The sequence below is a fragment of the Cupressus sempervirens genome, chromosome 8, assembly GCF_028749045.1.
Source record: "Cupressus sempervirens isolate cs-2001-9-10 chromosome 8, ASM2874904v1, whole genome shotgun sequence".
NCBI classification, from domain to species: domain Eukaryota; kingdom Viridiplantae; phylum Streptophyta; class Pinopsida; order Cupressales; family Cupressaceae; genus Cupressus; species Cupressus sempervirens.
Genome location: NC_143125.1, coordinates 696552648 through 696624736, shown reverse-complemented (window position 1 = coordinate 696624736; position 72089 = coordinate 696552648). Strand labels below are relative to the sequence as shown.

The window sequence follows — 72089 nt, the reverse complement described above, 5'->3', positions numbered from 1 at the left end:
TAAGATCAGAGAATGAAAGATTGCAGAATGATCTTAACATTGAAAAGAGAACCTATGAAAGAATGATGAAATCTTAGGAAAGCATTAAACAATTCAATGAACAAAGTCAATATAAAAACAAAACAAAAGATGGAATATGATATACAGAAGAAGTTGAATCATCTCAGGAAGGAGCTCAAAATAATCAAAGACCTACTTGCAATCATTATGGTAAGATAGGTCATACATCAAAAAAATGTTGGAGTAATGGAAAAGAAAAATTCAATGGAAAATGTTATAGTTGTAATAAGCATGGTCATAGAGAAAGTGAATGTAAAGAGAAACCTAAGTTGAAGGTAAATGTCACAATTGCAAGAAACAAGGACACAAGTCTTTTGAAAGTAATATTTGGATGGCATTACAATACATGGTGCAAATGTCACTACTATGGTTAATTTGGGCACATTGGAGCAAACTATGTGAAACATCATATGAGAAAAAGAGATAATACTAAGAGTTATTTTATCTATACAGAACTTGGACATCTTGCCAAGAGTTGTATGAACACAGGTAGAATTAAGATGAAAAGAAAGTCAAAGCTGACAATAAAAAAAAAAAAATGAGGTAGCAATGGGTACCAAAATACCTAGAGAATGCAAACCAAGATCATGAAGTGAATGACACCAAAGTCAATGTTTTAGTTGGTACAATCATTTCAACTTAGTTCCTATGTAGATCAATGCAACTATGATTCAAAAGAAGAAATCTAACATTAGTTCTAGCCAATAGAAAGAATGATACAATCATTATTTGAGATGTCTAGGGATCACCAAGCATAATGAAAAGCATAAGACCTTACTAAGCAAGGTTAGGTTATGTATTGTTGAAGACTTAAGTTGGTTGTTCCTACTAGGTGATGGTTACTCTACCAAGCTCTAGATGTCTTCAGAGCATTAAAGACCAAACCAAGTGAAGGATAGCATGTGATTGAGTGAGTATGAAGTAAAAAGTATTAATGGTGATTGAAGGACAAAAATTCTTTAAAAGGAAGAAATTGAACGAATTATTTCACCACAAATTTATAGAGCTATTTGTGAAGAGCGGATATGAAGCCTCCAAATAATTTAAGTGTTTGTTGTTGAAGATTTTCAATTTTTTCAGAAATCCTACCAAGAAATGGCATCTTCCAACAAAAAAAATAAGAAAGCTTCTAAAATGCTAGTTTGTGGTGATTGGAAGGCACAAAACTTCAAGTTGAGTCCAACAATTGCAAAGGCACTTGAGCTATCTAGAGCACAATCTCAAATTCTCTCTAAGGTATTACTCATGCATGGCATCCATTATTTTTATCAATTAATCAATCCAAGAACTAGGAACCATACAAATGAATGAATCATTTAGGGAATTATGTGTGGATGGTATATTGAAACCCAAACATCGACATTTGGAAACCGAGGGCTTGACTCATATCTCTCATATGCCAAGAGACTTCTAGGTCAAACGGATGAGATATGTTCTAACCCATGTACACAATGGGAAATTATGATTGGAGAAACCTATTTAGATAGACAAGAAAATAATTCATAGAATCACTAGAAACCTAATGCTTAATAAAATGAAGATAACTAAAACCTTAGGTTAGGTAGAATTGGAAAAGAGAACTCTCACCAAGTGGGATGGAATAGGAATGAAGATTAGTAGTGCAACTAACATAGAACTAAAATTTGGCATTCATATCAGTGTACAAAAGATTTACAATTTGAGCTGATTAAATAGGGTATCATGTGAAGCTGTCAATCTTGCTTACAAGGGTGTGAATAATAACCTATCCTTCAACCTTGTTGAGTTGTTGTTGAATCAGTTCAACAACAATATGGAGAGCATTAAAGGATCAAAAAATAATCCTTGTAAGTTTGAATCTCTTCTAACATGTTTATTCTTCTTCATTCAAAAAAAATTCCCTTCCAAATGTATAGTAGTATAGAGGAAAGATGTTCATGTGAACTATATCATATTAATGAGTATATAGCAGAGATGGGTGAAAATTTTGAAAGTATCATACATAGCTACTTTGAAATATTTAAGGAGAAGATGACTAATAGATATAGGATCCCCAAGAATCTTGGTGAAGGTTACAAAGATGATATCCATTTTATAGTAGACTATGAAAAAGTATATATTCAAGTAGTTAGACCTAGATGGGCATGGGTTAAGTGTTTAGAGTATGAGGTTAACATCGATAACACCACATATATCATAGAGGCTTTGCTAAATGAGCTTGTGGATCCCAAAGCTATATACTTCAAAACATATGATGAAGCTAAGGAAAAAATAGAGCTTGAGATTAAGTTACCTCAAGTAGTCAATGAAAGAAGAAAAAGTGTAGAAAAGCTACTAAAAGGAACTAAGGAAGTAGGATCCCCTCTAATTCTTATTGATGAAAAAGGTGACGATATTGAACAAGATGGTGGAGAGGATGAAGAAGAAGAAAAATATGATGAAGAAGAGCCTCTAAGGAAGAAAGGAAAGGTTATCATAACAAGACCTGCCAAGTCATGCCCTTTTGTATTCACTAGAAGGGAAGCCAAGTCAAGGAAGAAATTGAAGTTAGGTAAAGATGAAGCTAAGAAAATAATCTTCAAGAGATCTCCACCTACACTTTAGGAAAGATTAAATTAAATGGAAGAAGGAGCTGGCATGGAAATTTTCAAATCTCTTAAGTTAGAGATCAGGAATATAGATAAGAATAAGAATATTGAGGACATGCTTATGTCAAAATAGGGAAAATGGAAGTACTCACTAGATCAGCTTGTACAACAAATTCCTAATGAACTTATGGAGGTAGTAAAGCCAAGATGGAAAAATGCACAAAAAACTATCAAGGATATTTATGAATGGACCTTGAAGAAACTGATGCCAAATCTTAGTAACTAGGAGATGAAGGAAGCATTGAATAAAAAAAGAAGTTTCACTCCTAAATTTAATACATGTGTGATATTGATGAAAAATATTGAATATGTAGTGAAGGTAGCCATAACTACATGAAAAACATTTATAAGTCGAATCAACCTAGTGACTTTATTATACATGTTGATGATAAGGATGATGATGATGATGAGGAAAGGGGCATAAAAATAGAAGATGATGAACTTGATGATGTCAATATGGATGATGATGAGGAAGAATAAGAAGCTAATCGAGAAAATCTTCTAGATATACAAGGTATTGAGGAGATTGAAGAAGAGAAAATTGTAGCAGTAGTCATGGCCTCATATCACTCTCCAAGCATAGCCTTAGTGCAATTTGGATCAAAGATAGTTTCTACAGAGTTGGTTGTGGATAACACTACTACACCAAGCATCCAACCAATCTATGAATCTATTTAGCTAAATGTTACAATGAAAAAAGTTCCTAGCATTTCATCTACTAAGAAACAAGGTCGCCCATCATCAATCTTGATCGAGCAACAACAAGGTATTCATATTGTTAGTGTCATTTCAAATTTTATTATTTGTTCATCATTTTCAACTATTACTTCTATTCCAAATGTATCTATAGCAAGTATAATGATAGTTGAGAAAGAGTCTCAACCAAGTACTGACATCTGAGACAAGGGGAAACAAATTGTTTCCACCATTTTGAAAGGAATAAGAAACCAAATTTGGATATCTCTACCCACACTCTTGATCAAATGAACACCATGGGTGAATTACTAAAGAAGAGAGCTAAGAAGAAAAATCTTAAAGAAGAGAAGAAGAAAGAAAACCAAGTTTTTGAAAAGATAAAGAACATATTTGTTGATGCTTTAAGTGTTGAGGTTTATGGCGCTCAATCGATTTTGGATCAATTAGTAGATATTGTCCACAAATTAAATGAAGACTTGAATGGACAAGAGGAGTTACTTCAAAGAGTAGAAAGGAAATTTGAAAATGGAGTGTTAGAACAAGTTGCACAAATATATGTAATAGATCAACTAGAGTTAGAGACTATTCATGGTTCATTAGAAACCTCTATCAATAATGTTGTATCACTATTTGACAAATTATAAGACACATTTATCTTTACCAAGGATATCAAGGAGAAATTTTCAAAGATAGATGAAGCCATAAAGGCAAGTGCACACCGGTTGTCACTTGACCCAAGCCATAGCTCTGCACATCATTCAAAGATCATATATCTAACCAAACTGCAGGTAGAACTATTGAAGGACAAAGCCAAGATCAAAGCTACACTTGCAAAAAGCTAAGGCATTATCTAGCCAAACATGGATGCATTGTAGAAACATATTGCACATGAAAAGACACTCATCCATGATATTTGTTGGAATTTACAAGTGGCAAGATTTACTTTTGAGAGGGGGGTGAATCAGAAGTAACTAACTTTAACCCTTTCAAAACCTTTTAACTAATATCATTCACATGTAGCTAATTCATATAATAAACATGAAAGTAAATAAATGCATGAAAATAAATAACACAAAAATTTGGTAACCTATAAACCCTCGAAAATGAGAAGGTAAAACTGGGGTGGGGATGACACCCACAAAGTATCACTACAACAATATGTAACTATTCAAGGTTACAAAGTTTGACCACTTCCAATGGTCTGCCCTATGAAAGGCTTGTCCTGTTAAAGACTTTACACCCTATTAAAAGAAACCTGGTTAAAGGATTTACAAACATTCACTTGGAATTTTACCTTGTTAAAGGATTTAATAACTTGTTTAAAGGCTTACAATATGGCTATTAAACCAACCTATCATCATAGGATTTTCATTCCTAATATAATTACTAGAGAGTATTAGAAAGTCTCGACGTAATGACTTACAGACCTAAATTATTGATTCTAGATCCTTTTTTTGCTCTAAGTATTCTGATCCTTGCTTCATCTAATATGTCTATTCTTGAAACTCTGATACTCTATTCTCACCTAACTAAATTCTACAATGTTGTTTTGTTCTTTCTAAGTCTTTACACCCCTCTGCATTTCACTACAATTCACCCATACACTCTTCCTCATGTGCACATATAATGGGGTTTTTTCCTCCTTTTAAAGGCTTAAAAGACTTAGGGTTAGGTATGAATTTACAATCAATAATCACTCTTCATTTCCCACTCAATTCTTGCACTTTACCTATTGGTTGCATGACTTCTCCATTTTTCTTATTGTTTGCATGCTGATTACATGGGTAATGCAAAAGATTTGATCTAATCTTCAAGATCCTTCAAGATTCATCCTGAGTCAACTCAAAAAAATGTTTTACATCTACATTTGTGAAGATACAAAGTCATATACTGATTCTATGTTACTAGGAACTTACTAGTTGTTGATGCTTGACACATATAGGAATTTTGTCTCACTTAGCTCCTATAGAAATTTTATTTTTCTCGGCACCTATAGTGACTTGGCATCACTTATCACTTAGCACTTAAACTTTACTTGGCACCTGAATTTCACTCAACACCTATTGAATTCTTTGGCTTGGCACACATTGTAGCTCAGCTTCTATATTATACTCATAATCATCTTGAGAATTAGTTAAGTGTGTTGACACTCTGTTGTCAAAACCAATCTGAGACCAACAATCTCCCCCTTTGACATGAGTGGCAAAAACACTTAACTAAGCATTATGAATATGTTCTCTATGATTACACTACACATTCTATTTGGCATATGTACAATACTTCAAAAACTTGTAACTCCCCCTGAGCTGATGTGCCAATTCTGTAACCAAAATTCCATTTTTGCAACCAAAGACTCTTGTGTTGAATTTGTCTCATGTTGATGTATGTAATGCTCTTTGCCTTGTCTATACTTTGTGTCTAATTTTTTGTACTCTCCCTTTGTTTCTACTCACCTTTTCACAACTTCTTGCAATTTTTGCATCCTTTTGCTTCATTCCCTTATTACTTCTTCAAAATTTGAATATCTCTCCTTTTGGATATTCTTTATTACTTCCATCAAAGAATGTATTATCTCCCCATTCTTATTATATGCAATATTAAATATCTCCCCCTTTTATTTATCTTCCCCTTTTTGAAACTTATGTCAAAGGGTCCTAAGAATGAATAGAGTATTTAGAGAATTTTTTTTTATTTACCTCCATTATCATCTTTAGAGAAGCATCCCAATTATCTAAAGAAATTTGTAGTGATTTTTGTTGGATGGTTGTCTCTACTACAAGATGTACTAGGCCTTCTAAGGTAGAAATATTGGGGTCTTTCTTTAGAACATTTTCTGCATAGGCCATTCCCTTATGTAGTACTTCTAATAGTAGATAAAATCTGTATCAATTTGGCCTTGACATTGGCCTATTCTACTATCAATACAACTAACACCTTCTGAGTGTGAAGCGTAGTTGCAAAATGCTTCTCACTTTGAGCTAGATCTTTGGGTAGCTATGTTCAAGAAGTCTTAAGATTACGTTCCAAGCTCATAATCCTTTTTGTGAAAAATGATGAGTTACACAATTTGGAGTACAAAGAGAATATATTCTCAAGTATTATTTTCACTTTTCAACTTTCTTAGCCAATTCTACTCGTGAAAGTGCTATCTCACTAGATATTTTCTCATTAGCTTTCATTTGAAACTTCTTTTTTGACCACTCTAATAATTTAAAATTTGTATCAAGGTCTTTATTTTGTACCTGGTCCGCTATGTTGGACAATTACTCCATGATGGGTTGGGTTTCATTAGGTACAGGAAAGCTAAATGCATCAAGGAATATGTCTTTGATTTCTACAAGTACTTGCTTTTGTCTATACCCATTTCTGAGTATCTCCTGCTTCTTCCTTCTCTCTAGTGTCTCTTGCACTTCATTTATCTATGCTAGGTTGATTGTCTTGGAGTCATAACTTGGTATGACTATTTCCTCATCAAGTGCAGGGTCTTCATAGTGAAGTACCCTTGCTACCTTGGTGGATCTTGAGCCTAGTGCTAAAATTTGTAGTGGTACCACATCAGTGCTTAGTTTCTTGGTAGCAGTCCCTAGGGTAGGCAAGTTCACTAGGGTCTATATTGCCTCCTACTCTTTTTCTTTAGGATTTTTCTCCTCTTCCTTCTCTTCTTCTCTACTACCTTGATCAATAAAAATGATTTGAGGAGGTGCACCTTGTCTTTGTGCTATAGGAACATCTTGTCCTATATGCTCATTTGTTGGCTCCTTGGCAATTGTTATCACTTTTATTGTATAATCAACCTTAGCAATTGTATCCTATGTTGCTTTCACTTTTGGTTGATCTTCTATAGTTGTGGGAGGTTGTGAAGGTGATTCTTGTGTGTTCACCATCTCCCTCATAATTTCAACTATAGCCTTTTTTAATTCTTCCACACTCAACAAAATAGGATTCGTGCATAGTTGTGATTGCAATGTGGTTTGGTGAAGGATCTTTTTGAGATCCTTTGTAGTTAATGGATTGATGTTCTGACTTGAGGTGTCAAGAACATCCTTTACAATTACTATTTCTAGAGGTGTTGTATGTTGAGGACTTGGTGGTAGCAATTGGGTGTCTTGGACACTCTATTCTAGCTATTGCTCCTTAGTTGTCACCTCTTCACCTTATTGTGTCTTCTATGTTGTTTCCTCTTCTTTTTCTTTCTCTCCTTCCTCATCCTTTTCATTCTCCTCTTCTTCCTCATCATTTCTTCCCTCAAAGGGATCTTCCTGTCCTTTCTTGATAGTTGTCAATCCATAAATTAATTTCCACATTTGTGTGGATTTTTGCACAACATCTTCAATTTGGGTTTGCAAAATTCTAAAGGCTTTGTATTTAGGTGCAAATTTTCTCCCATGTTTCTTGTTAGCCTTGCTTATTTGACCTTTAGTTAGGTTAGGCATTACATGATCCAATGTTGACTCCCTTATTTCCTTCTTGATTTTAAGGTAGTAATGTCATTTATTCTCTACAATGGATCTTAGCTCATTAGGCATAGAGTTGTCAAGTTCGAGTGGGATGGTCTTGAACTCGGCCATCATAGTGTAGATGGACTCTTTCACTATGTTTTTTTATTACCTTGACAACTTATTGAAATCAGTGGTCTTTAAACTAGTTAAATCTACATTATCTCTAATGTTATTACAAACATTTTCCAATTTAGATTTGGTAGAACATCTTACCAATCTGAATTGCTCATTATTAGACTTTGTCCTTTCTTTGTTTGACTCTGGGGGTGCAACATATTTTCTTCTCTTCTTTGGTTCTATAGGCCCTCCTTGCTCTGTTGCTTTTTTTTTCCCCTATTCTTTTGCCACCTGGGTTGTTTCCCTGGTATTTACCCTTGTAGTTGGCTTGGCTGGGCTTGGCTTTGTTGCCTTCTTCTTTCCCTTTGGTTGTGCAACTAGCTATTTTTGTGCTTTTCTATTTTTGGGGTTAGCCTTGGATGCTTCTTGCTTGGCACCTACTTCTTCTTCTACATCCTCCCACATTCCTTGGATCAATGCAAGTATTTCCTAACCTTGTTCCTCTTCATCATCTTCTGCTTCTTCACCTCCTTCCTCTTCTTCTGTAGCGCCCTTACAAAATTTGGCCTTTAGCTTCTTTACAAGTTTATCTTTCTTTTTTAGTGTGGAGGTAGTCTTTAACATCATATCCACCTTTGATCTTACCACATCATAGGCTCCAAAATGTGGTGCATTCGTGTCAACTTCCTCAACTAGTAGGACAATTATAGTTGTTGATGCCTCATCTATATTTATTTCATAGCCAAGAGGTCTTAACCATCTAACTCTGGGTATGGCATCTTGAATGTATGTATAGTCAATATCTACAAGAAAGCATACATCATTTACATGTTTTTCTACTAATTAAACTATAATTCTTAGCCTTTTCTTCATAGTCTTCTTGAAGTCTTCAAAATAGCTAGTCATAAGGGTCTCAAAATTAGCTCCCATTTGTTCTACATATTCATTAATTTGAGTTATGATAGACCTATTTTCTTTCCATAACACTTTACCAAAAGTAGGAAACTCATTCTATACATAGAAGAATATACAGATCAAGATAGCACCAAACTTGCATTGGGCTCCCTTAGTTCTCCTTATTGCTACTAAATTCTCATTAATTTGCTACAATTGTAGTTTTGTAGGATCATAAGTATGATCCTTTTAAACCAATTTATAACCCACATCCACTACAATGTAAGGCACATTGTTAAGTCTGTTGGATTGGTAAAATTTTGTGTGCAATAAACCTAAAAAAAAAGTCAACAAGAGGGTCTTGAATGGTGTCTATTGTTACCCATCTCTTATTTGACCTTGCACCAATGTTCTTCTCAATTACTTCCTTAGAATCACTCCTAAGCATTTTTGGCCGATCTAGGGTTGGGTACCCTATCACTCTATGTACAACCCTTTTTGTAATTTTCACTAGACTATCCCCAAACCATAAGTTTCCATCATATATTTTGCTAAGCACTAGCATGATCCATTTAGTCTTGAAAACTATATGGAATTCTAGGGCTCATGTCAAACCCTTCTTCTCAACAATCTGATACTCTTCTTTCAAAACTTCATTATCACACAGTCTCTCATAGGTTTCCCTCATCTCCATGTCTCTTATGGCTCCAATCTTACAATTGTAATATCTCCTAACATCCTAAACCATAACTACCTTTGGGGGTATGCTAGATAGGGCTCTAGCTAGGTCATTTTTATATGCTACCTCTCATATTGGCCAGAAATTAGGTTGCTTTACTTCATTGCACACTAGCTATACCTCAAACGGTTCCTTCACTTTTGTTTTCTTAGAGCTAGAAGCCATTTGTGCAATCTAGGGTTTGAACACAAAGATAATGTGAAACTATGTAACTGAAGACAAATGTAAATACCTTGAATTTGATGAAATTGTGTTGAATTGCTATTGAAATCTACTTAAACATTGGATTCTCTACTTTGGAGTCATTTTGTGCTCTTCTTTGTCTTTGCCCTTCATTTGTGATGAAGAAAAATGATTGAAAATGCGATAATATACCCTATTTTTGTAGCACTTAATGCTTAGTGCATTTACATCTATCCACTTGGCTTCTTAAGAATTTCAATATTTCTTGGCTTCCATTGCCTTTTCATCACTTAGATTCCATAAGAGTATCCTTTACTTGGCTTCAACTGAGATTTCTCTTTACTCAACTTCTAGTACCAACTCAACTTCTACTAATTTTGATAGTTAACTTGGCTTTTACTCAAATTTTACTCGACATTTGAGGGAAACTTTTCTAAATTGGCAATACTAATAAAAACTTGAAATTTTAACTTTTACATCTATATTCATACTAATATCTTCTTTTCAGTACTTGCTTGTTTAGGAATTGATGTATGCTAAAGCTTTGTAAATTAGTCCCTCATTCCTTCCATTTACTTAGTTTCATGAAGTGTCACCACTTGACCTTTTAGGTGAAGTGATCCCTTCATTTGATGTACTACTTCCATCTTTATTCTTCCATGTCATATTCATTTCTCCTTTGATGTGTTCAACATCTACCTTCTCTTTACCTTTGTTGTTCTTTGAATTGGGTGCCTTTGACCTTGTTGGGAAATTCCTTCTGATACGACCAATCTTCAAACAACTAAAACATGTAGTTTGACTCAACGATCTACTATAGTGTCCTCTAGGATGTGTCCTTATGCAATTTTCAACAATGTGTCCATATTCCTAACAGTAATGATAGCTATACCTAGTGGCGTAGTCCCAATTGTAGTGATGTCCATCATTATTTCCCCTTGTTGGCTGATTGGGTGTCCACATAGGCTTTGATCTACACTCAAAAGCTCTATGTCCATGCATCTTGCATTTGTAGTAGTGACCTTCAAATCTTGGTGTTCTGACAATCCTAGTCCTATAGTTATGTGCTTGATGTCCTTGCTTGTTGCACTTATGACAATGACTCACATTCTTAGGTTTGTCATGCTGCTGGGCATTCTTGCTCCTACATACATTAGAGGTATGTCCTTTTTTACCACACAAATGACAAGTAGATTTAGTGTTCTTACCTTTGTTACTTCTTTCTTCTACAGTCTTGGAGGACTCTCCTTGTTCAGTGCTAGTGTATCCTAGTCCTTAAGTATCATTGCTAGTCCTTGATGATTTTAGTGGCTGCACAAAGTACTTGATGGACTTATTAGGTTTGTTGAAGCTTTTTTTAATCTCCTTCTCTCTTTTGAGTTCATTTTGTAGTTGTTCGTTTTGCATCTTCAGTGTAGAGATCTTAATGTCCTTGACATTTAGTTCAAGATGTGCATTCATCATTTGGTTTAGGGTGTCTAGTTGCATATTTGAAATTCTTGCAAGCTCAATTGACTTTTCTTCTAGTGTATTGGCAAGGTTTCCCTTGTCTTCTTCTAGCATAGCCTTATCTTCAATGGCTCTTTTCTTCTGTTCAGTCACTTCACAAAGCATCATGGCTTCTAACTCTTGTTCAATCTTGAGTGTTCTAATTTATTTTATTTGAGCTCTATTATTCTCCATTAGGTCTACTATTGTTGCATCAAACTCTTTGGAATCTCCATTTGTAAATAGTTTTGAGTTGTCAATATCCTTGTATTGTGTACCATTCTCAACTATGACAATCTCTCTTCTTCTCTTTAAGGATTTTCCTAGTTCTTATCTAGCTTCTTCCAAAGTATGTAACACAAGTTGTATATAAATAGCCTAATTCTCTATGATCTTCCCAAGTTTGTATACTTCCATTTCCAGATCTTTTCTCCAAGCTATAATGCTACTCCTTGTGAGAACCTGGCTTTGATACCAATTGTTGGAATTTACAAGTGGGAAGATTTACTTCTAAGAAGGGGGTGAATAAAAAGTAACTAACTTTAACCTTTTCAAAACCTTTTAACTAATATCATTCACATGCATCTAATTCTTGGTAACCCAAAAACCCTCCAAAATGAGAAGGTAAAATTGGGGTGAGGATGACACCCACAAAGTATCACTATAGCAATATGTGACTACTCAAGGTTACAAAGTTTGACCACTTCTAATGGTCTTCCCTGTGAAAGGCCTATCTTGTTAAAGACTTTACACCCTATTAAAAGTGACCTGGTCAAAGGATTTACAAACATTCACTTGGAATGTTACCCTGTTAACTAATTTAACACCTTGTTTAAAGGCTTACAATATGGCTATTAAACCAACCTATCATCATAGGATTTTCATTCCTAATACAATTGTTAGAGAGTATTAGAAAGTCTTGATGTCATGACTTGCAATCCTACATTGTTGATTCCAAATCCACGTTTTGCTCTTATTGTTCTAATCCTTGCTTGATCTAATATGTCTCTTCTCAAAACTCTAATACTTTGTTCTCAACCAACTGAATTCTACAATGTTGTTCTATTCTTTCTAAGTCTATACACCCCTCTACACTTCACTATAATTCACCCATACACTCTTCCTCATGTGCACATACAATGGGGTTTTTCCCTCCTTTTAAAATCTTTGAAGACTTAGGTTTAGGTATGAATCTACGATCAATAATCACTCTTCATTTCCTACTCAATTCTTGCACTTTTCCTATTGGTTGCAAGCCTTCTCCATTTTTCTTATTGGTTACATGTTGATTACATAGGTAATGAAAAAGATCTGATATTATCTTCAAGATCCTTTGAGATTCATCCTGAGTCAGCTCAAAAAAATTAGTTTACATCTGAGTTTGTGAAGATACAAACTCATATGTTGATTCTATGTTACCCAACACTTAGTAGTTGATGATGCTCGACACATATAGGAATTTTATCTCACTTGGCTCCTATAGAAATTCTTTTTGTCTCAACATCTATACTTTTCTCAACACCTATAGTGACTCGGCATCACTTATCACTCAACACTTGAACTTCATTCTACACCTAAAGTTCACTCGACACCTATTGAATTCTCTTGCTCAACACACACTATAGCTCGGCTTCTGTATTATACTCGACATCATCTTGAGAATTGGTTAAGTGTGTTGACACTCAATTATCAAAACCAATCTAAGACCAATAGATATTAACTTCTCCATAATTGATCACATGATAGAATTATCAGTAGAATTTTAGATTGCATTACATACAAGAAAGGTACTATAGGAAAATTGAGACAAGATAATTGTACTTATGCTATCACATTTTGGTATTAACATATAATTATTATACACCGTAGGCATTTATGTCAAAAAGGGGGATTAGTGTGTATAGTACATAAAGGAGGAGAAGTATACTATATTGTGTATGTATATAAGGAGATATATGTATGGGGGAGAAGTATAATGTACCAAGAATAAACAAGGAATACCTTTACAAAAGTAATTTTGAAAAATTAGAAAAATAAAGTATTTTACCAAGCCATAGTAGATGGAATTCTAAACTGAGCTGAAGACACAAAATGATGGAAAAGGAAGTTTTGACTTAAAGTTTTGAATGATCATATTTTTATTTTGATAAATGTTTTTGTCACTAATGTCAAAGGGGGGATTCTTGACATAAAGGTCAATTTTTCTATCAGTGACTCAACACTTAGGCAATTGGTTACGTTGCTATTGATCTCTATAGTTGCTACCGAGCTTATCATTTGGATTGTAGTGTTAACCAAGTGATTTAGTTGTTCTTGAGATAAGTAGTCAGAATACAGTGTCTATCAATTACCTGAGTTAGTTTGTAGTGTTTCCCAAGCTACATAGTGTTTATTGAGCTTTAGAGACAAAGTTCGATGAAAATTGAGCATAGTAGAGGCTACCAAGCTAGTTAGTGGAAGTGAAGAATATCATAGCATTAACCTAGCTATTTAGTGTTATTTGAGTCCAAAAGTTTCTACTAAGCTCATAGGGTTAACAAAGTTGATCTAGTGTCAACTAAGTGATCCTATTCCTACCAAGTTTCTTAGAGTTCACTAAGTCACATAGTGCTGACTAAGCTCAAGATACTTAGAAGTGATTAGTATGGACTAAGCTTCAAGTTCAACCAAGTGCCAAAAATTGTTGAGCATTAACAATGTTTGATGTGTATCAAAACATCATTAAGGTTGTCTTCAAAACCTGAGTTATAGCAGTTGGGCCAACTTTTTGAATTATGATGAACTTGGTATTGTAGCCAACTCTAGTAATTTGTAATTTGGATTGGTATATATGTAATACATTGTATCATATCCAAATAAGATGTGTAAAGAGAATATAATGAGAAAAAGTATTATTTAAAGAAGGCTATAAGAAGTATAAGGGACAATAAAGTATTATCTATCATAGTCAGTTGATCATTGTAATTTAAGGAATCTCAACTAGAAAATTATAATTGTAGATTAGAGGTCAGCCTCTGTTTCATGCTAATAGGTGTATTTGTCAAATTCTTTAACATGGTAGACTTAATAGTCTTTTCTAAATCTCTTAACCAAGTGCATACTTCATTGTATATCTATAAATCTTTTGACAAGGTGGACCTCATGATCCTCATTGCTCCTAACAGGGTAGATCACCATAAGTGGTCAATTGTAAGCCTCAACATGTTAACTTTATACTACAATATTAAAGGTTTTGGTTATCAACCCCACCACAATTTTACTTTCTAATTGGAAATTTTTTAAGTCACCATATCTTATGTCAAAGTGTTATGAATGTTTATTTTCCTTCATTCTTTCATGTATGCAATTACATCAAAATATTATATGTTGAAGTAAGATAAAGCTTTATTGGTTCTTGATGCACCTCTCCTCACTTAGTAACCTTACCTACCTTATATTTAGACAACATATAGATATATAGAAGAACCCTATGATGCATACAAAGACAAATCATATAGCTATCAAGTATCATTATTTGAGAGAACTAGTTCAACACAAGCAAGTAAGGATGGTGTATGTGAATACAAAAAAATAGATAGCTTCCATATTCACAAAGGCATTACCTAAGGATTATCATGAGTATCTAAGAGGTAAACTAGGGGTGTTATGCCTTTTCCAAACTATCTATGAAGTAAAAGATGTGACCTACATCAATTCAGTTGAATATCATATCTTACAACTTGATGCAGTGGATCTTACTTTAGGAGCTACCTAAAGTAAAACCAAAGCTAGAATAGAAGATCTATTATAAGTAACATGAAAAAAGGGGAACATGAATTGTTACACATATAAAACTTGAGATGATAAGTCTTTGGCATTATTTTCAGAGAGAAAGATATTGATGCACACCTAACAACAAAGAGGGAGATCTAGAGAAATATATACTTAGAGGGAGATAGAGACAAACTACCCTAAAAAAAAGAAAAAGAGGGAGAAGTACATCAAGAGGGAGTAGCCCTACAAGATGAATGAAGAAGTTAGGGAGATGAAACTAATGATACATATGAGATATTATTATGACTTAATAAATAATGAGGGAGATGTGTAGGTATATATTGCTATCCAAGACTAGAAATTGAAGATTAAAAAAGTGTTGACATGAATAGAGTTTTTTGTAGCCTTAACAAAAGATGGATTGATACTGATAGAGGGAGATATTTCAATACAATTTATTATTTTTCTTTTTGGTATTGGTTGTTGGTATTGGTTTTCCATCAATTCCAAAGAGGGAGCTTATTGAGAAAGATTTTTTCAAGTAGAGAATGTGATACAATCATTATTTTGTCACTAATGTCAAACTTGTTACTTTTCGGTAAGAGAATTTTTTAGTTGATTTTATTACTATCATTTTTTTGTTTGATGAAGAGGATTTGATCAAATGAGATAACAAGAGCACCTAGAGGAAAGGTTGAGTTATATGGTATATAAAAGGAGTACTAAGATTAGATAAGACAGTGATGCTATAGTGTATTGTTTATCTACTTGAGGCTAGAAAGGATGGATACACTGATTAATTCTTGAAGAAAAAAGAATGCCAATTATGTTGTCTAAGCATGACCAAGTGATCAGTTGGAGCCAAGAAAAGTTAGTTCAAGCCAAGTATAAAATAAGCTAGTACCAAGTGAAGATTTAGTGTATGCAAAATGAATTGAGTGAGTACCAAGTAAATTCAAATGAGTGTTGAGTGATAGTAAAAGATTATATGTTCCAATTGAATTATAGTAGATGTTGAGTAACATAGTGTGTGCCGAGCATTAGAAGTTAGTTTTTGTCAAGTAACTACTTTATGAGTTTCATCAAAGATTTTCTAAATTTGAACACATAAAGGTTGATTTCTTGGATTGTGTGAAGTGTGTGGAAGGTAAGCTTGATGGGATAATGACATAGAATTCAAGATAAACTAGTTTGAGTCAAATCTAATGAGGATTAAGAAGGAAGTTTCTAGAAGAGGAATAAAATAGAAACATGGTTAGATTCAATGAATCCTACCTAACCCTAGGATGGATGATTTTTATTAAGTAGAAAAATATTATAATTTCCTTTTTAAGGGAATGCTAGGCTAGAAGAAATAGTTGGCATGTGCGAGAACCCAAGGAGGAAAAGAAGTCTAGAGTGTTCATATTGTGGCTGAATAGAAGAATATAAAATTCAAATGGAAAGTAAGAAGGCTTAAGAGGATAAATGCTTGAAAGGTGAACAAGTTATTAGAGTTGAAGTGAATGAAGCCAAGTTGAATGGATGACTAAAAAAAATATCTATAATCTACAAGTGAGTTGTGATTTTTTATCTGATCAAAGTCTTACTATTACTTTCTAATCATTATATTAGTCTAGGTTAAAATCCTTAGATTAAGGATTACTTAATAGTCATTTTTGAATCCTTTAACAAGGTGACAATCTAATGGAATGTTCTAAAGTCCTCTAATAGGCTCAATCCTAACAACATGATTGAAATCCTCTAACTAGCTCACATTTAATAGTGTGTATTGTAACCTTTAAGAGGGTTGACCTTTCATAGGGTATTACTTTAGAAAAGTGAGAATTAGAAGCTCATGTTACTGATGCTTTTTCCCAAATTGGGTTTCTACATAAAATTCTTGTGTCAAGGGTATGAATGATTCTGTTATGTTTTATGTTTACATTTTTGCAATGATATTTTGACCTAGGATAATAACCTACAATTTTAATTATTAGATGATCTAATGGATACATGTAAGATACATGATAAGTATATAAATGTATGAGTCTTGTTAAGTACAAAAAAAAATTATTTGGATTTGAGGACCTTGGATAACTTATTTACATGTCCCTCTCTTAGTTATTCTAAAGTATATCAACAACATCAACATAGATCTTAGGGTTTAGTAAGGTTTATCAAATCCTCCCATCATTTTCTTCTTCTTGTCCCCCTCTAGACACTTCTTAAAACTTCTCTTTGAATCCATGCCTAGGAGTGCAAAAAAATGGTTTCTCTTGCACTAAATGCTCTAAGTCATCCATCATTATTTTAAACATACTTTCCATATTCCAAGAATTCAATTGTGTTAGATGGAAATCAAGATTTTTTCAAAAACTGTCAAATGCTGGTCATCGATCATCACCATCTTCTAACACTCAGTTATCACTAAATTACTCAATCAATACTAACTATTCTATTTGAAAAAAAATTTGATACTTAATTGATTTATCCCTCAGTTGACACTATATTCTACTTGGCTTCCACTGTCACTCAGTCAACACTAGCATCACTCATCATATACTTCTAGTTCCTTAATCTTCTACTCCTTTTCTCAGTCAATCCTAAGAATTTGGTCTCTCATTGATCATTCCTTCTAGGATTCAATACAACTATTTTCTCCACTTAGTGTTATGACCAAACAACCAGATTAACTTGTCAAGGTCTTACTAATCAAGCATCCTTTGTACTTTCACATAATTCAACCTTTCCTCTAGGTACTTTTATTATGTCTTCTTTAGGGATAACTTTAAGGAACCCACCTTTAGGAAAATGTATTAAATGTTGGCAAATGGAACATTAGTTTAGGGAAAAAAATTAATTTCTATTTGCAAATATTTTTTATGTGGGAGATTTTTTAATTTTATTAGTGACTATTTTTCAATCATATGAAAATTCTATAAAATCTTGGCAAATCTTTCATTATTAATTAAAATCATGGGAAAAGTACACATACCTAAAAATAATGATTTTATCATTATTATTAAATGGAGCTTAATTAATTATCAAACTTAAAGGTTAAATTTTTCCCACTTATATAATTAGAGTTTGCCTCCAAATTATTAAATGGTGGTTTAGGGGAAGCATCGCTACTATTTTTAACCATCAAATGATCCTACAAACTTTTAAAAGGATACCAAGTTTTAAAGAACGTTCCCAAAGTAAAGACACGTGTCCCAAATCAAATCTATTTCATGGGAAAGTGAGAAAGGATAAAAAGTCTTTACAATAGAGACGTGTAAAATCTACATAGGTAATTTGTAGCACAACTTACATTTTTACCAAATATTGACAAATATGACCATCAATGAAGAAAATCCTTAAAAATTGTAGGCAAAAATATTTAATTTACTAGATAGAAAAATTAGATTTCATTGACAAAGTCATCAGTAAAAAGTAAAAACTTCTGTATTGTTTTTGGCAATTAACCTAAACATGGGACCCAATTTTGGTAAAGTGCAGGTGACATGGAAACAACAAAAGTGAAAAAAGAAGAAGAAGCCAAATATAGGGTCCTCGATGAATGAGATTAGCCAATTAGTGAATATTAGCCACTAAAGTTAACCTTCCTCTTCTTCTCAAATATTCTTAATCAACCATCTTGATATGGCCCTCTACTCGGGTAGCAACTATCTCAACAATTAAGTTTGACATCAATGACAACATAAAAATTATTCCAATTATAGTTCCAATAATCTTCTTCTTTGGTATTAATGGAAATAACTTTGGTTACCGTGTAATCCAAAACATGTAATTGCTTTGAGAAGATCCCTCTGTGTCCACTATCAAATCTTCATTAATATTCTTAGTTTCATTTTAATGTTCATCTTAGTGTCCAATAATCTCCCTTTTTAGTTTCATTCTATTTATCATCCATATAGCTTTGATGTGCAATACATAGAATCCCTCTATCATATCAGATCATGAAATCAATCAAATCCCTCTTTGATATAAAACTCTTAAACTTATGAGTTTCTTGATTGTTAGAAGCACCTTGCATTGATTTGTATCTTTATGTACTCTCCCTCTAGGTGGTAATTTTATGACATCTCCCTCTTTAAAAACAATTCCAAAGACACTTCATCTTTTCCATACATCTTCATCATGTAGATATTTTCATGTTAGTGTTCTAAATTTGATTCTCCACCTATCATCTTTTCTTATGGTTGATACAACATTTAATACTTTTCTCTTCACTACATATGGAAGCTCCTAAAGTATGAATTTCTACATCAACCTGTAAGATATTCTGATTGAAAAAAATTATAGAAATCTCCATCTTATCTTAAGTGGCTTCAATTAGGGGAATTTTCCCTAATTCACCTCTTAGATACTCAAGTGTTTCCTTACGTAAATCCCTAGTGAAAATATCAGCTAGTTTCTCCTTAGCTTTCACGTACTCAAATTTCACTTCTTTGTCTTGAACTAATTCCTTCAAGTAATGATACTTGATCATAGAAATATTCTTGGTATTTGTGTGTATCACATTGTTCTTTGATATATTTATAACACTTTTGTTATCACAATAGATTTAAAAAATGGATTAGTGATCTCTTCATTCCTTTCAACAATTTCTTGATCCACACAATGTTAAAGTAATTCACTACTATTACTACATATTCAACTTGTACTAGTGATTGTGAAATGTAGTTCTACATCTTTCTTACCCATGAAACTAATCTCTTTCCTAGAAATAATGCTACACCACTTGTGGGTAAAAGTACAAAGTTGTGTCACCTTTCAAGATGACTTATTAGAGCTACTAAATTTGAGTATTTCTATCTAAAAATCAACTTTTTTCAAACATATGATATAGATAAATTTATTCTAGCTAATTTATATATGATCTCACACTTTTCCAATTGCCAATGTTTATTAAATGCATATTTTATACTAGTTTCTATCCATTTACTAAAGAAATTTAATTATTTCAAAAAATAGATGTTTCAATAACTCTTACTATTTTTTTATGATATTTTTTAAATAAATAATAAACACCATTATATAGATCTAAAATTCAAGAATATTCTCATATAGATTTTATGGAGTTTTCATTAGATATAGTATATTAGAATTAAAAATTTCTATAAGCACGTATTTTAACAGTCGAAAAGATGTCAATTTTGAGAAAGAAAAAATATTGAACCATACCAAAAAATATTGAAACTTATATGAAGTTCTAGAGGAGAGAGTCCTCTTCTAGAATGTATAATTTTTATTCTGCTCGAAATAGATTTTTTTTGAAAATTGTGGTGGGAGTTGAAAACTATTAGTTTCAGGCAAGTTGAAATTTGAATCATTATATAAGAGAAAATATAGGTCTGAAGCTAGATTTATTTATTTTTTGAACGTTCTAGATATATATATGTTATCTATAACATAGTTTGAGATCAAGGTGAAATAAGTTTCTTTCAATTTATAGCTTTGTAGTAGGAACTAGACCCCTAATTTTTAGCATTTTTCAACATGTAAAATATTATCTATAAAAACTATAAAATATATCAATTCTTATTCCAAATAACTATTAAAAATTATAATCATAAACTTGACTAATTTCTACATATTTCATTAGTTTACTTCATTTTCAAATTCTAAATAATGATACCATTTTTATATCATTGAAAGTGAATATTTATACTTTTTTTATCCTTTTCCTTTACAAAAGGATGAAACAAGTTTATGCTTTTACTCTTGTACTCTTTCTATCATCAACATTTCTGGCACAAATGGCATCTATATAAACTTTCATCTCAAACTTGTCAATCTTTTTGTAAGATAGTCCATAATGTTTTGTTCCCTTTAGGTATATTAATATTATTTTCACTACCATTATGTGATTCTCCTTATGATTTGTAGAAAATATTGCAATAATCTCAACATGCTAATGCAATATCTAGTGTGCTATGAACAACATATTGTAGCTTCATAACCATTGATCTATCCAATATCTAGTTCACATCAGTAGAATCATCATTCTTAGAGAGTATAATAAAATAAAGAAAATATTTACAAGAGAAGCAATATAAGTAAAGAGAATACAATTCATTGTTGAAAGTGGTGAGGGATTGTTGAAAGATTCATGCTTTGGGAACATCCTCCATCCTTAAAATACACCTTATGTCCATTAGGCATAGGTGTGTTGACTAGTCTTGAATATTTCATCCAAAAAAAATTTAGTATCTCCTTGATATATTTGGATTGGGTAATGTAGATACCTTTCTTCATATGATACACTTGAAAACCAACAAAGAATGGGTGATCCCACAATAACGGGTTCCACTTTTTGACCAATTTTGACACTGAAATTAATATTTTTGAAACAAATCTCATGTTTGAGTGACTATATCTCTAAAACTATAAATAATTTCAAGATGACATAAACTAGTGATTTTTAGTACTCTATTCCTACTTTGTAACCATAACTTTTAATCTAAAAAGAAATTATTTATGTCAAGTTTTTATTCTCCTTTGAGAAGTGATACATAATAAAATTCAATATTTTTAAAGAGTAATTGTCCACTTGACACATAACCTTTTTTCTAGAAAAGATAATGAGGTAGTTCTTTCGGCGTTGGATTTTTAACACCAATATCCAAAGGATGCATTTGGTTTGATTGAATTTGGTTGAATATTGTATACTTTATGAAGTTTTAAAGTGACACCAATCATAATTCAGACATACATTTGTTTTGACATAGATAACTTGAAGTCAATTTATCATAAATCTATTTTTTTCTTTGAATAGAAAGCTATTTCCTAGATATTTTTCAAAAAAAATTGACCTAATTTACTAATTTTCTCAAAGTGTCAAAGTCAGTCGATGTTCAATCAGTAATGAACCTATGATGAGTTAAACTCATATTTCAAAGCCTTAATAATTAAAATATGTATTAAAATTATAGTCATTGGAAAGCTTGCTCCAAGTAGAAAATTTTGACATTTTTTATTTTATAGTAGGAGATCACTCATTTGCAATTATGGGCATTGAACAAGCCAAATTAGTTTTACATGTTTGCACAAACACAATGTTCGCTTTGAACATATAAAGCATGTTTGCTACAAACACATGTTCATAGCGAACATGCAGTCCAAAAAATTTTGGCTACTGGAAATTGAACAAGACATGTTCGTGCAAACATGTCTAATATTTGGCATTCACATGAACACGAAAAAAAATGATGACATCAGCTTTAGATAGGTCTGCTTAAAAATAGTGGAGTCATACTACAAATTCGTACAACAACATTATTATATAGTTATTGCGCAAAATTTATCTTGAGGCAAGGAGTTAATTTTTTTTTTTTTTCTTATGATTTTATAATGGGAAACAAGAAAGGAAGGAAAAACAAATATGCAAGGAAGAGATCTAATGAAGCAGAACAAAGAAATCTTCAGAAGACTATAGCTCATTATCATTGAATTAAATAAGAAATGTAATTATATATATTAGTTTTTTTTTTAATGGTTTTTAATTTAATTATTTTTCAATATTATTTTTTATCTAATTTGATTTATTCATAAATTTGTTGTAGCCAATCAACAAGGTGAAAGAAATGTTGAAGAAGGCTCGATAGAAGTAGAAGAAGTGCATATGGGAGAATGGTCAGGAACACTCCCTATAGAATCTCAAACAATGAATTTTGAAGAAGGTTCAAGGTCACTCCCTATAGAGGTTTGAATAACAAAATTTAGAGAAGGGTTAGAATCTTTCCCTACAGACTCTCAAACAATGAATGTTGGAGAAGGCTCAAGATCAGTCCCTATAGAATTTCTATTAACAAAAGTCAGAGAAGCAAAATTAGGTGCAGGAACTAGTGTGGATAAACTCCTAAATATTTCCCAATCTATAAAGAATGCTATTTCTCCAAAAAAATTAGATCATTTACTTAAAATGGATGTGGATAAATTGAGAAGACTTGAAACTACTATTCAACCATTAAGTTTGTCAAAGGAAATGTCAATGAATAAGAAGATAAGAGAAATTATGACTCAATTTGATAACACTAAAACACTTGGACAAGCTCAATTACTTTTACTTTTGCTAACATAAAAGACATTGCAAGAGGTCTTGAAATTGTTAGGTGTAGACAAAGCATCAAAGAAGAGAAGATTTTCTAGCATGCAAATTGATTTGATTGAAAATGTTAAACATGGTTAGAGAAACATAGAAAAGTACTCTTGAACTAAAGATAAGTCCATGGCAAGAAAAGTGATGCTGATGTCTATTGTAAATAAAAATATTACCCAAAATAGACAAATATCTTCAATTTCATCTTAAATGGGTTTTAGTAGGAAAACAATGAGAAAATATGTTAAGAGAAGATTTATTGTGGATGATAGTACTATGGAGGGAAATTGTACAATCATGTGTAGAGCACCGTGTTTTGATAGGATTGAAGACTCATTAAAAAAATTAGTCATATCATTTTGGATTGATAACACTCATCCTTCATCAAATAGTAGAGATGTTATCAGGCATAGGATTGCATCTGGTCAATATGAACATCATACAAAACATTGGTTGGACACAACACATCACGAGTTATATGTGTCATTTTGTAGTGAACATCCTAATGTAAAAGTTGGGAAAATGTTTTTTGAAAAATTGAAGCTATACTTTGTGAGGTCAAACAAAGTGTTTGAAACATGTTGTTTTCATCATCATATTGAGTTTGATCTCCGCTATCAGATATTTTGAAAGTTTGTAGAAGACACATATGGTTTTCATGTTGCTCCTCCTAGTAGAAGAAGTGAGTTTAAATCATCCATTCTATGTGATAAAATAGATGATCCAACTGGTCAAATAAATTGCATCAAATGATTATGTGAAACATGTAGTGAATTGGTTCTATTTCCTTTGAAAATTAAAAATATTGATACAACAAAAAAATTGAATTGCAAAAATTACAAGTATGTCAAGAATGAAATAAAGTTGGGGAAAGAGACAAAAAGGTTGGATTATGTTGAAGAGGAGTTACCTATTCTAACATTTATGGTTGAATTTAAGAATTTGATTCAACCTTATATTTGTCACGCATTTTTTGCAAAGTGGCAAGCACAATAGTTTCAAACTTTGAAAGATAATTTCCCACTTGGAATAATTGTATTAGTTGTTGATTTTGCAGAGAACTATTCCTTTGTTCATTAAAAAGCAATTCAATCAGAATATTACTTTTCTAAGTAGGTCACTATTATGGTACATGTTTGTTATAGACATGGATAGTTAGATTTGGATGGTTTTTAGAGTATAGTTCAAGCACGAGTAATTAAAAAGGAATATCATTTTTATATAAATGACGATAAAGAACATGACATTCACTATGTCAAACATTGCTTCAATATCTTCTTTTCTTATTTGAAAGAAAGAAAAATAAATGTTGATAAAAATTATGTTTGGTTTGATGGATGTGTCACATAGTTCAAATAATCTAGACCATTTTATGCATTATGTAGATATCATTGCAATGAGAATATAAAACACATATGAAATTTCTTCGAGAGTGACCATGGAAAAGGTGAACATGATGGTACTAGAGCTTGCTTTAAATGTGCTCTACAAAAGTATAAAATGAATTATTAGGGAGTTCGTGTAAATGATGCACATGACATTGTTGAATGGTGTAAGACACATTTTTCATTAGGTGAGGTTGGGACATCATCAACAATGAATCGATAGGTACCATATAGAGTCTTTTGGGAGATAACAGGTATGGATGTGTACATGTGTTTAATTTTTATGCAATTAAGTTATAAAATTTTATTGTTAAGTTTTATTTTTCAATTCTTTGAAGTTTAAATTTAATTTGTCCATATTTTAAATTTAATGAACTTTCAAGTGTTAATATAAAAAACATGCATGGTTGCAAGAGAATAGAAAAGACACGTTCCTTACATTTAGTCATGAGTATAGATAATTGTGATTAGAAATTGAAGACAAGAGAATATTCATGTTTTTGTGATTGTTGTATTGATGAAGATTAAGAAGAATGCATCAATCAATCACATGGATATATAGGTGCATGGATTTCAGTACCACTTGAGATTACTAATACATTTGATAAAGATGATGAAAATTTTGATGACATTATATTGATTTCTGGTGATTATAATCATATATGTAGATTGGTAAAACTGGGTAAGTATCATAAAAATTAATCTAAACTTGTTATTTAATTATCAATTTGAATTGTCTTATATATTTATTGTACACATACACATGTATACTTGTTATGTAGGAGATGCCTTTGCAGTGATTGCTAAGCCTAGAAATCATGAAAGTATCAGTTATTATTTATTGTGATGTACTACAAAGAGGACAAATTATATGACCCTAAAGAAAGTGATGGAATGTTGTTCCCCAAAGGTAACTTTATGTGAATGTGTGTGTGTGTGTGTGTGTGTGTGTGTGTGTAGGTAACTTTATTTTTATCAAATTTTAAAATACTAAATTTGTGGTGCAGGTTCTGTTGTGATAGAGGGAACATATTTGAAGCAAGACAAAATAGTCCAACATGGAATACATTTTGTTGATTATCAACCTAACAACAAGGTTTTACAACACAACCACCTGGTCATTGCTACCGAGATTTTTCTACATCTAGTCAAAGTTAAGCATGCACATCACAAGTAGAGATCAGACAGTGAAGATTATGAGAGGATATTACATGTTATAAGTGTACATCATGGTTGAACTGACCTTTGAGATTTATTTTATAATAATCTGAATATCAACTTCTTCAAACTATTGAATTTCATCTTGAATTAAATGTGTTTTTAATTATACGATCATACTCTTAGTAATCATTAGTTTATTAAAAAACTATATAAATTAATAATATTAATTGTACCATTGATGAATTTAATAATAGCAACATGATATTTAAATAGGCAATACAAGTTAGTTCAAACTTATACACTCATTAGATCTAGATATGTATCAAAGATAATTTAATATGTTAGAATTCTTAAATATCAACTTCTTTTCAAACTATTGAATTTCATCTTGAAGTAAATGTGTTTTTAATTGTATGATCATACTCTTAGTTATCATTAGTTTATTAAAAACCTATATAAATTAACAAATTTAATTGTACCATGGATGAATTTAATAATAACAACTTGATATTTAAATAGCCAATGCAAGTAAGTTTGAACTTACACAATCATTAGATCTAGATATGTATCAAAGATAATTTAATATGTTATAATTCTTAAATATCAACTTCTTTTCAAACTATTGAATTTCATCTTGAATTAAATGTGTTTTTAATTGTACTCATTCATACTCTAAATTATCATTGGTTTATTAAAAAATATATAAATTAAAAATATTAATTGTACAATGGATGAATTTAATAATTTAACAACTTGATATAAATAGGCAATACTTGAAGTTAGTCGGAACTTACACTATTGAATTTCATAAGGAAATTAAATGTGTTTTTAAAATTGTACGATTATAAGTTCATAGTTATCATTAGTCTATTAAAAACCTATATATTAATGTTAGTTTATTGTCTACGGTCAATATATATTAGTTTATTAAAAAAACTATATAATAATGTATTGGCTTACCTAATTAACATATTTTTATCCACATAATTTAAGTAATATTTATCTTTAGTGGGTTACTAATTGATAATTTAAGAAATATGTATCTTTCTAACTTCCCACTAATTGATTTAACAAATTTGTATCTTTATTCCTACTAATTGATTTACCAAATTTATGTATCTTTAGTCCTACTAATTATTTATTTCATATAATGATTGCAAATAAATATAATGTTTTAAATTTATAATCTAAATCATTTGGGTTAATTTAGTAGTTTTAATCACCTATATTAATTCAATTAAATCACCCTATAAATTATTATTATTTTTCAAAATTTTAAGTTATGTTCATAGATCAATTTGAACCGAAATTTGAATATTGAACTATTGAAGTAGGTATTTAGAGAAGTTAATTTGATTATTTTATATAATGATCACAATAAAATATAAAGTTTAAAAGCTATAATCTAATTCATGAAGAATGTTCTACTATAATACAAAAAAAATAAAATTTAAAATGTATATACATGTGTACCCATCTCAAGAACATGTTCTAGCTATATTAATACAAAAAAAATGCATATACACATGTACATGTCTCAAGAATAAACATCTACATCTAATATATGTCTAGAATTGAAATGCATACATATGCAAACTGTAAATCTCAAATAAATACATGTATGCAGCCTAGAAAAATATAAAAAGTCATATATACACATGTGTGACCATCTAACTACAAAAGCATTAAATAGTCAAATAAATAGTAAAACATATGTATACTGTTTGTGTAAATATGTATTTACTATTTGCACTTACTTAAGTTTACTTAGGTTAATGCATTATTTTATTATTTTACATTATTTTATTATTTTTATTTGTGAGACACTTAGGAGTTTGTGCACTATTTTTAGTGGTCATGATGACATCACAAGGGTCTGCACCTCTTTTAAGCACATGTTGTCTACAACACAAGAATCTTCTACACACATATGACACTTTGTCATTCTTATCCATTCATCTAGAATGTTGGATAAGGTACTTAGTTGTCTTATCTTCTGGTTATTTCTAGAGACATTCTATGTGCTTCCTAAGAGGCCTTTATATACAAGCACTCCTAGTGTACTTTTATCATGGCATATTGAATATATCATCATTCTGATCATACTCTCTCTCTTGGTCTATTGTGTGGTTGTGTTTGAGTTCTTAGTTCTTGGGTAAATTTTTCCCTTAAGCAAATTCTTACATGGTATCAAAGAAAATTGGAGATTTTCTCATCACATAGTCGTTTGAGACCACACTTGCTTCAACACCTCAACCCAAATCTGGAGTACTACAGAAATTGGGAGCATCTAGAGCCAAATCTAACCTCACCATTGCATTTGAAATGTTGAACCAGTGAAAATTGACTATAAACTTGGCTACCTTGGTCTAAAGCTGACTATGAGGCAAATTTTTTTTGCAAATCAGAACCTAGAAGCCCCGATTTGCAGTTAGGATATGGTCATTTGCAGATCTTATTCATTATTTTCAAATCTGTAATTTTTATTTTCTCTACAATTTTATTGTATTTTTGTCATAATTTTTCAAAAAAAAAATTCACCCTTTCCGACATCCAGTAGAGAAATTTTTTTTTGTAGAACTGGGCTATCAAATCCTAGCTCTGCCATTTGGAGGTATTTTTTATTTTTCCATAGGGAATATTCTATTATTTTAACAAAGTTTACAATGAGTTGTACAACAATATCATAGTGGGCACTTTTATTTTTTGGACAATCAAAATCTGGCCCTGCCTATCGGCAGTTAAGCCTCCCTACTTTCTGATAGCTCAACACACCACAATCGGTGACCATCTCATAAGACCCTGCAGCCAATTACATCATATAGCCCATGAACTTGAGCATATAAGTTAGGGACTCTATTCTTTTGCAATGCATGTCAGATATCTTAATTGAAAATCTCGGCACATGATATCCCTTCTCACCCATTAGACTCCCCAGCAAACATGTGGTTAAAGACTTTGGCGAGTCTAAACTTCTCTTCTGGCTATTTATCTTGGGTGGACATGATTTACTATTTTCTAGTGTGCATTAAACATTCTAGCTTAGGTTCTACACTTTCCAGTGTCATTTCTTCATTTCCAGTACTCAATTTCAGTGGTCATTTCTTCATTAATGTTTTCTCGACACTAAAATATCAATAGGCTCAGTAGCGAATATTCAAAATTTTGATAGCCACAACATTTTTTGGCAACAACATTTCCCACCTTGCATCTATGATAGTGGATCTCTTATGCAAGCCACGTGGAACCTTATTTTTCCATGCAGACACATCTTGACACATAGTCCGAACCAACGAGTGACACGTAGCAGAAATGTGGTAGATTTTGAATCATCCACAGCTTGAAAAATCAATCAACATTTCCACAATAGGCACATGGATGGTCAAACTCATCCTGCCATGTTAGCCTAGGCACTGATTTTTGCTGACATTGTCTTTTTCTTAAGTTTAATTTGATGATCGTTTGACCATCAAAACTAAAGTGAAAATTGTTTGACCATCAAATTTAGCCTTTTAGTTTTCCTTCCAGACCCCTCTCCAGATTGAATTTCAGTTTGGTAGCCTAATTTTGCGAGCCCATAGCTTAGACATTCGAACTCTGATTCAAGTGCAATTTTTTTTGTAGAATTTCTTGAATTTTTTAGTGGTGGTGTTTTTTTCTAGTTTTTATGCACAAATTTTGCAAAAATTACATTTTTTGGTGTTTGTACCTACATAATCCTACATTTTGCAACTTCAAACGCTCCATACGAGCACATCTTGTCATTTTTTCATGTTCCATTTTTTTCAAAAGTGTATATTTTTTTGTTTGCTTTCTAGATCTAAAATTAGATTCTAGGGTCGTGTGGACCAATTTCTCACTTTCAAAACTAGGCCTTTTTTGGCATTGTAAAGCTTTGATTCTTTTTCAGAATTGTTGTAAATCTAAGCTACAATGCTTAAGTGATAGATTTTAGCCTTATAAGCTAGTTGTAAAACAAAAATCAAATAGTCCACTTTGTACTTTTGATAAGTGGCCCATTGTAAACACACTACTTATAAAGTGCCAAAAGCATCTTTTTTGGGGGGGTCTTTTGATTGAATGAAAAGGGGGGGTGTGTATTGTGTTTTTGTGTCTCTTTATTATGCTCTTTTCATTTTTGCATCATGATTTTTAAATGTTCTCCTCTAACTTCACACAACTATTCTATATGGAATGATATTGCATGGAGTAGATTAATGGAAAATAGATATAGTCTTTATGTTGATGGCACAATTACCAAACCGACTAATGGTAAAGAACTTTTTGATTGGAAAAATCAAGACTGACAGGCTTTAGGAGTTATCAGGAGTTGTGTACATGGGGATCTTCTCTTTCACATTAAAAATTGTTCAGAATCCAAAGAAGCTTGGGATAAATTTGAATAGTTGTATGGTAAGGTGGATGAAGAAAAGAGATTTCAAATTGAGGATGATCTACTTCTCTTGGATCTGAAGAATTTTGACAAAATTCATGATTACATCATTAAAGTCAATGAGTATAGGGAACTTTTGAAAGATTGTGGAAATCCCATGAAGGATGACAGGTTGATTCATCATATCTTGAAGAGGCTACCTTTTGAGTACACCAACTTTGTTTTGAGTTTTAATACTCACAGGTTGACCATGGGATCTACTTATCACAAGCCTTCCTTTGACGCATTTGCAAAGATGTTGATAGTTGAACAATCTCACTTGATGGATTTTGGACTTCTCAAGTCATCAAAGACCAAAGCCTTGGTGGCTAGTGATGAGCAAAAATCAAGTCAAGGATGGAAAAGCAACAACAAGAAGAAGTAGTGGAAGCAAAAAACACAATCTAAGAGACAAAAATCCTCCTCTGAACAAGGCGGTTCTTCTTCAAACAAGAATGGAAGTAATGAAAAGAAGGAAAAACTCTTTTGTGCATACTACCAAAAGCCAAATCATGATGAGCATCATTGGAAGACAAAAGGAATTGATGAGTCAGAAAATCTACTCAAGAAGAACAAGATTCAAGTGCTAGGTACTTCCAAGGATTCTACTCCAACCTCTTCAAAGGGTAAAGGTCAAGCACTTATGGAAAATACAAGTTCTTCTCTGAAATGGATACTTGACTTAGGTGCCTCTTACTAAATGGGTTCTTCAAAGGAATACTTTTCTTCATTGAATTAGTCAAAGGTACCACACATCTTCATGGGAGATGATACTAAAATGGAAATTGAAGGCAAAGGACATGTAGAAATGGAAAATGGAGAATTCAAAGACATTCTCTGCATTCCAAACCTTAGCTCCAATCTCCTATTAGTTTACCAAATCACTCACCTTGGAGATGGTCACAAAGTTGAGTTCCTTCCAAATTCAGTGATGGTGCAAAGTCTTTAAGATGATTCATTGGTTACAGTGGGGAAAGTCAACGATGACAAGATGCTTTATTCCTTCTCCCACTTTGTGCCTAAATCTCCTTCTCAAGCCTTGTTGACTCACTCTACTTTAAACATCAATTTATGGCATGAGCGGTTTGGTCACCTTGACTTTCGCTCTCTTCGGCAACTTTGCTCTAAATATATGGTCAACGGTCTCCCTAATATTAGCTTTTCTAAGGGAGAATGTTCATCATGTTCAGAGGATATGAATCTCAAGGAGAAGTATGATAAAGGGAAGTCTTCTCAAGCTCTAGTTGTTCTTAACCTAGTTCACATGGTTTTAGCAGGACCCTTTGCAGTGACTTCAATCGGCCAAGGCCACTACATTCTCACATTTGTTGATGACTTTTCAAGATTCACTTGGGTCTTCTTCCTTCATCATAAGAATGAAGTGGTTCATAAGCTTCAAGACTTCAAGACTCATGTTGAACATAAGTCAAGGAAAGCCATCAAGGTACTAAGGGTAGACAATGAGAATAGATATGTAGATAGAAGAGTTAAGAACTTTTTCATAATTGAGGGAATTGATCTTTAGAACTCACCAACATTTAGTCCACACAAGAACATGGAAAGTTGCATAATAAAAGCCAAGTCTCTCGATCCTACACTTGAAGTTGAAGCCATTAGTAGTGCTACTCACATACTTAATAAGTCTCCTCATAATGCCTTAGAAGGGAAGACTCCTTTTGAGGCATGGTGCAGTAGAAAACAAGTTGTGAGTTACCTTAGAGTCTTTGGTTGTCTAGCATGGGCTAACCTATCTTCCAGGAGTTGCAAGGAACTGACACCTAGGCCTTGTACCTTCATCGGTTATGAAGAAAATGTGAAGGCTTATAGACTGATGGATCCAAAGACTCATGAGATCTTTGAGGAGAAGGATGTTCATTTTGAGGAAAGTTCTCCCACCTTATCCTCTAATCCTCTCCACACATCATACACTATGGAAACTGATAGTGACACTAGTGATAGTGCTTCAATGGGTTCGGACATGTGGGGTTCTATCGATAGTTGTAGTGAGAGGTCACATCAATACTACATGCTTAAATTGCCATAGTGAAAGGTCCATCATAGCATGGTACATCTCATCTTCTAGCTCTAGCTTCACTTGACTTGGGAGACAACTTTGAAGACTTACATCTTCTCATTGATGAAGGTGATCCTTCTACAGTTGTTGTGAGGGCTCACTCTGACCCTCATGTCCATTCTCTACATGATCAATCTTCATAGGTTGGCATGATTGTGGATCCTTATGAATAGCAATTAGTTGAGGTCTCTTTGTTAGTTGAGGAGATAGATGGTTCAGTGGAACAAGTTCAACTGACATCCTTGCTTGATCTAAATTTGTTCTTTTCAGCACAGTTGGAAGGGGTAAGCATCAACATCAGCACAAGGATACTTGAGTAGGTTTCAGGGCCACCATACATCTTCAGGAGTGTACCTTTGCCTTTTTTTTCTTCCTAAGGGGAGGAACACCATTCTGCATTCTTGGACCAACTTCTTCAATGGAGCAGCTTTCACTTGTCGGCTTTCTTCTTTTGCGGGGGGGGTTGGGGGAGCCTCTTTTGTCTCTCTTCCTTCCCTCATTATTCTCTTATGTATATACTAGATGTATGTCATAATGGGGGGGGGTCTTGATCACTTCATCCATCGATGAATCCTTCTTTATCTCTCTTTTTGGGGGAGGGTTTTTCCCATGAGGTTTTCCCTCTTTCTCTGCTTTATGAGAGATTGCATTTTCATTATGTACATGGGTACCTAACATGGCCTAGTAGCCAAGACCCATTATGCATCTTCATCCTAGTTTTGTAAGCTTAAGGGCATTCCCCTAGGTTGCACTTAAGGGGGGTTGTTGGTGTAAATACATATTTACTATGTACACTTAATTAAGTTTAGTTAGGTTAATGCATTATTTTATTATTTTTATTCGTGAGACCCTTAGGAGTTTGTGCACTCTTGTGATTTGTCATGATGACATCACAAGGGTCCGCACCTCTTTTGAGCACATGTTGTCTAAAACACAGGAATCTTCTACACACATATGACACTTTATCATTCTTATCCATTCATCTAGAATGTTGGATAAGGTGCTTAGTTGTCTTATCTCCTAGTTGTTTCTAGAGACATTCTAGGTGCTTCCTGAGAAGCTTTTATATACAGGCACTCCTAGTGTACTCTTATTATGGCATATTGAATATATTGTCATTCTGATGATACTTTCTCTCTTGGTCTACTGTGTGCTTGTGTTTGAGTTCTTAGTTCCTGGATGAATTTTTCCTTGAGGAAAATTCTTACTGTACATGTCATCAAGGTACTAAAATACACATATGTGTATGTAAGTCTGCAATATACAAATGCATCAATATATATATATAAATCTACTACTACTAGAGGGACCCCTCAAGACACATATGAATAGAACAACCCTTTGATCGAGTCTCCTATACATCCTATGGCCACTTGTGTGCATCAATCAAGCCTCAAGCCTTGCAAATACACACACACACACACACACACACACACACACACACACACACACACACACACACACACACACACATGCACACACACACACACACACACACACACACACACATATTAGAGTTCTATTTAGAAACATATATAAACATGTGTGTACATTCAAATTAAATATGAGTGCATATATATCTAGTTTGAAGTTGATAAATAAATTTAAAAAAACTATTTAAAACTTGTATCTAAGCACTACTTAGTGCCTCAATAGAATCATCTCTCTCATGTATATGCCTTTAACCAACACTAGATGTGATCATGTGCTCATCGACCTATGCCTGCATGATTTATTATTTGGTTAGATTAAATTTTCAATATTTATCTGAACTAATTTTTTAAATAAATTCATATTTTTAAATTTCATATATTTAAATTTAGAAATATATGCATATACATATATGCATATACATACATACATACATACATACATACATACATACATACATACATATATATATATATATATATATATATATATATATATATATATATATATATATATATATATGTATATATTTGTGTGTGTGTGCCTAGGTCTCCAGAGGTGGAGGATGATAAGAAAACTCTATCATATCATATATAGATGCACCTCCTAAAACTCTAACACCTACTAAACCACCCTTAGCACCATGTCCAACTACCAGTAATGATGAGTGAAGTGGACTATGTAACTAGCTGGGTAATGGTGTAGAATCATGGCTATCAGGTTGGAATAACATCTCCATGTATGATGAAATACCCATGCTCAAACTAGTATCAATATTAGATAGCCCTCATAACTGCTCACCAAAATCATCAAGACCCTCAGGTATGATACTAACATCTCCAACTCATATGCCCGAGTCATCTGTAGAGTGTCATGAGCCTAGTACCAAATTTTGTGAGCTATGGATAGGTATATCATATATCACTAGTGTGGCAGTCTATGTCTGTGGAACTACGAGGCTCTAATGGTGTCTAATAGCATCCATCACTAAGTGAACTGGCATCCCCTATGTATAAGAAATATAATTGATACTCTGTAATAGATCCTCCAAAAAATATAGTGCTACATCCATATGCATGTGTTGTCCTGAAAGAGCATGAACATCACCTGGTAGTGGTAATCTAGCAACTCTATATGCCTCATCAGGGAAGGTGCCTGAAGTGCTACTAGATGCCTCTAAAGATGGTCAACCAGGTGGACAACTCTGTCGACTATGAATATAATGACCAAGAGAATCAAATGTGATACTAGCAATTGTAGATGCAATGTGTCTAATAGTGTCAATTTCTCCCCTCTAGGAAGTAATGACAACTCTCTCTACAATAGGCACTAGTGCTAGAGTCACTGGAGGTAGTCTTTGTCTAATGAACTGTCTAAGATCTGGAGGGGGTAGACATTGTGCACTACAATACTAGTCACTATCTACAATTTGACCATGCCCCTATCTACAATAATCTAGAATGTCTAAGTAGTTGGCATTGAGCCCCATACAAAACTTAGCATACAACTACTATGCAAAGTAAAGTAGTATCTAGTTGTTATTAGGATAATGATCATGTGTTGCTAAAAACCAAGGATAGATCATGCTAGCAATAATAGGATCTCTACATTGTCTGACCTAATAGCCTCTCATCCTACCTTGTGCTCCCTCATATGATGGAAAGAGATCTCGTTTGATGATGTCTTTGTGGGCCACCCTCTTGATGTCAACAAAGGATGCATCTCCTGAAATCTTAGCCCTAAGCTCCCCAGATATGGAAGCTAATATGTCAAGAGTAAATGAATGGTGAGCTCTAAATCTAGCAGTCAAATCCTGTAAACTCCTACATATAGTAGCACATATGTCTCTATATAGACCATCATCAAAGGATAATATAGACTATTGTAGTCTAGCAACCTCATGCTCTGAAATACAAATAATGTATTGATATCAATGCATGGAGGTGGTGTAGAAAGACCTCCAATATAAGCTACAGGTGTAACCTGACCTCCAATAGGAACTACACTAGGACCTACACCACCCAGAGCTGCACCAGAAGCTGGATCAAGAGCCATAACATGAGTCACACAATGAGCCCTATGATGAGGTACAATAGGAGCCCCACCATGAGTTGCAGCATGAGCCCCACCATGAGAAACATTATGGGTTGCATGGCCTAGAGCTAGAACATGCACTACATCAGGTGCTGCAACAAGAATTGCATTAGGTTTCGCAGTAGGAGCTACAGCAGGAGTCATAGCAAGAGCCATAGTAGGAGCTACAGTAGGAGCCACAATAGGATGACGAGCAAGTTGATCATGTGAAGTCATATCTGTACTAATGTCAAAAGAGCTAATTCTATTATTCACACAATTTTTTATTTAAATTAAAAATTTATATGTAATTTCAAGCATACATCACATGTCTCTAAGATAATCTATAACATACATTGTACATATCAATAAAATTTAAATATGATCACATATCATACATGAAAGTTACAGTTAGAGTTAGAGTTATTTATTGTAGAGTTCTTGAGTTTTTATAACTTTAGGAATTAAAGAGTAGTACCTAGGTTTGACTTAAATGGTTCAATAAGTTAGATTAGGGTACAAAGTAATTGCATGCAAACAAATTGTTTAAGACTAAGTGTCATTTTTAATGAAGATTCAAAGTACCTAGTGAATGGTTCATCAAAGTTAAAATGCAATTAAAAGTTTGTTCAAACAATTCAAAATATTGCTCAATTTCATCAATAAAACTTTCATTTTGTTGAGACATCATGGTGTCACAAAGGTTGGTTATCTTGCTTTTGAGCAATTGCAATAGTATCATCATGTCCATCTAAGTCATACCAAGGAGTATATTTGATGCATATACCCTTTGTTGATTTTTTGGTCCAACTTAGCATCATGTAATAGCAATGATAGGTCATCACAATTGCACTTCAAATGTATTTGTGAAAATATTAGTTCGAGGATGAAAATGATAAAAACTAAAGAATATAAATGAAAAGTATTCAAAATGGTAAAAATTTATATGAGTGATGATCACTAAACCAAGCTTTAGGTATGATAAAAACATAAACACCTCAAGTGGCTCACCTTCAAACTAAATGTGAATTATCACAACCCAAAATTAATAGAGTGGTTCTAGTGCAAGATATAGATTCAAGGACATGTGGGAGTCAAGGATGTATTCCTTTCAAGATAAATATGTGCTTATGATATATAAAATTATTAAAGCATTTTGTTATACTATAAAAAAGAAATGGAAAATAGCAAGGTATGATATTACATCTAATGTATAAAAGTAGGCACAAGAGGTGAGATAGAAACAATAAACTTACCTTGAGATGGATCACATAGTCAACCTAGTCCTAGAATAAAATTCATGATTTCAACCTAGAAATGGTATCAAGTCTTAGTAATGGATGGATGAAGAAATAAATAGAATCCATAAGTATCATTGAATACATGTGCTTGAAATGTATTTTTGAATCAAGAATTCCTTTTTAAATGCATGTTTATATATATACACTTTCCATTTTTAGATCTAGAAAATTGGTGTTCTTTATGGTCATCTATGGAAAAGAAGAGATAAGATTGAATGGATAAATTTGGATCTTCTTTATTTCTTGAGAATTAAATTCTAATTGGTAATCATGCATGAAGAAAAATGTACATCAGATGTGGAATATTTCTATATTTTGAATGGATCCTAAAAAATTGAAGACTTGGAGTTCTTTAATTGGCCATTTTTCTTCAAATGTTGAGTACAAGTCTTCAATTACAAAAAAACTTGAAAAGTGAATTCATGGAAGATTTAAATTTATTGATCTATTGATTTCATGTTATGGAAAGCAAAAGGAGGAAAACCCCTTTTATATAAATTTTGGATTAAATTAATTGTTAGCATGATAGAACATAAAGACTGGGAAGAAGATCCCTCACATTGGGCTAAAATATTACCTAAATGTAGACCTAGTTAGCCAAGCCTTGGCATTGTTATAAAAAGAAGGGAGTGAAATCAAAAGATATATTCAAGAAATGATATTTATTGATATAAAATTATTACTTAGTATTTTGTGATACTACAAAGGAAATGGAAAATAGTGAGGTATGATATTACAAATCTAATTTGTAAATTTAGTAGGAACAAGAGGTGAGATAGAAAGAGTAAACTTACCTTGAGATGGAGATCATATAGTCAACCAAGTCCTAGAAAAAATTTCATGATTTCAACCTAGAAATTTGGTATAGACGAGTTCTTAGTCATTTCAAGATTTGAACCTAGAAATGGTATCTTGTTAGTAATAAAAAATAAATAGAATCCATAAATATGGTTGAATACATGTGCTTGAAATGTATTTTTGAATCAAAGATTCTTTTTTTAATGCATGCTTATATATAATACAGTTTCCAATCTTAGATCTAGAATTATATTGGTGTTCTTTAAGGTCATCGATGGAAAAGAAGAGATAAGAAGAATGGATAAATTTAGATTTTCTTTATTTCTTGAGAATTATTCTAATTGGTAATCATGTATAAAGAAAAATGTACATAAGATGTAGAATATTTCTATATTTTGAATGGATCTTAAAAAAATGAAGACTTGGAGTTCTTTAATTGGGCATTTCCCTTCAAATGTTGTACAAGTCTTCAATTACACAAAAACTTAAAAAATTCATGGGAGATTTAAATTTATTGATCTATTGATTTCACGTTATGGTTCAAGTGAAAGGAGAAAAACCCCTTTTATATAAATTTTGGATTCAATATTGTCAGCATGATAGAACATAAAGACTGGGAAGAAGATCCCTCACAAATTGGGCTCAAATATTATCTAAATGTAGACTTAGTTAGCCAAGTCTTGGCATTTTTACAAGAAGAAGGGAGTGAAATCGAAAGATATATTCAAGAAACACACATTAAAGACATCTGGACCTCGAAATCACCAAAATGGGGTCTAATAGTTCTTAGAGCCTCTAATAATGGGTGCTAACATTTTAGGAGAGCATAGCCACATTTGCAATCTTGGACTTCTTCTTGTCTAGGTATGCCCTTTTTTATTGGTAAAGTGAAAAATTTTACTTGTTCTAGAGCCAAGTATATAAGCCTAGAAATGATATCTTCTTGGTAATGCAAGTAACTCAAAATACTGATGAGGTTAATTAAAATTACCTCTATCTATATCATGTATCTCTTACATATGTACTTGTTGTGTGGTTCAACAAGCTTGACAGAATAAAAAGGATTTTCCTTTGGCTAGGAGTTAAAGATGAGAACCTGTTATTTATTACTGACTAGGAGAAATTATACACTCCCAAAATCTTGGGGGATTAAATGTTTGTAATTATTATAACTTGAATTCAATCTAAATTTAGTCTAAACATAATTAATTATTAATTCACATTGGTCCATAATCCATCATGTTATACATATATATATAATAAGAATGATCTAAGGATATTAGATCTTATTTTATCCCCTAGATCAAATATATTCAAGGAGTGGTTATTCTAAAATATATATAGTTTTCCTATTTTGTAGTTTGATTACTAATTGTATTAGAAATATAAAGGGTTCATCTTATTCTATTTAAGTAATATGTTTTTTATAATTTTCTAAGGAGTGCAATTCAAAATATTTCTATAGCTCTCTCATTTGGTATCAAAGCATGTTTATTGAATCTAGTTGAGGATTGAAGAAACTTAAGTAAGGAATTGTGAATTATGGTCTTTGGTGAATGATCACCTGTATACCAAATACAACTCATGCATACTCCATTTTGACTATTATTTTCCTAGGTGCAACATAACACTAGTAACTTTACAATTAGATCATTCAGAGCCATGGGTATGATGGTGATGAGTAATTTAGGTAGATACAAAAAAATAAAAATGGATAGACAATGTTGTGAACCTTTCATTCTTCTTGTATAATATCTTCCTTCTATTTGTTAACATATTTAATAGAAGTAGATCTAGGTACCTCTCTTCATTTTCGAGCTACTAGTGTGGATGTATATAATTGGTCTTAAGAAAGTGTAAATATGTAGGATTTTAAAATTAGGATTATCATTAGAAATTAGGGTTAGAGTTTTCAAGTTAGGGTTAGAAATTAGGGTAACTAGAGTTTGAGTTAGCGTTAGGGTTATGGTTAGTGTTATCTTTTAGGGTTATCGTTAGTTTTAGGGAACTATGTCCAGAAATTGTTTATGTTTTCTTATGATTGTTAATGTTGTTATATATTTATGTATATAATCTTTATGTTCTTATATACATATTAAATTTTATTAATTAAATGTTGTAACATGTATTATTTAGGTCATACTCTTTATATGTTCTTATGCACATGTATGTTATATTCTTACCTATGCATTAATCTACATTCTTATATATGTATATATTTATATGTATATGTATATGTATATGTATGTGTATATGTATGTTTATGTATGTATGTATAATTTAGGATCTCCCCTTAAGACATGTCATTGAATATAGTTAATCATACTTAGATTAAGGGATTAAAAATAATAACATATACATAAATATGATTATCAATTTTTTTAATTTTTTTTTTGTGTCTACATTTAACATGAACATATTTGCATACATTTACATGAAATAAAATATACATTAATCTACATTCTTATGTATAATTTAGGATCTCCCCTTAAGACATGTCATTAAATATAGTTAATTACACTTCTAAGATAAAGATATTAAGATAAATAACATATACATATAAAAATTTGAATATTGAAAACATACATGTCTACTTTTAACATGAACAAATATACATACATCTATTTTAAAAATAAAAGATACATTTTAATCTACATTAGATTATGTATAATTTAGGATCTCCCCTTAAGACATGTCATTTAATTACACTTAGATTAAGGCATTAAGATGAATAACATATACATAAACATGTGAATATTGAAAACATACATGGCTACATTTAACATGAACATATATACATATGTTAATGAAATAAAATATGTACATTTTAATCTACATTCTTATGTATAATTTAGGATCTCCCCTAAAGATGTATGTCATTAAATATAGGTAATTACATAGTTTAGATTAAGGCATTAAGATGAATAACATATACATAAACATATACTCTATTTTTTCTAATGTTTTTATAAATAAAACTAATATTTTTCTAAAAAATTGTTTCTAATTAAACTAATGTGTTTCTAATAAAACTAATATTTTTCTAAATTTTATTTTCTACACTATTCTTTTTTAATAATTTTTAATATTTTTTAATAGTTTTCTAATATTTTCTAATTTTCAAGACTAATGTTTTTAAAAATATTTTCTAATATTTTTTCTAACATTGTTCTAATATTTTCTAATTTTTAAATCCTAATATTTTCTCATAGTTTTCTAATATTTTTTAACTATTTATTTTTTAAATATATTTTCTAATGTCTTTCTAATATTTAAATGTAATGTTTTTTATATGGTTTTCTAAATTTGTTTCCTAATGTTATATTATTATAAATTTTCTAATGTTTATCTAATGTTTCTCTAATGTTTTTTACTAATGTTTTTCTAATGTTTTTTCTAATGTTTTCTAAATTTGTTTTCTAATGTTTTTTCTAAAGTTTTCCTAATGTTTTCTATAATGTTTTTCTAATTCTTTTTCTAATGTTTTTCTAATGTTTTTTCTATTGTTTTCTAAATTAAAAAAATTAAGTTTAACATAAATAAACAATAAAAATATTAAATTAACATTAAAATATGCTTTGAAAACATTAAAAATATAAAAAGACATTAAAATAATAATATATAAACATACCTGAAATAGTGTGAAGATGAGAATCTAAAGGAAAATAATGAGGGGATGCTAACCAATAGCAAACATTTGCTCCAACCTCTACTCTAATATTCAAAGTCATAAAAATGAACAGTAACAAGGTAAAAAATGATGTTTTTAAGCCAGAATTTGGTGTTTCATATGTTTGTAGCAAACATATTAATTAACAATGTTTGTGTGAACATTCTTAATTATTGTCAAATATGTTCGCTGCAAACACTATTTTAAAATATGTTCGTAACGAACATGTTTAGTGTGTTTGCATGAACATATGATAAATATGATTTTGCACTTTGGTATTTTTTTTGTTTTTGTTCGTCCCACTAAAGTGGAACCCATTATTGTGGGTTCACCTGAATTTTATTTCCCAAAACATAGACATTTTAAATTTCTTTTGCATCTCATTAGAAAATGATTTTCGTAATGCATCTTGTCCTCCAAATATGATATCATCCACAAATTTTTAGCTAACAGTACCCCTTTACCACCATTGGTCATTAAGTTCACATTAATATTGTCATTAGTTCTTGCAAAACTAATATTTATAAGATAGTTATGTAAACTTTCATGCTATACTCTAAGGGCTTGTTTTAGTTGATGTCATTCTGTATGGAATTTACATATGATGTTCTTCTTGCTTGAATAAAAGAATCCTTCTATTTTTTAAATGTAAACCTCTTCTTCAAGTATTTTATTCATTAATTTAGATTTTCCATCTATTTGATGAACTTTATATCCATTGTAGGCAGAATATGCAAGTGGAGTTCTAACTCCTTCCAATCAAGAACCTAGGGTAAATGTTTCTCTATAGTCAATGGCTTCTTTTTGTGCATATCATTTTAAAACTAATATATCTTTGTTCCTTGTGACTTATCCCTTCTCATTCATCTTGTTCCTAAATACCCACTTATTTCCAATAACATTCTTGTCCTTTGGTCTAGGTAATTGTCGCCAAGTTTTGTTCTTTTCTATTTTGTTCAATCTCTTTAATCATTGTTTGCATCCAATCTTCATTATCTAGAACAACCTTCATTGATTTAGGCTCAAACTTATAAACTAAACATTTGTCACTTCTCAATATTTTCCTTGTCATAACTCCAAATTCTTTGTTTCCAATAATTTTATCAGTGGTATGATGTTTTCTCACATATTTTGCTAATGTAGGATCTTTCTTTCTTTCTACTTCTTCAGGTTCATCTTGAAGATTTGCTTCAAGTAGTACATCATGAAATTCTAGTTCTTCTTCTGGTTGCTTAGTACTAGTTTACTATAACTCAATAGTCTCATCTTATAACTCAACATTATTATGCTAACGCTTGGATCCTATAGTTTGTTTCTATGCAACCTGCTACTACAAGTCGATATTTATGCTTTGTTGTCTCTTGACAACATTGTTCTATAGTTCACAAAAGGTTTACGACATACATTGACTTACATATATAAATGTTTTGTAATCTTCAAGTTCTTTCTTGCACTCTACTTCATTATTTTATGCATATTCATCAACTCTCAAATTTACACTTTTCACAACTATTTTATTGTTAGAATTCAAATATTTATAAGCTTTTCCCTTAGTGGAATATCCTAGGAATATAGCTTCATCACTTTCAGTATCAAGTTTTCCATTTCTACTATAACATTTACTTCCAAAATAATTAAAGTATTCAACATTAGGTGTACCTTTCTTGACTTGTACTTGGTTCAAAGTATAAACTATTGTACTTACATCTTCTCTCCAATATTTATGTGATACATTATTCTCCATCATCAATGTTTTAGCATAATCCATAATTAAAATGTTCCTTCTTTTAGCTATCCCATTCTCTGGAGGGGTACTTTATGTTGACATATGTCTCTTGATTCCTCTATCATTGCAAAATATCTTGAATTCATTAGAGATAAATTCACCTTCTTTGTTAGATCTCAAGCACTTCATACTTTTACTTGATTTCTTTTCAACTCTTTCAAAATACCACTTAAGCAATTAAAAACATTAGATTGTTCTTTTAGAAACAACTCAACCATCATTCTCGAGTAGTCATCAACAAATAGAATGAAATATTTATCACCACAATAGGTTTTTAGTCCAAAAGTTCCACAAAGGCCAGTATGAACCAATTCCATAATATTATTAGATGAGTAATTCTTTCTCTTGAAACTAGACTTTATCATTTTAACTGACATTGCTTACCCATAATATACTAGGTTTCCTCAGTTTTGGTAATCCTCTTACTCTTCTCACCTTACTAATGAATACAAAATTATTAAAGTTCACATGACATGACCTCTTACACCATAACCATATATCATCAAATTGTCCAAACAAACATGTTGCGTCAAATAAATATAAATAGAATAAGTTACCTCTTATTTGTTCTTCACTTCCAATTAATTCACTAGTAGCATCAAATATCTTGGCCTTCTTTTGATAGAATTCAACTCGGTATCCTAATTTGTTAAAATTTACTACACTCAATAAATTATAGTTAAGTCTTACAACCCAATAAGAATTGTCACACTTAATATTATCAATCAATTTTATTGATCCTTTCCCTTTCATCAGACATGGTGCATCATTACCCAACTTGACACAACTTCCTTTATGTTGTTGTAATTTTTCGAACTTATTTTTCTCACTAGTCATGTGATGTGAGAAGAATCTATCAAATATCCACCGATCACCTTTACTTGCATATGAAATTAATGAAGTTTTCTCATATTCATCAAAATCATCTTTCATAGCAACATCTAGACAACTTCTTCATCATTATTATCAAACTCATTGTTAGTTTCCTCTTTAGTAGTGTAACAAGATTTCTTACATTTTCCTTTGTAGTTCTTTTCCACTTTCTTTTCCTTATTTTATCATTGACTTCTTTTTTTGGACGCCTGGTAGTAATATGACAAACTTTCTTACATGAAAAACATATATGTAGGAAGTTTACATTTGAATTTTCATTTTCCTATTGGAAGTCTCCTAGACATTAATGCTTCAACCTCATCAAGGTCATCATTAGAGATATCACTATCACTATTCACACACTTTCCTTTCCATTTTTTATTAAGAAGAAATTGAGATTTAAAAGATGATTCAATATTAGGAGTAAAATTATCAAAAATTGACAAGGTAAGTTGTCAAACTAATCCTTCCAAAGTTAGATTATTAGTAGGAGTGCATCTTATTTCTTGTATTGTAGAAAATCTAATAGCATAAATCAAAAGTAGGGTCCTCATTACCTTTCTTATCATAGTTTCATAGTCAATCTTTCTATTGGATCCTCTTATAGAATTTACCACCTACTTGACTCATCCATGGTATTGAGCAATAACTTCACCTTCTTATTGAAATCTGATCGAAAAGATCATTGTTGAAAAAGGGAGATTGTTGATGAAGAATCTTTTCAATCATTGTTTTCTCACTAATGTCAAACCTACTATTTACTGCAGAAATAATTGTTTATAAGATCCAAGTACTATCACTTAGTTGATTAATGAAGAGGATTTAATCAATAAGATGTAACAACAACAGCTAAAAAGAGGTTGAGTTATGATTATGTAATGAAGTATAAGGATTAGTTAGACAATGGTAAAATGAGGTATTGATAATCTACTTGAAGGTACAAAGGTTGGCTACACATAGAAACTTTAGAAGAATAAGTTATAACAAAAATATTTGTGAAGCTTGACTAAAAGTTAATAGGTTTCAAGCAAAGTTAGTTCATGCCAAGCAGAGTATCAGTTGGTGCTGAGTAAAAATGAATTCTAGTGTGTGCTAAGTAACATAGTTGGTGCCAAGAAAAATGTAATAGGTGTCGAGCATCAATAAAATGTAATTGATGCCAAGTGAAAATGCAATAGGTGTCGAGCAACATTGTATGTGCCGAGCATCAGAAGGTTAGTAATGTCGAGCTACTACATTATTTGAAAAGTCAAAGATTCACCAAATCTGAGTTGATAAGTTTGTTATCTTGAATTTTGTGAACCAGGTGGAAGATAAGGATGATGAGCTGGTGGTACAAAATTTGAGGTTAGCTATTTTTGGTGATTTCAAATAGATTCTACATGAAGTTTCTAGAAGAAATAAGATAAGGGATAGATACATTGTATCCTACCTAATCCTTTTAAACCCTAATTTGGATGAGGGAAAATAGAGTAGGAAAAGTATTCTAAATTCCCACTTAATGAGTTATAGGTCATGAAGCAAAGAGGAGTGTGTGGTGTGAAGAAGAGGACATTGAGAAGGTCAGAGAAGACTTAGGAAGAATAGAGTACAGAGACTCTACTTTGTCAAGTGACCATAGGAGAGACTACATTGGTACAACAAGTGAGAAGGCTTATGGAGACAAAAGCTTGAAGAGTGAACAAGCTATTAGAGCTTTAGAGATTGAAAGAAAAGTAGAATTGAGAACCAAATTGGGATTTGAAACCAACAAGATAAGTTGTAAGTGATATCAAATCAACAACCCTTATTGTTACTCTCTAGAAATTGTATTAGTTAGAGTAAAATCCTTTGGACTAAGGTTGACTTAACAGTTATTGTGAAACCCTTTAACAGGGTGCCATTCCAAGTGAATGTTCTAAATTTTGTTAACTAGGCTCACTTCTAATAGGGTGATTGAAATCTCTTAACCCATTCACACTTAATACTATGTGTTGTAAACTTTAATAGTGTTGGCCTCTCATAGGGCATCACTTCAGAATAGTGAGAAAGGAGTAGCATGTTACTGATGGTTTTTCTCAAATTGGGTTTCCACATTAAATCATTGTCTTATGTGTGTTGATCTTTCATGTTTTATTGATAAATGTTGATTTATCAGTAACTTGCAAGTTTGATTAATTGGATTGAATGCATGTATGCTTAATGGGTTCACTAAGGTGACTGAAAAAGTTTTATTGGGACATCTGGAACTTGAATAATTGATTCACCTGCCCTCTTAGTTATTCTAAATAATTTCTAACACTTCTCCCATTCTCATCTTATCAAACTTTCCTCTTAAAATTTCTCATTTTTCTCTTAAAACGTTTGTGTCCCCACTAGAGATAATCTACAGTGTATACTACATTTAATTGGCAATAGTGCATTCCTATATATCATCAAACTTAGTATAACTTGGGGCTGATGAAATCTTCAATATTGCCTTATTGTTTTGTTACTTTTCTTTGATCTATTGAGTTGTCATGGTTCTTGGTATCTCTATCTATGCATATTCCACATAGTAAATTTCTCCTTCTCCAATTCTTGCTAGATGTAACTTCATCCGACTCTTTCATACAAGGAAGTTCAGGTAAAAGTACAACATTGTGCCACCTTTTAGGCTAACTTATTAGAATGACTAAATTTTAGTATTTCTATCTAAAAATCATTTTTTTAAACATATGAACTTGATAAATTCATTATAGCTAAGTTATATATATCACACTTTTCCAATTGGAAATGTCTATTAAATGCACGTTTTATACTAGTTTGTATCCAATTACTAAAGAAATAAAATTATTTCACAATAGTGACATTTCAATAAATCTTACTATTTTTAATGATAATATTTTAATAACACATAAATACCATTTCACAGAGCTCAAAGTCAAGAATATTATCATATAGATTTTATAGTGTTTTAATTAGATATAGAGTATTGTAATTGAAAAATTCTACAAGAAAGTATTTTAACACTCGAAAAGATGTTGGTTTTGAGAGAGAAAAAATATTAAATAATATGATATTCTAGAGGAAAGAGCCCTCTTCTAGAATGTACAATTTTTCTCCTAATAAGAATAGATTTGTTTCAAAAAATGTGGTCGGAGATGAAAACTATCAATTTCAAGTGAGTCAAAATTTCAATCATTATAAAAGAAAAAATATAGGTCTAAAGTCAATTTTTATTTTTGATTGTACTAGATATGTATGTTATCTATAACATAGTCTGAGATCAAAGAAAATAACTTTATCTCCATATAGTTTTATGGTGGGAACTAGACCACTAATTTTCAGCACTTTTCAGTAGCTAAAAAATCATCTATAAAAATTAAGAAAATATATCATTTCTTATTCCAAATAATTATTAAAAATTATAATCCTAAAATTCATCAATTTCTACACATTTCATTAGTTTACATTAGTTTTAAAATTCAAAATAGTAATACCAATTGTATGTCATTGAAGGTGAACAGTTATACTTTTGTTGGCCTTTTTCTTTACAAAAGGGTGACACAATTTTGTGCTTTTACCCTTTCTCCTCGTTCATCTTTGGCACTTCCTTTTGATACATCTTGAACTTTAGGTTCAAGTCCTTCAAAGTTTTCTTTACACACACCAACAACTCTAATACCATTTGTTACAATGACTTAGAATAATTGATGAGGGGAGTGAATCGATTATCCTTAGGTCTAGATGTACCAATTAAAGTTCTAATCATTTCAAATCCTTCAGATCTAATCACTAATTAGCTTAGTCTCTATGTAAAATAATTAGTAACATAATACTTGATTTTCACTTTCCTAATAGTAATAGACTTGCAGATGTAAAAAATTAAAATTAAAACATTTCAAATAACATCCACACAAGTATTATACTAGGATTTAACATGAAACCCAATTTGGGGAAAACCACCAGTAACATGCTACCAAATTTTCACTCTTCTAAAGTGACCTTTGTGGGGAGATAAACCTATTATAGATTACAATACAAACTACTAGGCATGACCCTATTAAATGATTCACTCGCCCTATTAGGAGTGGCCTTCTTAGAGGGATTAAGAACATTCCATTAAAGTGCCACCTTACTTAAAAGGCTTATAAATGATTATAATGCCAACCTTGATTAAATGATTTCAAATAGATACATTGGTTAGAAAGTAACAATAGGATGATTTGAATAAATACAACACATTTCGCAAATATAGATCACAAAGTAGCTCATATGTTGATACACTAATTGATTTTAATTATCATCTATGTCTCTAATCTTCTTGGAAATCCTTCAAATGATCACACTTCACCTCTTCACAACTCTTCCTAGCCTCCTACTTAGTTTCTACAGTCAATAGAATCATCAAACATCTACAACATTTTAGGTTATCCTTATGCCTCCTTAAATAGGTAACTTTGATCTTTTGCCACTTAAACATCAATGCAGATCTTAGGGTTTAGTTAGATTCACGGAATCCCATTATTTTATTCTTCTTCTCCCCTTCAAGATACTTGTTAAAAATTATCTTTTAATCCATGTCTATGAATGCATAAACATATTTTATTATGTATTAAATGCTCTAGGTCATCCATCCTTATCTTCAACATACTTTCCATATTCCAAGAATCCTATTGTGTTGGCTCAAAATTAAGATTTCCTCACAAACTGTCAAATGCTGGCACTTGGTCATCACTATCTTCTGACACTTGGTCATCATTGAATTACTTAGTTGATACTAACTATTCCATTTGGACCACTTTCTGATACTCAGTCAATATTTATGTTCAATCGACATTATATTATGCTTGGCTTATACTGTCACTCGATCAACACTAGAATCACTCGGGATATAATTCCAATTTCTTAATCTTCTTCTCTTTTTGTTAGTCAAGGGCCGGGTATGTGCAGGATCATGGTGTGCCAAAAAGTGGCGATCTGAAAAATATGTAGTTTTGAAATGCCTCAAAGAATTTCAAAATCTATTCCAACTTTTTTTCCACCCGTCCTGATACTAAATGAAAACAATTAGTACCTTTATAATTCCTACTATATATTTCGATACCAACCTTATATGGTCATCTTTAAAACATCTCGAATATGTGTTTTTGGCATGTTCTTATGTGTTTTTTACTTCAAGCATGTAGCTGACGACTTTTTTTAAACCAAAATTTGATGTAATGAAAAGGGTTTCTTAAGAATGTTCTTAGCTTTTCATAAATGCAAGGTTTTTCAAATTACGAATTTAGTAAGTAATTATTACTTATTTTCTAATGGAGTTAACTACAAAGTGTTGATTGACATACTGGTTGAAAAATAGCTATAACTTTCAAACCGTATAAGATTTGTGAAATCCAAAAGATGCATCACATTCTATGCTTCGACTAGTATAAGAAAAAAAAAAAAAAAAAAACTTAATTTTGGTTTTTTTTGAACTAATTAAGGTGTTCAGACACGGGAGTTTTTTAATTCTGAAAACAGTATAGTAGAAAATTCATAATTAATTATTTATTTGGAATAAGAATTCCCAAAAATATGCGTCACATCTAGGCATGAGTCTACTTTTTATATCTAAAATTATATTTAAAAATATTATCATTTCATTATGATTAAGGTGGTCAGACATACACCTACTTTTTATTTTTGCCCTGAAATTTTTGTAGTATTGCATTAAAATCAAAACTTTTGACCAATTAAATATTTTTTTTCTCTAGATAAGGCCTTGTATTTTAGAAACTAGATTCAATTTCCTACAGATTATTTTCTTACAACTTTTTGATATAAAGTCTAGAACCACTTTAAAATTATGTGTCGAGTTGACATAACCTTGATTTGCTAGTTTTTCACTACCACTTAAGGCCATAGTTTTGTACACCATGATCCTGCACATACCCGGCCTATACATTTGGTTTTCATTTGATCATTCCTTCTAGACTTCAATACAACTATCTTCTCAACTTATTTTTATGACTAAACAATCATTGTATCTTGTCAAGGTCTAACTGATCAAGTGCCCTATGTAGTCTCACATAACTCAACCTTTCTTCTAGGTCCTTTTGTTATCTATTCTTCTCAAATCCTCTTAATCAATCATTTTTATATGGCACTCTACCCAAGCAAGAATTGTCTCACCAATAAATTTTGTCATTAGTGATAACATAACAATTGTTCCAGTTGTATTTCCAAAAACTTTTAGATTCCTACACTAATATCCATAAATAATCTCTCACATTTATTCTCTAGTCACATAATCACATTGATCATGTTTGTAGTTAAAGAGTCCCTAACCACAACTTACATCAGTTAGCTCATCCAAATTTATTTTTCGTCCATGGAGAATGCTCTCTCTTCAAGTTCTTCTATCCCACCATGTGTCCCCTCATAAACCCATAGTCTAAAGAGGCCTACAAATAGATATTCAAGAAATATTCCTTCCAATAAGGACTTCCAAAACTAAAATTATTATAGCCAATTGTTCCCTTCTGACCATTCAAATTAATATGTACAATCATGGTGACTGTGGTCAAGTCATGATAGTTTTATTTTTTAGCCAAGTTAGAAGACATGTTATGATTAACCAATCAAAGAAAAAAAAATCATGGAATAAAAAATTGAGCAATACATGCTAGATCATTTACCATGCTTATAGATTTTAAAATTTTATAATTTCTCTAAGATCATGTCAATTTAGGGTTTTTTTTACCCTAGAGACATGAAATTAAAGAGGTTGGAAATATTAGACTTGGAATATTTTATACTTTTTTTAGATTATATAATTCTAAGAAAAAGACCCCATGGCTTGTTGCCTAGAGGTACATATTATAGCTTTTAGTTTTTACTTGTCATTCTCTCACAAATTGGTATATTTTCTCTTTATCAATCATGGGGGCTATGGATTATGTGTCTTCTCCTTTTTGTTAATCAATGTGTGATGCATTCAATATTTATGGGCTTGGTCTGATTTGTTTGTAAGTGTGTAATGATGTTTTCATTTCTTTTGCTGCATACTTGTTATTATGATATATTTTTCTTCTTGGTAATGCATCTCAAATAGAGGATGAATAGTATATTGTACAACATGCTCTCCAAAAAGACTATTTTTAGGAAGTGGAGCCCTTTCTCCTAACCTTTATAAGATGTATTTGTGTTTATTCATGAATAGGGTCTCATACCATGTCCTTTTCTCAAGACGATTACAGTTTGATTACGTGTTTTGTGTCCTTATTTGGATTTTTACATGTTCTTCCTATGATTTTAAATTAATGTTTGAGCTCTATGTATAGTTACTTTACCTTGTCATTCTCCTTCCAACAATGAAGGTTCTATGGGCATCAAATCATATGTGGATTTCGATATGAACCTTTGAACATAAATGGCCTTAATATGTAAATACCTATTGAAATATTCCTCACATCTCTAATAAAGCCTTTACTTGGTGTATCACCTCCCCATAGCTTAGGTTATTTGTTAAATGTTTCTTTTTTCCTTTTCTCTAAACATCAATGAGGAAGAGTCAACCTAGATAAAATAATGGAAGTTGTACTAGAGGTTGCACCTTGTCTAACTTCTACAATACTTTCAAATATCCTTCATTTAGGAATAAACTATGTTTGGAAACAACATGGTTCAAACCTCCATAAAATAGTAAATATGTAGAATCTATACTATTCACATGTGATATCAGATGTGATATCAAACCTGTTAGAAATGGAAAAAGAAATCTGTAAATAAACAATACCAGGAAAGAATCTAAGTGAGTAAATGCATGAAGAGATATTACCATAAAATAGGAGAGAGAAAGCTTCAAGCTCCAACACCATGAGACAAGATATTTGGAAAGGGGAAAGCAAAGAAAACCCCTTGTGACATTATGAATGAGGCATGAAAAGCCTAAGAAGGAAGAGAGAGAGATAGAGAGCAATGCTCATACAATAATAGAGAAGAGGAAGAAACCTCATTGTTGTTTGTGAGAGAAGAGGGTCATCTCTTAAATAGAGATGAGAGAGAGGAGTTAGAATGTAACTCCCATGTCTATGAATGCCACCATTCATATGTGTGTGAGGCCAAGTGTGAGATTCCTCTTAAGGAGGAATAATCTAAAATTAGAAATTACAATATATATTTGTCCTCACATATTCCACTAGATGACAAAATAAGATGTAGTGGAAAAAGGACAAAAAAGAAATATATTAGGATAGCTTGGCTTATATCCTAATATATTACAACAATAAATAAAGAAGGTCTAACCTTGGTTTATAAATACACCAAGGAAAGATTACAACTTCTAACACCCCCCTTTAATCTTTACTTGGGGTAATTACATCAAAGGGTATTAAACCCATAATTTACAAAAATCTGCAACTTAATCTTCAATATGAAGTAATTTGATTGTCTTCAAGCCATATGGTACATTTGTAGAGCCAAGAGAAGCACATGAGTCCTTTGAATGTGGAAGCATAGACACATCTTCAAGAAGGTTCCTTGATGGATCACCTGAAAAAAGAGAACAACAAGACAACTATCCACAAGAAGTATTTCATCTTATAGTCAAATTAGAAATCCTTTTGAATAAGGATAATAAAATTCTCATAGAGAAATAATGAGTAGAACATGTTACCACAAAATAATGGAGATAACCTGATATCAAGATAAAGTATATGCTCAAAATATTGTCAACAAGGACAAATTGAGTAAAAAATAAATGAATGTGTTTACCAACATGCAATGGAGTTAACATGATATCTAAAATAAGTCATAAGCTCAAAAATGAGCATAATATGGGTCAAAATGACCAATCTTTATGCAATAAGTCTCTCATGAAAGAAACATACTAATGCACTAATGACCACAGACAAGGCCAACTAATGATACTTGCATCAATCTTGCATCAATCACGTGGATATAGACAGTCCACTTAATGAATCATCCGACTGCGAGTTAATGGGCTGCAGCACCATAACTTACATGACTCACGATCTAAGCAATGAAGTATGCAAATCATTATCACATTAATATATGAAAGTAAAGTAAAAAGAGAGACATGCTGATCAAATTAGAATTATCATGATCAAAAGAATGGATTATGAGGATAGAACAACATATTGCCTTCAAATTGGATCAAATCGTCTGAATTTGGAGAGAAAACTCCAATAATAACATCGTCTTCATTGAGGAAAAAAAATGGAACAACATGGAGGGAAACTCCATAAAAATATTATCTTATCAAAATGGAACAGATAGGATCAAATGGAGGGAAATTCCATATAAAATGAGTGCATACCAATATAGGATGGAGGGATGCTCCATGGGCCAAATAAGGAAACTATGTATTAGTTATACTGAGGGGACCTACATAGTTATCCTTGAAAAAATTTGCTCCCTATGCAACTCAAAACAAATATCATATAAATCATGCATATCAATGGTATAAAACCATAAAGTGCCAAATTGGGCATAGAATAATGCTATAAAAGCATAAAAGTGCAGCTATGGGCACATCAAAATATCAAAATGAAGGCAAATGTGTAAGATTACTCATAATCCAATTAAGTAAAATGTTTTAAGGAAGATCAACTAAATATAGATATCAGGTATAAAACTCCATTACGGGTAAACATGGATATGAAAATTATAATAGCTAGTATATTTGTCTTGGTATATATGTGTGCACCCATATATACTTGAATAAAATTTGTTTATGTACAATTTGTTACAACTAACCCTGCAAAAAAGGTTAGTAAATAATGATAGAGTTCAGATCTGGCAGATAAGAATATACTAAAAAGAGTGAAAAACTTTTCTAAAAAAAGCTTGAAAGAAAAAATATTACACTTGTCTGATAGTGAATGATTACCTGCCAAAAATAGGTTGACAAGAGGCAATAATAAAAATAAATGATGCCTCTGTCAAGAGCTAAAAAAAGAAAAAGAATCTTGCATGAAAGGACAAGAAAACATTACTAAAAATAACAGATTTCAGGAAAAGACTGATGAATCCAAATAAAATCATAGCTACCCATGTGGCTCTTTCATCGACCGCTTCATTTCTATTAATTTTGCTTAGCCATGGTCGCAAATTAAATGCGTGTTAGACTAGGCCCTCTTTACGTGTCTGCTGCCACACATTTCCAATATAGGTGGCTCGAAAACATTCATTTCAATCCAAATTTTTTTGTCTTTTGTCTGAGCGGAGGGGTTTGGACCTTGCAAGCAATAGGCATGGCAGCAACACGAGTCAACACCTTGGTGCCGTTCACATCGCCCAGGGCAAGGCTTCTGTTGGAGTCAATCCCGGCCTTGAAGATGCTCCCTGTGCGGATGTACACACTGTAAACGCAGGTCTGCGCATTATCAGATCCGTGTGCTGTAATGGCGGCCACTGCCAGGAACAATGCAAAGCCTAAAGCTGTCACTTTAGAGGCCATTGTGATGTTCATTTCTGTACTACAGACTAAAAAAAAGAAAGGAAAAACTATAGATAATGCTCAGACAAAATTTCACAAAACACGAGCCCAAAAATAAGAAACAGCCCACTATCAACGCTGAAATAAAATTATTTAAAACCTTAGATCGTCAGCGCACCAGAAACCCCAAAACTCACATAATCTCAGCAGCAGCGGCGGAAGAAGAGGCACAGCGATTGGAAGAAAAAGAAAGCTGATATGGTGGCGCATCGGTAGCTAGCCACTGATTAACAGGGAAGTTTTTCTAGTCACAAGAAATGTGAGGCCCAGTTGAGGTGACCTCCACATAATTACAGTACCATCCGTGGTGTGAACCCATGCCATCAGAGAGAAGATCAATGCTGCAGATCGGGCCATTAAGGCAAGCTCCCCGCCCGCTGAAAATGTCCAGATTTCCCATCTCGAAGTAGTCGTAAATAAGGATTTATAAAGAGTAGTGAAGAGAATCAGTACTGCAGCTTCCTCAGGAAGAGAAAAAAAATATTCAAGGAATCTCCATTCTATACTAAAATGTAGATCGGCTCAAAGACAAATCGTCTAAATGGATACAAAGATCCATATTTCCAGATCAAAGTTACCTAGTTTTGAAAATTATAAAGCCCCTTAATTCAAGGGGCTTGAAGGTAGATTTGTGGATGTCTTCTTACACATCACCACTCAGGGTTTGAATCGATGGTGAGAGCATTAACTCGTTATAGAGAGAATGAAAGCTCAGCACGAGCCTCATTAAAACTCTTTTTTCAGGCAGGATAATGAAAAGCATAAGATGGAAAACATGGCAAACAAAGAAGCCATGAGAATTTGTAAAAAAAATTGCACATACAAATGCCATCCTCATACAAAAAAACGAGGATAGACAAGACAGATATCAAGAGAGCATAGAGTGGCTTAAAATGAAAACCCTTTGGCGGCAAGTCTTCCAAAGGGGGTTAGATGAAAACTAATATAAAATAAGAAGTAACCTACACAAATTAGAGCAGACAGAAGTTAATCAGGTTTGGCGGTCAACCAGCCAAACCCAAAAATAATTCAATTTCTTCCATCTTAAAAGGATTAAAGAAGAAATTAGTGAAATCTCTCTCAAGAGTCTCCTTCGAATCGTACCTTCATGCAAACACTCAAAACAAAGATTAAACAGCTCTGATACCATGTTAGAAATGGAAAAAGAAATCTGTAAATAAACAATACCAGGAAAGAATCTAAGTGAGTAAATGCATGAAGAGATATTACCATAAAATAGGAGAGAGAAAGCTTCAAGCTCCAACACCATGAGACAAGATATTTGGAAAGGGGAAAGCAAAGAAAACCCCTTGTGACATTATGAATGAGGCATGAAAAGCCTAAGAAGGAAGAGAGAGAGATAGAGAGCAATGCTCATACAATAATAGAGAAGAGGAAGAAACCTCATTGTTGTTTGTGAGAGAAGAGGGTCATCTCTTAAATAGAGATGAGAGAGAGGAGTTAGAATATAACTCCCATGTCTATGAATGCCACCATTCATATGTGTGTGAGGCCAAGTGTGAGATTCCTCTTAAGGAGGAATAATCTAAAATTAGAAATTACAATATATATTTGTCCTCACATATTCCACTAGATGACAAAATAAGATGTAGTGGAAAAAGGACAAAAAAGAAATATATTAGGATAGCTTGGCTTATATCCTAATATATTACAACAATAAATAAAGAAGGTCTAACCTTGGTTTATAAATACACCAAGGAAAGATTACAACTTCTAACAAAACCTAATTTTGGTACTTAGTGAATATCATATGGTGATATTCTAGAAGACCAATACTCATTATATCGAATGCGATGTCAAATGGTGAAAATATTCGAAGATATCCTTAAAATTATTATTTGTAATATAATGTTGAATTAATATTTATTTTTATGTGTTTATCCTTCTAAGCTAAGAGGGAGTGTTGATGTTTGATAACTTCAATATATATATATATATATATATATATATATATATATATATATATATATATATATATATATATATAAAATATATATATATATATATATATATATATATATATATATATATATATATAGATACATATGTATATGTATATACATATATATATACATATAGATATGTATATACATATGTATATGTATATACATATATATATACATATATATACATACATATATATATACATATATATACATACATATATATATACATATACATACATATATATACATATACATACATATATATATACATATACATATATATATATATATATATATATATATACATACATATATATATATCTATATACATACATACATACATACATACATACATACATACATACATACATACATACATACATACATACATACATACATACATATATATATATATATATATATATATATATATATATATGAGGATGTTGCATTTGGAACACACATACCTAATAAGGCAATGCTTAATTCATTTGTATTAGATCCATTCAAATTTAACTTCATTATCTATAATTTTAGAAGCAAATACAATGAAATAGATACCTAAGAAACCTACATAGAGGCCTAAGGTAAAAGATTCATAAATCCAAATTCCTTGCCCCAAATGGCAATCCAGATGTTTTGGAGCAATTATATTGCTAGAAGAAAAAAAGATGGAAATAAATTTTTACTGGTAAAAGCTTTTAACAAGTCGCCATTTGAAATGGAGTGTTAAATTACAATTTAAACTATATTAAAGAAGATTTAACCCACTAAAGTTTACCATCAGTAATTAAATTGGACTTTTCCTAATTAAAATTTTGAAAATTAATTTTCCAACTCACCTATATTGGGGAGAGTCAAAAAAAGAATCAATAAATAGCCTTACATAAAAAATAAATAGACCAAAATAATTGAACTATAGAATAAACAAATAGACTTCAAAATTACACATATCTGATATTTGGTAGGGGTCATTGCCCTACTATTCTATGGGGCCTGCAAGGCTCACTAGGTGGCCCTACCTTATTCTATGCTCCCTACTATTTGTGAAGGGGGCTTTCATGGGGAAGGATAGCCAGGATTGTTGGATGGGTGGTAACTCTAGGGCCAAACAATTCGGTCAACTTGACCCGAGCTGCTATTTATGTTCATCTTTTAAAATGATACATATCTAATAGATTTAAAATAGAAAAAAAAAATTATCTAATGGATGCAATGCCATGGAAAGTATATTTGATTTTAATTATGCATGTATAAAAATATGATTAGTCTTGAAAAAAAAATTAATGCATCATTATAAGTTTTTAAAGTATATATTTTATCTTAATAATACATGTAAAGAAATATATTTATAATTAGTATTGAAAAGTATTCCACACATTAACTAATATCTTTTGGTACATATTTGACTTCAATAACACATGCATAGAAAATATATGTTTAACTTTAAAAAGTATTTAAAAGTATCCACTAAAAGAATAATTTAATGTTGACAAAAAATCATTATAATTCTCACAAAGACTTGAGAAGTATTCAATATACACAACAAAAAAAGATGTTAGAAAAAAAAATGTTTCGCCAATTTTAATATCATTGTAAAGATCTAAAAGAAATAATATAATTATAGATAGTTTATATAAAACTTATTTTAAATAGTTAGTTAATCATATAACTAAATATAAAATATTTTTAAAAATCAAATCTAAATTCTAAACAAAAACGTAAAATAAAGAGCTTAGGCAAGTCCTTTTAATTTTTGGTCTTTAATCCATGTCAATTGGCATGGCTTTCATATCGACAACGTCACTTTCAAAAATAGTTGATTTCAGTGTTGCATAGGCATCTAGGGATGAGGCTGATTTTTGGCCATGTAATCAATGTCCGTTTGTGAACATCAAAACCATTCAACAACTAAAATCCTAAAACCTTAACAAAATAGAGACAAGGTGACTCGTACCATTGATGTTTGTTCAGTAGTTAACAAATAGACCAAATTTCATTCATGCCTTGATATTAAAAAACTTTACAAAAGTACTTTAGAAACATCATTTTTTCTAGCAAACATTACAACACTTCAAATAAATGAACCTATTAGCCACAAGATAAATCATGGGTGCCTATATATATAGAATATTACAAAGGGCACAGTTGATCTGCTTTGTCATGCTGTTTTTATGGATTCAACCTTCAAAAAGTTGATAGATAAAATTATCCATCAAATGAAAGCATGCATATCTCCATTTAATGTAGAAGCACAACACTGCAATCACAATACCAAATCCAACTCCATAACTTAATCCCAATCCCACTGCCCACCATCGATTCTCCATTGTATCTTTGTTGCTACTAACTGTACTCTTATTCCATTCTGCTTGATGCTCTCTGCAACCTAAACCACAACCCAGTGTCATATTTTCAAGGGGAAACCCATGAAGGTTGGGGTTTCCTAAAAAGGAGGAAGCTTCAAACGTTGCAAATTGTTTTCCTTGTGGTATTAATCCTGACAACATGTTGTTAGAGAGATTCAATACTTCAAGGAAGGTGAGATTTGAAAATTCAAAAGGAATTTTTCCTGACAACTTGTTATTTGAAAGATCTAGAGACTCTAAATGAGCCATTTTTACCAAGGATTCAGGAATTGAACCACATAGCTGATTATTTGAGAAGTTGAGAGAAATTAAACCTTGGAGGACTCCCAATGCTGGAGGAATATTGCCTGAGAGGTTGTTATGTGAGAGATCCATGAACTTGTCTGCATAGATTATCTTCTGGTATGTTTGAACTGTTCCTTTTATCCAAATTGTTACTTCATCCTCGAAACTTGGTTCATAAGGAGAGTCCATATAGGTTGTAATTATGCCATAACCGTAGCTAAGTCGTTCATCAATACTTTGAGATTGATTGATCATAGCATATAGTTTGCTTAGATCTTGAGGGATACTTTCTGATAAACAATTACTTGATAAATCTAGAATTCGGAGATTCTGCAACCTCATAAGTTGGGATGGAATTTTACCCTTGAAATTATTAGAAGTTAAGCTCAAAATTTTCAAATCTTTCAGCTTTTCAATCCAAACAGGAATTTTACCTTCAAATTTATTATTTCCCAAGTCAAATATTTGGAGATCTGTGCAATTTGAAATGGACAGAGGAATATTACCTTGAAGCCTATTGCCATTGAGATTTAGTGCCCGAAGACCTGTGAGATTTCCAAACTCCTCTCGAATCTCCCCTTCCAACTCATTCTGAGCCAATTTTAAAGCTACTAATTGAGAACACGACCCGATAGTTGCAGGGATCATGCCCGTCAGCTTGTTATTTGACAAGTCCAAAATGCCCACTCTATCTGAATTTGTGCAAGTAGAACTTGGAATTTCTCCGGAGAGGTTATTTCCTGACAATGATAGAAAGATCGATCCCTCATCTGGAGGTCTAATGTTTGGAATAGAGCCGTTAAACATATTATCTGAAAGATCTAATATGTATGAAACAAAATCCAGAGTAGGAAGTGTGCCATACAATCTATTCCCTTGCAAATCCACCACAGAAAACGGATGAGATATCTGCCAGGGTAGAGAACCTTCCAGTTTGTTGTCTGGAAGAATGAGCATATCAAGATTAGGAAGATCCCACAGCCATGAAGGAATATTTCCCATGATGTTGTTACCTGAGAGATCCAGTTCTCCCAATTGATATTGTTGTGACAAGAATGAAGGAAAAGCACCTTCTATATTGCAAGACCTCAATGCCAAGTACTCCAAATGGTCAAACTGTGGAATCCAACTTGCAGATATAGTAATAGATAACTGATTTTCAGAAAGGTCCAATCCTCGTAAGCGAGTCAGATTGTCGAGCATCTGAAGTGAAATGTTGCCTCTTAATCTGTTGGAAGCAAGCGACAACACTTCTAAACTGGCCATCTTCAAAAGAGAATCTGGAATTGTTCCTGACAGCTGGTTACGGTCCAGATGTAGCTCACTTAATGTCGAAAGCTCACATAGAGAGGAAGGAATCTGACCAGTGAGATGGTTGTAACCAAGGTCCAGATGTGCAAGGGATGAAAGGCTTTCAAAAGAGGATGGCATAGTTCCCTCCAAATTGCATTGAGAAAGAGATAGGACAACAAGTGAGTTGGAATGGCCTAAAATGAAAGAAAGGTTTCCCTTCAAGTCATTATTACCACTAAGGTCAAGATTTCTCAATTTCGAATGGGGCATGAAATTGGAAGGGATGGGACCATTGAAACCACAGTAGGAGAGATCAAGTGAAACCAACGAAGACACATTCTCAAGCCAAGAGGGCAGTACAAGCGGGAATGAATTGAAGTCTAAATGCAGATGGGATAAAGAGGTGAGGTTTGATAGATCTGGAATATTACCTGACAGACCACAGTCAGATAGGTGAAACTGGGTGAGATTGTGAAGACCGCTGAGGGCCTCACCCCAGTGCTCCGAGTCTATTGTCAGGTTCACTGAGTCCATTCCCAGGAATTCTAGGCTTCTCAGACCTCTGGCCCATACAACAAACTTACCACCATTCAAGTAATTAGATTGCCACTGATTATCTGATGTTTTAGAGTTCCAGAAATTATCTGAAAGATCCAGATGACGCAAGCTTGACATATTTCCCAACTCTAGAGGAACTTCACCGCCAAATCCAGCAAATGACAAGCTAAGAAATGAAAGCCTCTTCAGTTTTGAGAACTGTGGAGGAATAGAAATAGCTTGAAAGTCATTACGGCTAAAATCCAAGTGCTGCAGATGCTGCAGATCAAACAGCGATGGATGAATCTCACCACTCAACTGATCCTGGGTGTCAGCATAACTGCTGAGATCAAGGGTAATGACATGGGATGTATGATAATCGCAGCCAACGCCCTCCCACTGGCAACAATTGAATCCACGCCAAGAGGATAACTGGCCAGAGGAAAGATTAAGGCCACCCTTGAAATCTAACAGAGAACTTCTCTCATCTTCGATACATGCTGTTGAAATTGACAAAAAGCTTTGTAGCACTATTATCCATAATAGCAAACATCCATAGCGCACAGATGTCTTAAACGAAAGAGGGAACATTGTGTTCCTATTTCTGCGACTGCTGAGTTTCTAATTTACTCGAGGGAACGTGTGAATTATACAATTCCTACCACGATTGGCTTTAAATAACAGAAATACTAACCTCGGCGATTACTGCGTTGCTTCTAATTTCATTTCCATTTTCTACTTAACTACGTTTGCCGTGTTGTATTTATTTGCCGCGTTGTATTTATGATCGTATATTGAAAATTGCTTCTTGACCTTTGACAAAATTTCTGTCTCTACCCTCCGACACTCATTTTCTAAACACGCCGTTGACGATGGGGGAGTGGCCCATATCTACACGGCGGTCCCTCTTCTGAGTACCATATTGCTAATGTTTTCTTCTTTATATTAACCTTAGAAACATTTTTTGCACACTACCAAACTTTTGTTTGCGAAAAATATTTGATGTAATATATATATAAGAAATATGATTATTCTTAACAAATAATTTTATATTTGATTTCAATAATTATATAAATACTATGTTTAGAATTAAAACATATTTTATATATTAAAATGTTTTTTCTCTAGCACATATTTGATTTTAATTATATGTATAGAAAATATAATTAGTCTTCCAAACATTATCGAACATTTTTCCAACACATGTTTGAGAAATTATATGGACCAAACATAATTATTTTTTGTTTAAAAAGAAAATTCACCTATTTTATCACATATTTTTCCAACAGATTCAATTGAATATGATGAACAAATCTAGTTAGCCTACAAATATTTTCTATGGTCTATAATTGTAAAAAAACTTAGTGTTGACAAAATAAATTACATATACTTCACAAAGAGACTTGAAAACTATTCTATACATAGAGAATAATAGAAAGATATTAATATGTCATTACTTAAATAATTTCATTCTACCTCTTTTTATCACCTAAATAAAGATAGTAAAGCTACTTCTAAAAGTCTTAAAGAACACTACTACACCATTAAAACAACTAATCATTTAGAATATCATTTATATTTCTTCTTGTTCTTCAACTTCTTTCCTCCAATAGCTGCTGAAAATAATTCTCTACATGCTTACCTATGTAAGATTACAAGAAATGAGGTATAACAAGACAACCACATTCTCTTTCTTCTATTTAGGTTATATCAAAAGATTGAAGTTTTTTTTTTTTTTTTCTCTCTCTCCAGTAAATTGACAAACATAAAGTTCATATCTCTTAATTATAGTGTAATGAAATACTTATATGATCTTTTAATATTTGAATATCCTTTAGAAAAAAAATCCAATATAAATATCATAAGGCATGTTATATATTTTATTCAATTTCTCAACTTAGATTATGCATTTTTCAATCATTGAAATAAGAGAGACTCAACAATACTAACTTAGAATGCTTTTTAATTGATGAAATTTTTTATTTAATTTTTAATTAGGTCTGATATTAGAACTTTGATGTATTTTACTCAAAAACATCAAAGACAATGATAATAGTTATTAGACAAACAAAAATGGTCTTACTATCCTACATTTATATTAGAATATATTCTTTTAAAAGTTTGATTTGAATATTTGTCTAATACAATTTTAAAAATACAAGTCAAATAAAAAATTTAAGATTTATCAATTAATTGTTAGAAACCCAAAAGTTAACATCTATTAAAAATTAAATTTACAAATTGCACCAATATAAAAAGTATTTTTTATCATGAATTGAATGAGCGTCTTTTTTTTATTCAATACTAAATTGCAAACAAATGGTATTTGAAATAAAAAAAGAAGAGGAATGAGAAGAGTCATCCAAGGGCATCAATGCATTGTTTCGTAGTTTGGAAAAAGGGGGGAAAAAACTTTGTACATGCATCACTTACCCTCTTTTGAAATTTTTTATATATCAAATTCTCTTTTTTCATGAAATTGCTTATGAATTAATTTAGAATGTCTGAAGTCTTTTAACTTTGAGGGTTGGTTCGGCGTCTAGGGACAAAAGGTGCAGGCCACCACATGACCATCACCATCAGGGAGACTTTAGTTTTGTAAGTAAATGTTAGTAGCAACATCAGCGGGATCGATAATTCTATGGAATAATTGACTTGACTCAATAGTCTGAGTGAGGAGGTCTTTGACAGCACTTTGTACCAACTACTCTTCACCAGAAAAGTAAAGGCGCAATAAAATGTCTTACATAATGCAATACATACATATTACATCGTAAAAATATGGTAAACGCGAAAAGACATAATGCAATACATACATATTACATACCATCCAAAATTAGTGCATGAGAATTGGCCAACCATGAAACGGAGGTTGACGACGGTGTTGACTCTTATTTTTTCCTTAAATTTCTGCCCGCCCGAGATATTGGTTTCGAAATTTCTATTTAATCTTTGTTTGGTTTACACTGTCATGACTTTTGTATATGAACTTTTTATAGTATTTTGAATTTTTTATATTTCACTTTTTTATAATTTGTAAAAACGTGTAAATAATATTGAAGATATTTTTAGATTATATTATAATTTCATTTATATAAGTTTTTGTACTTGTTATTTAGTTATATTAAAAAAGGTTTGATATGGATAAATATATATTTTTTTAATAATTTATGATAATTATTGTTTGTATTGATATACATTTTTTTTTTGATGAATAGTCCTTCCTTAACAATAATTAATATACTAAGATTACAATTCATAAAAAAGGTGGGGGATACAAGATCACCCTGCGAGAGTTCATATGGCCGAAGCCAGAATCATAAACTATTCATAAAAAAAAAAACATAGAAAGCAACCTCAAGCGGCTAAAGCAGTGCCTGCTGATGGTGGTGGCTCATCACGATCACGAAAACCCCAATCATCTTTGGGATTGGGGAGCAGGCTAGGAATGGTCCAACCGTCATTGATAGTAGCAAGAGGAGAATCAGTGGCCTGGTCAGCATCTTTTAACTCTGGCTGCGAAGGCAAAATTGCCAGGTCCAGGCGAGTTCATTTCCTTATTATTATTCATCTATATTGTAGAAAAAATATTATTATTGTATGTGTGTGTGTGTCTATATATATATATATATGAATTGATATTTTCTTATTAAATGTGATTTTATTTTTAATTTACAAATTGGTTTTACTCATAGCTTTAAATATTAAAGTTCAAAATTTTGTTTTTTAATATATTTGGTACAATTATTTTTATTTGAATATTTTATTTGAAGTACAATTATAATTTTAAAAAATTAATTAATTAAATTTTTGACCAATTTGTATCTATCAATCTTTAGTCTACAATTATGTTCATATTATTTAAAGCATATTCTCAAGGTGCATGTTTTACCAAAATATAAATTTTAACAATTAATTTATTTTTTAACTTTTTAATGGATGTTAAATAATTATAGAGAGAAGGGGAGATAGAGAGGTGATTGGAAAGAGAATGGGCTAATGGAATGGGAGAGCGAGTTATAGAGGGAGGGAGAGAACTATAGGGGGAGAAAATAGAGAGGCAAGAAGCTTGGTTTGGGGGGGGGGGAGATGAGACACCTAGATGAGAAAGACATGTGATATATATGGAGGGGTCTAATAAGAGGTGTTTTGATAGCCAACCTTTAAATGTACATAACATTAAATCAAATCTAAAAATTACATCTTATGTACTATGGTGTAAGTTTGTCTTGGTTGAGAAACATAATGTGTAGATCTACCTAGAACTTAATAATTGTAATGAAATCTTTTTGAGGTATTCACACCTACTTAAAGAGAGTAGATTTAATATACATTTTACCAACCACTGCATCTCTCTCTCTCTCTCTCTCTCTCTCTCTCTCTCTCTCTCTCTCTCTCTCTCTCTCTCTCACACACACACACACACACACACACACACAAACAAATCAAAAAAAATACATATACCCCTATGTGAGTGCTCGTGCTCGCATGGACACATGTCTCCATATCCATATTTTTCTCTTAATATTTATTGTTTGTCCCCTTTTGTCTCTTTATATATCTATAATTATTTATTCATTTCTCTACCTAGTAATGAACTAGTTTATACCTCTATTCATGTCTCCCTTCCCACTATCTCTATATCTATATCAATCTATATCTTACAATTTATTTATCTTTGTCTCTCCATCCCCCTTTCTTCTACATCCTTCTATATACTTAGGGTTTAAAGAATATATATTGGGGTTTATAATTAGAGAGAATTTAGTGAAGATGGTCAAGCATATAGGGCTTAAAGAACCTAATGCTAAGAGAATATTGTAGGATTTAAGATTTAACTTTTAGTGATTCATGATTTCATCTTGGAGAGGGATAAAGTGACAGTAGGGGGAGAAAAAAAAGGAAGGGATAGGAAGGAAGGAAGTGCATTTAGGATTAAGGGTTTACGGCTTTGGTTTTAGAGTTAGAGAAGAGGGAAGAAGAAGAAGAAGAGGGAGGAAATGAGTAGAAAGAGGGGAGGAAAGATAAAGTTAGAGGAATATGGGGGAGAAAGGAGAGAGTATGTGAGAGGAAAAGAGAGAGGTAGGAAGGTGGAGGGGAGAACTTGAGACTTAGTGGGGCCTATCATTTTTCACCTCCCTCACTCTCTCTCATTTTTCATTCTCTCCTTCTTCCCCACCTTTATGCTCTATCTATCCATATCTGCCTCTCCTTCACTCTCTTACTCATACCCATTACCTTGATTCTCTCACTCTTATTCCTCTATCTCTCCCTCACCCAATTTATTTATATCTAATTATGTGTAGCTCTCTTATTTAAAACTGTAAGGCCCCTTCCCTTTTACCTTATTATAAATCTTAATAACATGAATATGGTTAGATCTAGGAGGAATAAAGGAGATAAGATGCTATTTTCTGTCTCTTGTGAATTATACACTATTACTGCACACCTTATGATAGAATGATGGTAAGAAGGTCTTGGAATCTAGGTATGCCTTGAATTATAATGAACTTGAAATCTTATTGAGACTGATGTATATTGTACCCATTGTTGTGCTAAGTATCATGTTCAAATCTCATTAGGTTGATAAGTTAAGACCCTATGGAATAAAATATTGAGGTGTCATAACTTAGAAAACTATGTCAATGGGTCCCTGATATTTGATGGTCTATTAGGATAATTAAATTAGATGGATAGTGTGGAAAGATGAATTGACACACACTCTTGTGAATAATATTAATAGTCAAAAGATGAAAATTGTTATCAAACTTGGATAAAGGTCTACAAAAAAGAACATGATATCATTTAATGTGATACGTCAATTTGGTGGATATCTTGGTATTTCTAAGGAAACACTTTATGAACCAATAAAGTATAATTGATTTATTCTAAGATTGAATTCTGAAACTATGTGACATGACTATGCAAACATCCTGTCTACCTAACATAATTTATACACTTTATAATTATCTCATAATGATAACATGATATTGATAATATTTAACTAAATCAAAGGATATTAGTTGAGATGTTTTTATTTTGATGATTTTGACCTAAAATATGTATTTGGAACTAATTTTCATGTTGACTAATTCAATAGTATAGATTCAATATCCCATCATTATGATAGGAAATGAATTTTGATTAGATATTGATGTTGATATGTAGATTTTGACATATTAATGTTTTGAATGATTTTTATATGAAAATGATTAGAGAAAGAAAGGATAACTATGAAAATTTGAATATGTTGATTTTTGAAATGTAAAAATTGTCATGCATCTATAAACATGTTTTTTATATGATTTTCATTGGACAACTAATGCTTGAGTTAAGTGTGTAGGCAATTGAACCGTGGAATTTAATTGGGGAAACAAGCTCCAAACTTATGTGAACATGAGTTAGCCAAGGCAAATCTTGGAAGATTCAAAAGCCTTGCTATGATGTGTTTCATTTTGTAAATGTAAGCTTGCATGTGTGTGGTGGATTTAAATTCATGAGTAACTAGGGACATGTCATTATGATGTGTAACGTGTTTAAATGTGTCACTTGACACTTGTAGTTGTTTATATGTTGGTGACATGTCACCTAGGGTTCTAGTCATGGTTATACTTAACCTTAAACTAATTACCTTTCATAAGATTAAGTAAATCCACTTGGAGAAAAGATAGGATAGGTCACCATCAAGGAAAATACGAATTCAAACTTGACAAGGATTTTAGAGGGTCAATAGGTGGTCCCAAAGTGCCATTTTTGTGAAAATAAGCTACCCATATGTTAGCATAACATGTTAGGGGCCTAAATTTGACCATTTTATTGCTTATCTAGTGCAGAGGACTCTATAACCAATACATTCTTCCACTAATTCGAAAATTGAGTTGTCCCATCAGTTCAACCCCATCTTTGGTCTTAGTCAAAAGTAACAAATTTGGTAAGGAAAAAGTTGTAAGAGATAGTGGCTTGATGTTTTTTCCAAAAGGAGGTACTGGGAGATTCTTCTTTTAGTGGTCTTGGACAAATTAGTGGGGTGTTCACCTACTCTCTAAGTTTAGATACAATTAGGGATTGGAGAGGGAGCTCAGGAAAAGGGAGCTCTTCAACAACTCTCCTTTTCATTAGCTTGGAAAAAGGTTGGTGCCCATTCCATGATCCTCATTGCACTTGTTCATTGTGTGGAATACCTGTTCATATTGTGAATGGAAATATGTATGGTATGTGGTGTTGTATTTGTTGCTATGTGTAAATGTTGTGATGAATTTCTTTTTCTTTTTCTCTTGATTTTGTGTATAAAATTTTGCATGGGAGTGAACGCTTCACTCACCATTGGGAGGGAAGAGATGCCTTAGGTGAAGAGCTTAGTTGGGCTCAACATTGAAGTTGAGAGATTTTCCTTTTGGAGAGGGTTTTTTTATTCATGGAGTATGGGCTCCATTCAATCCATATGCCTTGTTTGATAGCCTTGAAGAGGCATTTGTATTATGGGAGGTATAAGAGTATTGAGGTGATAAGGATGATGTTTTTTGATAGCCTTGAAGAGGCATTGTGCATTTGCAAAGGTATATGTGTATATGGATATGAAATTCTCCTCTTTGGAGAGCCCACCTTCACCCATTATTTCATGATTCCAATGGTGAATCATTGTGTTAAACCTTGGAGGGTTGTAAATGTCTTGTGATATTGTGTTTGCATATATTATGAAATGTTTGAGTGCAGCCCCATTTGAGCCTTATTTTCCCTACTCGGTGGGTGGCTTCTTAGAAGCCTAGGATGGGAGGTGAGCTTCCATGGTTTTGGGTTTTATGTTCTCTTTTTTTTCAGGATTGGGAGAAAGGGATCCATGAAGGAATTAGGTTTTCTCCCTTGCATAGACAGAGTAAATGATATTTCAATATGTAATGTAATTGAAAGGAGCATTCTCCCTTCATGCCCTTGATGTAAGAGATTTGTGAGGACAAATTCCCATTGTTGTTTTGTTGTATTGTGTTGTAAAAACAGAAAACAAAAAATATTTCTCTCTCATGTATATTTGTGTGAGGAATGGCATCTTGAGGAAGAAAAGAAATTTTAGGTATTATCATATGTTTTCAAGTTGAAAGATTTAATAGACCATGCATTAGATGTATTAAAATGGAAGATATTAATTTATTAATTCTATGCTTGATCATGCTCCAATTCATTTTATGTTCCGAATAATTCTCCAGTGATTCCTAATGCATCTTAATCCACGTATTTAGATGGTCATGGAATGTGGGTTCATATAACTACCAATCCAATGTGTTACACATCATAGTTGAAATAAGAAGATGAATCACATTTCCTACATGAGAAAGCAAGCTTGTACACACATATTTAACTCTTTGTCTTTTGTATGATGATATGTAAATGAACTCAACTCTTATTATAGGCCATTTAAATATTCAATAGAATATTCTTTATAATATTTCAAATAGAGATCTCATATAGTAGTAATAGACAAAGGGTCTTACCAACTTTAAAATTGATAAGCCATGTTAAGGGAATGTACAAGTTACAAAGTTCATGTGACCACTCGTCAGGAAGGAAGGACAAGAATTTTTATTTTTTTATTTTTTTTAAAGCTCATGAATGGATAGGATGTGATGTGAGGAAGGGACAAAAACCAAATGAAAAAAAAAATATAAGCAAAAGATGAAAACTTGTGTAACACCCTTTATCCTTTTCCAAGGTGGGCGGCCATAGCTCCTAGCAAGCACACATAACAAAATAAATAAAATATAATACAAGAAGTAATAAATAAACTTAACCAAGTAGAATTTGACTTCCACTAGAATATAAAAGGTCCATGCAAAAATTATTAGGGAGAGAGGGGAAGTCACATGACTCCCACCTCCCCCACCTTTTGTCTCCTCCCTAGGTGCCTCCAAAGGCTGCCACCTACCATTGCAAACACTCCATACGTTCCTTGAGGAAAAATGAAAGAAGTTTGGGGATAATAAGGTAAGAGGAAGTTAGTATAGGTTAGAAAGGTAGTAAGCTTAGTTGGCATTAGGTGGAGGGATAGGTGTGTAGGAAGCAGATAAGAGGATGGTATTTTGGGGCTAGCACTTAGGAAGTAACTTGGTGTTAGTAGTTAAATTAGAGGGGTTAGTTATTAGTCAACAGATATTTTTTAATTGAGTATAGATATCACTGTATGTTTATATATATATAGTTTTCTTTTCCTTAAATCGTAAAAGATTTATTAGATAAGTAAAGTGGTGGGATGGTGTAGTTAGTGATCAACATTTACCTCTTTGTTACTAAGCTTTGTAAAATTAGTTTTAGTAAATCAGTGAGTGTTATTTAATTGTGAATAATATTACTAATTAGTTAACAAAAGTTTAACCAAATGGATAATGATTAGAAGATGATAAGTATGGATAATACTTAGTGTAATAATTTAGCAATTATTTAAAGTTTACTATTAAGCTTTAGTAATAGTCCTTTTAGAGAGAAAAGTTAGGAAATAAGTTAGAAAAGTGTCAGAGATTAAGCCGAGTTAGATGTAAACGGTTCAATTTTGAATATTTCATAGAAAAAGGTTGTTAATAGACATTAGTGATAATTCTAGAAGGTTTGTTTAATGATCAATTTTGTTCTTTTCTTACACGATGTAATTTAGTGAGGGAGGTAAAATGTGACTAGTATATGTTTGAATGCATTAATAAACATATTAGCTAGATAAGTATAGGGTACTTAATATTTTAGAGGGGTTACTTAATTGGTAGAATTTATTTAAAAGATAAGATGAAAGTGTAGAATAAAGTATGTTATATAGTGGCAATAGTCATACAGAAACATAAGGTTCATTATTATATTATCATTAATTAACCTATCCATCTATGTCAAATATTGAAATCATATGTAACACTAACATCGGAATTTGAATCACCTATTTGAAAATATGAAGTTTGGAATGGAAAAAGAAATGAATCAAGGTTGCCTCAAAATGTTGGAAACATATATATGTACTAGAATGAATATGATTATCTATCATCAATACATAGCCTTGATTAAGTTGTGAACCTATATAAGGAACTAATATTCCACATCTATGAATACAACATTGCTTCTAGGTTAGGTCATGGAATTAAAAGTGATGTCACTTATCAACACATGCACAACAAGGCCTTGGGGCAAGCCTATTCCCTAGAAATGATTATAATCTAGCCCATGTGCCATCACCTAAACTTCAATAAATGGTACGTATGACCTTCCATTAAGCTATCTATGTAGTGATACAAACATATCGAATGGGAGAACCATCTGACAATGTCACTGAACTATTCAATAACCTGGTTGCAATTTACACATGTCAACATGTGATACATTAATTTTAGCTTTATATATATATATATATATATATATATATATATATATATATATATATATATAGTTTTAAATGTGCTTGTGTTATTGCCTTGCAAATTTTGGGCATCACAAGCTCATTGCTCCCTCTCTCTATCTTGCATCATATATCCATCTATATTTTTCTTAATATCACTCTCCCTCCTCTCTTTAAATATATTTCCCTATATATCTCTATCATTCCATATATATCTTTATCTGTTTAGTATACCTATCTATCTCTTTATATCACCTTCTCTCCCACTCTACATGTCCCATTTTATATATCGAGATCTCTTTGGACATCTATCCACCCCCATATTGTCTCTTTTCATTTCTACCCATCTCTCACTCTCAATCTCCCCTCTCTATCTTCCTCCATCCCTTTGTCTCTCTCTCTTTATCTATACTTCTCTCCCTTGCCCTTCCCATAAATATTTATCTCCCTCTATTTTTTTTTCATATTTATTGCCTCTCCTTTTTCATCTCTCAATCTTTCTATTTGTATATGTCTATGTCTACTGATTTATGTTTTCATATTCCACTACCCATCTTTGCCTTCAACTACTCTCTATAATCTTTATCAATCTATATCTTTCCATTAACATTATTAGATTTCCACAATCCATTAATAATGAGAGCAATGTTTGTAGATTAAATTGTGTTAGTTTTTTTAGCATTAATGTTTCAGATCATACTACATGATCCATCATCAGGATGAGAGAATACTAGAATATGA

At 32.0% G+C, this 72089-nt stretch overlaps 1 protein-coding gene across 1 annotated transcript; it reads right to left on the bottom strand.

Moving 5' to 3' along the window:
- Nucleotides 1-58523: 58523 nt before the first annotated feature.
- LOC149544362 (uncharacterized) lies at nucleotides 58524-61603 on the bottom strand. The gene has a single exon (XM_089796393.1). The coding sequence runs from the start codon at nucleotides 61574-61576 to the stop codon at nucleotides 58682-58684; it is 2895 nt and encodes a 964-aa protein (XP_089652519.1). The 5' UTR covers nucleotides 61577-61603; the 3' UTR covers nucleotides 58524-58681.
- Between the last annotated feature and the right edge of the window lie 10486 nt (nucleotides 61604-72089).

Bases quoted from the DNA above. Each gene is read 5' to 3' on its own strand.
- LOC149544362 (XM_089796393.1), bottom strand. From the start codon at position 61,576: ATGTTCCCTCTTTCGTTTAAGACATCTGTGCGCTATGGATGTTTGCTA.